This window comes from Dipodomys spectabilis, unplaced genomic scaffold, assembly GCF_019054845.1.
Source record: "Dipodomys spectabilis isolate Male_0828 unplaced genomic scaffold, ASM1905484v1 ptg000298l, whole genome shotgun sequence".
NCBI classification, from domain to species: Eukaryota; Metazoa; Chordata; class Mammalia; order Rodentia; family Heteromyidae; genus Dipodomys; species Dipodomys spectabilis.
This window is the reverse complement of record NW_024870975.1, coordinates 1,123,726-1,195,814: the sequence shown is the minus strand read 5'-3', so window position 1 is coordinate 1,195,814 and position 72,089 is coordinate 1,123,726. Positions and strand designations below refer to the sequence as shown.

The 72,089-nt window shown below is 39.1% G+C and overlaps 1 pseudogene; it reads right to left on the bottom strand.

Annotated features, from left to right (window-relative positions):
• Positions 1-58,741: 58,741 nt before the first annotated feature.
• Positions 58,742-58,841, bottom strand: LOC122127297 (annotated as a pseudogene).
• Positions 58,842-72,089: the final 13,248 nt, after the last annotated feature.

Genomic DNA, 72,089 nt, shown 5'->3' with positions numbered 1-72,089 from the left:
TGCAGTTATGGGGGCTCATCCTGTGCCAGCATCTGGAGCCTTCTATCTGCTCCTTCCCCTGCAAGAAGGGACAGCAGCTCCCCCAGCTCTCTTTTCTCCATCTTCTCCTGGGAGAGCCAGCACACACGCTTGGCTTTCTCCAGACACATTTCATCCAGGATGAACATCTGCTCTTTACACGCCATGAGGGACTCCAAGTCAGTGCAGATGTGTGCCAACAGCTGGCTGCATCGATGGTGGTGCTCATCTGCTGGACTATGGAAGTCCACGTCATCATGCAGGTCATGAATGAAGCAGATTTTGTTCTCGGATGCCCCCTGTCCCATTTCCCATCCCCACACCTGCTCTGGTGTCAGCTCATGGGGCAGGAGGCCTGTGGTTCCAGCTCTGTCTGCCACTGAGCTGCTGTGTGGTGATCCCTGCAAAGGGGTCACTACTCCTGCAGCAGGAGTTTCCCCCTGTGGATTTCAGCTTCTGAGAGTGCTCGCAGAGCCACATCCCTCTAGGTCTGGGGCATGTCTCCATCCTCTGTGATTCTCAATTTCTGGAGGTGTCACCTCCTCAACTTTTGCTTCTCCAAGGCTCACAACCTATGTTGTCATGCAGGACAATGCTTCCACAATAACCCGCCATTAAATAATTAGCCCCCTGGTTTGCAATTCGTGCCATTTTTTCTGCCAGGCTTGGTATTTGAACTCAAGGTCTAGGTAAATATGCAGCACTGTGAGAGAAGGGAATCTGACCATGCTTGAAGACAAGAAAGTCAGGCCTGTTCCCTAGGTCTGAATTCAAGCTTCAGGCTGGGAAAACATACTCTTCATATCCATTTTAAACACAGGATTTATACTTCCATACAGATATTCAGTACGTATTGTGTTTGGTGTAGTTATTCATTTTATTTCTGGTTTTATTCTTTTATTTAGCAATTATTTTATTGACTCTGATGACACCGCTAACATTTATTACATTGTTTACATCCTATCACAGCATCCAGATTTGTAGATATGATATCCATCATGCCTGACACTCAGGACTCTCCCAGAAAAGGAAAACATGTGTCATACTCGGCTTCTTACTGCAAGATTATATTTTTGGCAGTGCTTGGATCTGAAGTCAGGGCCTATCAGTCCCAATTCATGAATGGATGTGTGTGAGCACAGCAGCCTCTAGCCAATGAAGCTGTCAGGTGGTTCCCAAGTGCTGAGATCCAGCCCCAGTTTTGGCCAAAACAGTGATACATGGATAGGCAGATGGTGGTATACAAATAAATACATATTGGAAAGGAGCACCAGATCTGTTTGTCTATGATTGAATGAAACCTACTATATTCCTAACAACTTTTAGGCATTTATTATACCGCCACTGAAGGAATATTATTCTTTTCATGTTCAATAAACTATTAATTAAGATCAATCCGTATGATAGGATTATTGCATCCAATTTTAGACTACACTGAAGCATGAAGTACTCTTTCAATAGGTATTCCTATGCACAGGAATTAGTCTCTTGTGATCTCCTTCCATTGGTAGGTGTCAGGATCGGGATTTGAACCCAGGGCCTATGGTTGACAGGTAGGCCTATGGTTTCCCTGATAGCCCACCAGCCTTCAGCAATGGCTGGTCAGGTCCAATTGCAGTTGTGTCATTCAGAACCAGGATGGTCACCGTGTAAAGATAAAAAATGTAAACCCCAGCCCTCTGCAGCTCTCCACTTTTTGTGGTATCCTACTTTATTTTTCTTCGTGCAAGCCCTCTGGGCCTAGGATCCCAAGATCGGCTATGGGTCCAGAGACTGTACTCCAGCCTAGGGCGATCGAAGCTGAGTCAGAGTTGCACGACCTGAGTTCAACCCCTGTGTTGGCAAAATAAAGATTAATTTAAAAATTAATTAATCATTTAACTAAATAAAAAATAAAGCTCCCTGGTTTGGAATTTCTGCCAGTTTTCTTTCCTAGCCTGGAATTTGAACTCAGGGTCTTGGTAAATGTGTTGCAATGTGAAGGAAAGTTCAGAGTTGCCACTACTTGAGATCAAAACCAGTGCAAAGCCAAAAATAAAAAAAATAAGTCACTGAGATCGGCAGGGGGAGTAGATGTGGAGATGGGAGGGAAGGGATGTTTTGGGGAAAACAAAGGAAGAGGCAACAATGTTCAATAGGAAATGTGCCTTGCTCATTTAACTGTAACCCATCTATTTTTACAATAAAAAAATGAAAAAAGTCATGCTCAGAGAAGCCTTTTGGGGGTAAGGGAAAAATGTCTGAATAGATATACAAAATTCTACACTGCTTTTTCTTAATGTTCAGTATGGAACTGAATAAGCATAACTGCTTGATTTTTAAAAATTTAGTCACTGTCTTGGAACTGGGGGCAGTATTTCCATCATTGCTGGGATTTGATCTCACATTCCAGGTAACTCTTTTGCACCATGGGTGAACGAAAAAATCACTGTCCTGGAGGAAAAGAAATTCAGGCTAGAGTTCTGAATGAAGGACCTGCAATAGAAAAAATATTTCTATATATGTGTAATATATTATATATTTACATGTGTATGTTTATTACATATTATGATTTTAATTGATTTTGTATTTATTTTATTTTATACATTTTATAGTTTATTGTATTTAGTATTATTATACACATAATATTTATTATGTTTTTCACATCTATTAGAAAATTATACAAAATAAATTAGGTCATTGACTTGTTTTTCATTAATACTTTATTAAGTGTTGAAACATGATACATAATTAAATGGAGGCATTAGTCACAGTCATCACCTTTAGAGTCTCTCCCAAGTGTGAGCTTTGTCTTAGTTATCTTTTGACAACTTCCTAAGGGATTTCTTTAGATGATTTACACTCAGAAGCCTTTTCTTGAGGATAGGCAAGTTGTGGGATAAAATTTTAAGGGTGGGGCTGGGAATGTGGCTTACTGGTATAGAGCTTGCTCAGCATGCATGAATGCCAGGGTTTGAATCCTCAGTGCCACATACTCAGAAAAACCTAGAAGCTGTGGAGTGGTTCAAGTGGTAGAGCGCTAGCCTTGAGAAAAAGAAGCTCAGAGACAGTACCCATACCCTAAGATCAAGCCCCAGGAGAGTAGAAACAATAGGCCAGATGCCGGTGGCTCACAACTGTGTACCTAGCTTCTCAGGAGACTGAGATCTGAAGACCACAGTTCAAATACAGCCTAGGCAAGGAAAGCCTGTTAGACTCTTATCTCCAATGAACCACAAAAAGACCACATGTGGCACTATGACTCAAGTGGTAGAGTGTTCACCTTGAACTGAATGGCTCAGGGACAGTGCCCAGGTTTGAGTTCCAGACAGACAACTGGAAAAAAGTGAGGGTCAATCAAATTACTTTTCCTATTTGCTGATTAGGAGAACATTCTCTGGAAATGAACGCTGATGTACACCAGAATTGGAGTCAGAGCTCCAGGTTCAAGTGTAGCACATCCATATGCCCAGTCTCTCAGACTCTAGAATTACAACATTGTGTCCTACAGGGTTCTGAAAGGTCCATTGTTGAAAGGTTTAATATGCTCCCCAAACCTTTTGTGATGAGCCTTGACTTGTATTGTCAATGTCATTACAGTTCTGAACCTAGCAGAGCACCAGTACCTCACACCTGTCATCCTAGCTGAGGTCTCAGGATCACAGGGTGAAGCCAGCCAGGGCAGGAATGTCTATGACACTCAGGCTTCCACTGCTGAAATGTCAGAAGTTCAAGAGTTTCCTGTGTTTCCGTTGGTGATAAGTACTTGCACTCTAAATGTTCTTAGAGTTCTCCAGGTATAGAAGCAGGAAAGAAACATTATTGACCCATCCTGGGTTCAAATGAAGTTCTCAGGATCTGAGCCCTAGCCTTGTTAGCAGGAAGAACTCCAGGGTAACATTGTATTTGAAGGTAGAAAACAGTTATGAAAGCCCTTCTTTCCTCCTGACATCCAAAACCAGATTCATCTCTCATCTTTCTATGTATCTATCTATGTATCTATGTATCTACTTACCTACCTACGTACCTATATACCTAGCTATCTCTTTGCCAGTTCTTGGGTTGAACACAAGGCCTTGGCACTGTCTGTAGCTCTCTACTACTTGAGCCACAGAACTAATTCTGGCTTTTTCTGTGTATGTGCTACTGAGGAATCGAACCCAGGTCTTCTTGCATGGAAGGAAATGACTCTCAGTAATCCACATTCCCATCCCCTTCATCTTTTTTTAATGGTAGTTTTTATGCTACCATTTTATGTTTCAAAGTTTAATTTTCTGAATATTGATTACTTCTAAGAAACCTCATCTTCTCTTTCCCTGCCTGGTTTGTGCTTGTTCCTGCATTGGCCTCAGCATAAAATGTAAATAAAGGCTGCTGAGGGTGACCTGCTTTACCTGGATGGCTGCACAGATTGTTCTGTATATCTGTTTGTTGCCAGTTCCAGATCTTGAACTAATGATCTGGGCACAGTCGATGAGCTGCTTTTGCTTAAGGCTAGCCTTCTACAACTGGAGCCATATGCCCCAACTTCTGGTTTGTTGGCACTGAAGTAGGAAAAGGGGCTCAAGGACATTTCTGCCTAGGGTGACGTTGACCATGATCCTCCTATCACAGCCTTATAAGTATCAAGGAGGAATGCTGAGAGACACTTGTGCCTGCCTTATCACGGGTCTTGCTGATGTTCTTGGGCAGAAAAGTGAGTTCCCTATCCTCAGGTTTAAGTGGTGGGAGCTGGAGCCCTCAGTTCGAATCCTGATCCTGCCACCTTCAAATGGCAGGAGAGCCTAAGAAACTCATTCCTATCCATATGAATACCAATGGAATGTGATGTTTGTCCTGATTGAATGGGCACTCCTTGAATCATTCTAGGATAAAATCATACACAATTATATTATAGGACACTGATCTATTTTAATTACTAAATTATGAAGGATTTAAACAATCAAATTCATTAAATGGAGGCAGGATGAAATACCTAAGAATTGGGCATCACATAGTATAGAGATGCCATTTTTTCTTCCAGGACTTTCTTTAGTTAATCGTTATATACCATTTTCTGAATGTAGTTTAGTATATGAAACTAGGATATATTATATCTGACCAGAAAATCAATTATTTAAACATTTTTTATCAGTAATGCTTAAAGCGAATTGTAGAGGTACATCCAAATTACGTATATTTGAAGGCAATGCTTGGTTAGTCCTCTTCTCACATTCCCCATTCCTTTCAAGAGAATAATACACATTTTAAGGAAATACTTAGAATGTTTTGGAGAAATAGGTTGACTTTAAACCAGTGAGTTGCTCTATTTTGCATATTGTTATTTTATATCCAGAAAAGCTAAATTCTTACTTTATCATTTTCCTTAGGCTTTATATTCAGACTTAATCTCTGATGGGTGACAAAGATATAAACATTTTTAAGCAGTGGCTGAATTTAGGCTGAGGTATCTAGGTACAATGATACTCATGCAGATAGGCCTTATCAGTCATGAGACCCTGATATCCAAATGTTAACCAATGCTTTTCGTGTCATGCTTATGAGATTTTGTGTATTATAAACAGTGGCTATTAGAATTATTTTGTAATCAACATCATTTCACGGGTTAGGAACGGAAGTGAGACATTACACTCAGAACAAAATTTAAGGAGGCATCCAAAATTAGTTACCAAGTTATACATCATTTAACACAATGTTTTAAAAATAGCAAAGTAAAGGAAATAATTAATGAAAAAATGAACATTTACAATAAATACAGAATCAGTATGACTGATTTATCTTTTTTATTGTGAAAAGTACTATACAGAGGGGTTACAATTACATGAGCAAATAATGAGTGCATTTCTTATCAAACATTGTAGCCTCCTCCTTTGTTTCCCCTTCCCATCCCTTCCCATCCTCCTCCCGCACCCCCATCATCCTCCCCCCACCAAATTTGTAAAGTTCATTTTCGACATAACGACTTTTACATCTCATTGTTGAAATGGGTCCACCTGTATCCCTATTTAAACGATTGGTTTTTTCCCTTCCCCTCCACAAATTATACAGACATCAAATACTGTGAAAGCAGGGGTTATACAGTGAGGAGGGACATAAAAAGCAACAGAGAAATCATCTTATAAATGTGTTAAAAAACAATCACATGAAAGAAAAAAAAACATTTGAATATATATCTTAGGGTTCATTTCCCTAACATCAACTTATCTGACCTTTTCTGCTTGACTCAGACATATACTAGTTATCACAAATAAGGGAAACTATAGGACATATGTTTCTTTGGGCCTGACTTACTTCACTTGCTATCATTTTTTCCAAGATTTTCCATTTCCTAACAAATGGGGCAATGTCATTCTTTCTGATGGAGGCATAAAATTCCATTGTGTATATATACCACATTTCCTTGATCCATTCATCTACTGAGGGACATCTGGGTTGTTTCCATATCCTAGCTATGGTAAATAAGAGTGCAATGAACATAGTTGTGCCTGTAGCTTTAGTGTGGTCTTGTGTGTGAACATTTGTGTAAATGCCCAAAAGTGGAATTGCTGGGTTATAGGGGAGCTCTATGTGTAGTCTTTTGAGGACCCTCCATACTGCTTTCCAAAGTGGTTGAACAAGTTTACACTCCCACCAACAATGTAGTAAGTTTCCCTTATGTCCACATCCCTTCCAGCATCTGTTGTTACTAGAGTTCTTGATTATAGGCATTCTAATTGGGGTGAAGTGGTATCTCAATTTTACCCCAGTTGCAATACAGCTTACATGATGACTTTTCTGGTTATATGTTTAGTTAGGTCTTGATATTTAGTTGTAGAAGTTATGTTCTTTCATATATTTATTTGTCAGGTCAAAGAGGAAATGAATTCCTTGCCAGAGTCAACATCCATAGAAATGTTACAGATGTATACTGCAACTTTGCCAAAGTTTCAAATCAGGTCGAGTAACTTGGGTCTTTTTCTGGATCTAACTAAATAGGTGTGCAATTTTTTCAGTACTAGAAAGATTTTGACCACCATTTATTAAACTAGTATTTTCCAGTAACTACTTCTCTCTTTTCATGAGATTTTTATTTCATTTATATCATGTGTTGAAGTTTTCCTTTAGATAACCCACATTCAATCTTCTACAAAGTGTAATTTGGAGTAGTTTAAAATTATGTAGACTCATGTACACTGCTCAGATTGTATAGTTGCATATTTTTTTCTTGTTAAATCAGTAGGAATCAGTTTTTAATATGGATATTATTGGACTTATTCATTACATTTCTGAATTTTTAAAATATGTCATGATTTTGTTATTTTATTCTTTTAATTTTGTGCAGATCTCAATTCTCATACAGTCACATTTGTTTTAAACAATTTTATCCATTCAAGGGATTTGCTATATTAGATTCATCTAGACGAATTTAATTACAAATTAACACAACCGTATTTTTGAGACACAGTTATCTTTATGGCTCTACTCCAAGTTAACATGTATTTGAGTTATTTGTGCTTTCATGAAAAAATGGACACAACATATTTTTGTTCCGGAGGGAGTTCTACTTTGTTGGTTGTTTTTTCAGTTGTAGTGACTTCAACATATGTGTGCATTATATATAAATTGTTTTGTGTCTATATTTTGTTTCATATAACAGAAAGTACAAAAAGAATCAGTGATTGAGAACTTTTCCAAATAGAATTCTAAGAGAGACACTTGAAGCTTTGTGACAACTGGGAATTGGCAGGTCATCAAAGAGGTGGGGTTAACAGAATAACGGAGACATTGTTTGACATGATTTTAATTCTTCCTCCTCTTGCCTCACTATTTCTAATAGTGTTACTTCAAAGTCTTTAGTGGAAAGAAAATAATTATGTCTGTATGAACTCAGAATTTTAGGTTCAGTTGGGACACACTACATATTCATATTTCATTTAAACTTGAAAAAATTTTTTCCTTCGTTTAAAATCACAGATGTGAATTTATAATGCTAAAATAGCATCTACTAATTTATATGAAATGGTTCACTTCACACTATATGTAATATAGACTCTAACAATAATAGTGAGTAATATAGTATGTAATAATTGACTTTGGGAGAAATCAATTGCAGTGGATTTTTGTGAGATACTTAGTAATAATAAAACTTATATTTGATTCTATTGAAAAACTCACAGTTACATCTAAAAGTAACTCATAGTTATAAACTAATGCTGACAAAGTAAGATTGTTTCTTGGGAAAAGCCAGAAGTTTCAATAAGCTTGCTTTTTTAAAATTGTCTTGGATCTGCGCTTTGTTGACTCATGCCTGTAATCCTAGCTACACCAAAGTCTGAGATCTGAGGATAGTGGTTCAAAGCCAGCCTGGGTAGAAAAGTCTGTGAGACTCTTATCTCCAACATAACTCTTGAAAACTAGAAATGGTACTGTGGCTCAAGTGGTATAGTGGTATCCTTGAACTGAAGAGGTGAGGGACAGTGCCAAGGCTCAGAGTTCAAGCCCCATGACCGACAAAAAAAAGTGACATGGATTTTTACTTTATAATTTCATGATTTTTATTGTAAAAATACACATAGAGGGTTTACAATTACATGAATAAGGTAATGAGTACATTTCTTATCAATCATTGTTGCCTCCTCCTTTGTTTCCCCTTCCCATCCCTTCCCATCTCCCCCTCTGCACCTCCACACCCCACGCCAGTTATAAAGTTTGCTTTTCGACAGAATATCTCGTAGATGTCATTGTTGCAATGGGTCACCCTGTATCCCTATTTGTTTTTCCCTTCCCCTCTCAAAATAATACCAACATCAAATATACTGAAAACAGGGGTTAAACCGTGGAGTAGGAACATGCAAAGCAACAGAGAAATCATCTTATAAATACACTAGAAAAAAGAAAAGAAAAAAAATTTGAGTCCTTACCAAGGGGTTCATTTCGCCTAACATCAACATATGTGACCATTTCTGCTTGTCTCAGACACAAATTAGTTATTGCAAATAAGGGAAACCATGGGACCTATATTTCTTTGGGTCTGATTTACTTCACTTAATTTTTTCCAAGTCTTTCCATTTCCTAACAAATGGGGAAATGTCATTCTTTCTGATGGAGGCATAGAATTTCATTGTGTATATATACCAAATTTTCTTGATCCATTCATCTACTGAGGGGCAACTGGGTTGGTTCCATATCTTAGCTATGGTAAATAATGCTGCAATGAACATAGCTTTGCTGGTAGTTTTAGTATGTTCTTGTTTGTGATCACTTGGGTAAATGTCAAAAGTGGGATTGCTGGGTCATCAAGGAGCTCTATGTAGAGTCTTTTGAGGAACCTCCATACTACTTTCCAAAGTGGTTGAACAAGTTTACAATCTCAACAACATCCCGTCCAGGATCTGTTATTATTAGAGTTCTTGATTATAGCCATTCTAACTAGAGTGATGTTGTATATCAGTGTTGTTTAGATTTGCATTTCTTTTATGGCTATGGGGGCTGAGCATTTCTTCATGTGTCTATTGGCGATCCTACTTTCCTCTTCGGAGAAGATTCTCTGTAAGTCTTTAGCCCACTTATTTATTGGGCAGTGGTTTCTTTGAGGATTTGTAATTGGGGGATTTAATTTTTTGAGTTCCAGGTATATTATAGATATGAGACCCTTATCCCTTTTATGGCTAGTGAAGATCTTCTCCTAATCCATGGGCTTTCTATTGATCTTGAGAGCTTTGTCCTTTGCCTTCCAGAAGCTCTGCAATTTCATGCAATCCCATTTGTCCAACCTTTCTTTGATTTGTTGTGTTTATGGGTATCTATTAAGAAAATTTAGTCCTGTTCCAAGGATATCTAGAGTATCTCCTATTTTGTACTGTAATGTTTTTAGAATGTCTGCTTTGACTCCGAGGTCTTTGATTCATTTGGACTTGATTCTGGTGCAGGGTGATATATAAGGATGTAGCTTTAGTTTTCTACAAGTGATTAACCAACTTTGCAAACACAATTTACTAAAGAGGCTGTCTTTCTTCCATTCTATTTTTTAGCTCCTTTCTTCAAGATTAGGTGGCTATAGATCTGTGTGTTCATTTTCTGGGTGTTCAACTCTATTCCATTGATCCTGAGATCTGTTTTTGTGCAAGTACCAAGCTGTTTTGATTACTATGGTTTTGTAGTACAGTTTGAAATTTGGTATTGATATTCCTTCAGCACTGTTGTTTCTGTTGAGGATTGTTTTTGCTATTCGGGGTCTTTCATTGTTCCATATGAATATTTGGATTGCTTCTTCTATTTCCTTGAAGAATGAGTTTGGAATATTGATAGGTATCACAATGAATTTGTAGATAGCCTTGGGATGTATTACCATTTTCATGATGTTGATCTTTCTAATCCAGGAGCATGGGAGTTTTTTTTTTTTTTTTTTTTTACCACTTTCTAAGTTCTGATTTGATTTCCTTTTAAAGTTTTCATCATAAAGATCTTTCACTTCTTTGATTAAGTTAATTCCTAGGTATTTTATTTTTTGTGGGGTATTATGAATGGAGTTGCTTTCTTAATTTCAGCCACGCTTTTCTCATTGTTGGCATACAAAAAAGTCATTGATTTCTGAGAGTTAATTTTATACCCTGCTAATTTGCCAAAGTTTTGAATCATCATGAGTAATTTCTGAATGGGTCCATGGGATTTTTTAAATACAAGATCATGTCATCTCAAAGAGGGAGAATTTTACTTCATCTTTCCCTATTTGGATCCCTTTTTTATTTGTATCTTTTCTTATTGATGTAGATAGTCATTCTAATACGAGATTGAAGAGAAGCAGGCAGAGTGGACATCCTTGTCTCCTTCCTAAGAGAAAATGGCTTTAGTTTTTCACCATTAAGTATAATGCTGGCTGTATGTTTGTCATATAAAGCCTTTATTGTATTGAGGAATGTTCCCTGGATTCATAGTTTTCCCAGAGCCTTCATTATAAAGGGGTGTTGGATCTTGTCGAATGCTTTCACTGCATCTATTGAGATAACAATGTGGTTCTCACCCTTGCTCTTGTTGATGTGATGAGTTACATTAATTGATTTGCATATATTGATCCAGCTTTTCATCACTGAAATAAATACTGATTGATCATTGTGTGTGAGTTTTTGGATGAAATGTTGATGTCGATTGGCCAAAATTTTGTTGAGGTGTTTTACATCAATGTTTATCAAAGAAATGGGTTTATAGTTCTCTTTCTTTGATGAGTCCCTGCCTCGCTTTGAGATGAGGATTATGATGGCTTAATAGAAAGATTTCTGTAGCGAACTTTCTCTGTCAATTTCATTGAAGAGTTTTTGGTGTATTTGTGTGAGCTCTGGTTTGAAGGCCTTGTAATATTCCTTTTTAAATCCATCTGGTCCTGGGCTTTTCTTAGATGGGAGGTTTCTTACTGCTCTTTCTATTTCTATGCTTCTTATGGTCATGTTACTTGATTTATCTAATCTTTGTTGAGTTTCTGCAAGTCGATATTAGCTAGGAAAATGTCCATTTCTGCCAGGTTCTCAAACTTATTAGCATAATGGTTTGAGAAGTATTCCCTTACAGTGTTCTGAATCTTGGTTGTTTCTGTGGTGATGTTTCCATTCTCATCTTTGAGCTTATTTGGGTGTCTTGTCTTCTTTGGTAAGAATTGCTAAGCGTCTATCAATTTTGTTAAATTTTTTGAAGAACCAATTCTTTGTTTTGTTGATTCTTTATATGGTGTTTTTGGATCCTAATTAATTTAATTCTGATTTAATTTTAACTATTTCTTTCCATTTCTTGGATTGGGGTTTATCTTTGCTGCTCTTTTTTAAGGAGGTTCAGATGTCTGATAAAATTGTTGGTTTCAGATCTCTCTAATTTATTGATGTAGGAAATCACAGCTATAAACTTGCCTCTCTGTACTGCCTTTGCTGTGTCCCAGAGGAGCTGGTAATTTGTGTGTTTATTTTTGTTGAATATCATGAACATTTGTATTTCCTTTCTAATTTCTTCCATGACCCTTTTGTGATTCAACAGTGTGTTGTTCAACCTCCATGTGTTACAGGACTTCATTTGTGGCTTTTGGTGTTGAGTTCTAATTTTATTCCCTTGAATGCAGTTTCTCACCCTTTACTGTGGTCTTGTTCATTTTCTATGCGTAGGACACCTTTAAGTGTCTTTTGTACAGCTGGTTTGGTGGAGATTTATTGTTTCAATTTTTCTTTGATATGGACTCTTTTTATTTGACCTTCGGTTATGAAGAGGGTTTAGCTGGGAACAGTATTCTTGGCTGATACTTACTATCCTTAGGGCATGGCATACATCATGCCAAGCTCTTGCTTTATTCATCTCTGCTGAGAAATCTGAGGTTATTCTAATTGTTTTCCTTTTAGAGGCGACTGATCTGTTCTCCTTGACAGCTTTAAGGATCCTTTCCTTGGTCTGAATTGATCCTGTGCAGATTACAATATGACGGTGGGATGTTCTGTTTTGGTCTGGTCTACATGGGGTTCTAAAAGCTTCTTGTATCTGAATAGGCCAATATTTTTGCATGTTTGGGAAGTTCTCTGCTGGATTCTGTTAAATAAATTTCCTAGACCATTAACTTCTGTCTCTAGGTGCTCCTCTACACCCAGGATCCTCACATTCGCCTTCTGATGGTGTCTTCCAAGTGTTGAATAGATCATATTTCTAGGATTTGTCTTGGATAATTGTATGTTCTTTCTCTATAATATCCAGGCTGTCTTCAATCCCTGAGATTCGATATTCTGCATGGTCTAACTTACTGTCAAGTCTTTCTACTTTGTTTTTTATTTCTTTTCCTTCTAATTGGTTTGCTTTGATGGCTTCAAATTCTTTGTTGGAGATTTGTTTTACATATTGTTTGAACTTTACTTGCTTAATTTGATGTTCAGTGTTTATTCTCAAATCACTTAGTTGATTGGTTATTGTTTCCTTGGACTCCCATTCCTTCTGTTGGGCTCCATTCATCATTCCTTTTGTGGTCTCTCTGAATTGTTTCAGCTGTCTGTTTATGAATTCCATGAATGCCTGTATTGATCTTCGTCTAATCTCATCCCACTCTCTCAATTCCTGTATTACACTTTGATAAGTTTCCTCACATTCACACAATTCCTGTAATTCTCTATGACTGTTTTCAGCCTTCTCATGTTATCCCTGTATTTCTCTTTAACTGTTCTCAACCGGCTTATGCAATTCCTGTTTTAATATTTAAGTAGCTCCCTAATGCTCACAAGATTCCTGTATTAATTTTTGTTTGCCTCCTCTCGCTCTCTATCATACTCACACTGAGTCTTTTGCAAGTTTTCAATTATTTCATTCACCATGTTTACCAGCAGTGTTTGTAGAGCTTTTGATAACTCTCCTCTGAATTATTCATTAACTGTTCTGTCACCTGATTATCATGAGTGGGAGTTCAGACACCTGGATTTGCCATTTTTCTTGTGTTCTTCCAGCTTATTGTGCCAATTTGGTATGAAAGTAACACCAATTTTGTGCTAGAATATTATTTTAAGGTAAGCATCAACCAGAGTCCTGTAGTCGCACAATCAAAATGGCTTCAAATACAATATAGTTCAACAGATATAATCTATTCAACATCAAACAACCATGGATTAATGGGTTACAAACAGCAAAGAAGGATTTGGCAAACCAGAAATTATTAGCTTTAGGTAAAATGTGTGGAAAAATAGGACTAGAGGGATGTGGACAAATTAAAGGAGAGTAAATTGAACCAAGTCCTAATCTCTGAGAGGGAAATGGATTGGGCAGAATTATAGGAGAGATATTTTAAAGAAAAAATGGGAAAACAAAAATTCAAGTTTAAGAAGTGAAACACAATTTATGTAAGTTTAAGGAAATGATATTGAGAGAAGAAAAGACTAGGACGAGAAGAGGGGAGGAGAGAAAGGAGACATGAAAAATTAAAAAATATTTTTTTATATTGGTTACTAGAAAATTATGTAGGTATAAAGAGATAAGACTGCTCGTAAAGAATTTAAGCCTAAGAGGTTGTGAATTGAGTAATAAATTTCTGTATTAATTATGTTCAAAATGGGGGATAAGGTGTAATAATTGACAACAGGTATATATCTGGGGATGAGCGGAACAGCAATTAAGTCATGCAAAAAAGAAAGAGAAAATATGAAAACAATAAAAAGGACCAAAAGGTCAAAAGATATTAAACACACACACATACACCAAAAAAAAAAATTATGAGAAAAATATTTACAGAAAACACTTTAAAAATAAAAATTTTAAAAAATCATAAAAGAGGTCTTTGGTGTTTTGAGTTTTTTTAGGGGGGCAGGGAATGGGAAGAACCTGTATCTCCCCTGTGTCCATAACCAGTCTCTTCATCGAGTCTCTGGTCTGTTTGTGGTGTTTGGTTTTCCTATAGCTTGATTGGTTTCTTAAGTCAGTTTGTTTGGGCAGAAAATGCTCTGTGTTAGGCAGGATTTTGTGTTCCTCCTCCCAGGCTAGTTCAATGGGAGGGAGATCTGCTTTGAGTATCCGAAAAGAGGGAAATGGCAATTTCCTCTAGTTTGGAGAAGCTGTGAAGAGGCTAGGTTCTGTGTAGATTTGAGGCCTTTCAACAAACAGTAGCTTTTCCCTGAGGGGCTAGCTCCTGAGACACAGAGTCCAGCTTTGAGTCATTCTCAGGATTTATGTTTACTGAATTTCAATTGTTTGTCTAGGCTTCTGTAGGGAGGACAGACTCTACCTCTGTTTACACGGTGAAGAAAGTCACTTCTCTGATGGCCGAGCTCTCTCTGCCTGGGCGGGGTGACTTTCCCCTGGGTGGAACTGAGCCTGGCAGGTCCTTCTAGTTCCTGTGATTTGCAAAATGACTCTTTTGTTTTCTTCAAAGGGCTGAGTTGTAGCTACCTGCTCAGCCAGGCCTTTGTCAGTATCAAAGATGGAGATTTCCAGTGGTGGAAGGGGAGAGGGCTGGCATTCCCACCTCTGCTCCCTGAGAAGGAGTGAGGATTTCAGGGTTCTACTCCTGTCAGTATCTTAGTTCCTGGGCACTCTCTGGTCTGCAATCTGAAGGATGAAGGTATCTGCTCCTTCTCAGTTCTTGCTGGTGTTGAGTAGAATCCCCTGTCCACTGTGTCTGGCACCTTTGTCCTGGGATTTCTCTGTTGTAGGGATGATGGCTATGGCCGCTGCTGCTGCTGCTGCAGCCACAGCAGCCACGGCTACTAGCAAGTGCTCAGATCTGTCTCCATGACTGGATTTTCCCTTTCTGGACACACTCTCTGTACTGTGATGGCACATTTGGTGTGATTCTCTACCCTAGGACTGTTCACTGGAACACTAAAACTGCTATCTATGAGAAAGCTTGTTTAGTTTCCAGCTTCTCCTCCACCATCTTCCTCAGAACTCCCTTAACACTTTATTATGACATGATATTGTGACATCATATTGACATTGTGATATTACTCTACCATTCTGTTTTCACACACCTATTATGACATCACATGTTAGAAAACTCATGGGTTGTAGGACTTCTATCTCCTTCCTTGAACTCTTTTCCTCATTGTAAACTAGTAGCAATTGAAATCAGACATGTGATTGTAATATTACAAACTCATAATGACATCACTATTCCATGGGTGACCTCATGACCCCAGTGATATCACAAACTTATTGCATCATCACATTGCCATTGTGACATCACCATCACATTGTGACGTTTTAATCAGTTATGACCTCTTAGCATCTTTGAAACAGCATATGGCCTTTGTGACAAAAAAATTCAGTAGTTTACCTATGTATTCATTTTGGTCTAACAATTGAGATCAGTTATACCATTGTTATATTACAAACCCTTCGAAGCAGAATCATCAATGTGACATCATTAACCAGTCCTCTCCTCATAACTTTGACATGATGCCCTTGTGATACATAAACCCTTTTTGATCTGATAATCTGTCTTTTACTTATTTCAGGTATGACATGTGATATTAGAAATGCACTCTGATATCATGAAAATTATGTCATCACTTTGTCAGATATCATGCACATTGTAATCCATTGTGACATTACATACTTGTTGGGAGTTCATAACGTTTGGGCTAATGCATAACTTTGTAGATCTCACAATCCCATTCTGGATTTATATTCACATTTGTTAAAGGAAAATTGAAGTCTAACATGTCATTGTGACATCATCAATCCATTGTGACATCATAAACCTATTGTGACCTCACCACCATTATGGCATCACCAACTAATTATGACATCAAAATATTATTATGACTTGATATTGTGACATCATATTGCCATTGTGATATCATTGTCCCATTGGGTATTGCAAACCTATTATGACCTCATAACATTTTACAAAATTCGTGGCCTTTGACACTATTAACTTGTAAACTCGTATACTTATGTTGCACAAAACACAAGACAATCTAATAAGCCACATTGAGGATAACTTTATTTATGCTAGTAATAGGCCTGCATTTACCTTGTCCTGGGCTGTACACACATTGACAAGCCAGCCCCAAACACCAAATCTCAGACCTCCAATGGGCAGCCCTGCACATAGTTAATTAGTGTGCAAACCACCAACCCCTCAAATTATCATCTCGAAACTCCACACTTCAATAGGTAAGGCTTTTTCCTTTTCTCTTACTCCCTCCTTCTTTATAGACATGTCCTTCATTTCCCTTTTTCCCTTCCATCACTTCCTTCTTCTCTTTAGGCCTCTCCACTATCCACAGGCCTACACTTCTCTGGCCTGGTGGCCAATTGGCATCCTTCTCCTCCTGCACTCCCTCAAATTCCTCTCCTCCCAAGTCTTTCCCCTCCTGCTATCTCACCACTTCCTTTCTTCAAGGTCTTCACTTGATCTTCTCCAATTCCATTGTGTTGACCATGCAGCCTATATATAGGTTGAACCCCTCTCAGACCCAGTGGGTCTCTTGCCTAACAGTTTTCAACCATCACTTCATGAACTGCACATTCCTCAGTAACTTCTTCACAGCTCATTTGAGGATGACATCCTACCCCCTCCAGCAGCATGCCCTGTCCCCGTTTGTGGCATGACCCATGCACTCCTGTGGGCCAGGACATGGGGCCACATTGATTAGTGGGTCATGCTGATTATTAGGGCTTTGCTGCTTTATACATCCCCTACTGGTTTTCATGTCAAATCAAATCCTTGATTCCTTCTTACCAAATCCTAAAAATTCCCATCTCTCCACCCACTGAACAGGCTTAAAATGTAAATTTAATTGTAAAGAAGTAAATTATAAAAACACACTAGTTATTACTAATTAACACTTAGTAAGTCTTATCCTTAAGGGACCCTCGGAGTGTCTGCACAATCCATCTTGTAGCCTTCTCTGTATATGGGTCCACTGCCTATTTCACTAGAGACTGATGGATCTAATGCTGTTTTTCGTGCTAATATAATAGGCAACAGTGAAGTTAGCACGACCAAGTAAGGTCCTTGCTACTTCGGTTCCAATTCAGGAGTATGATGCAGTTTTACACACACCAGCTGTCCAGGCAAGGAAGAGTGGGTGGAGTTTCTTTTTTTTTCTTTTTTCAACTCAATTTCTTAGTTTATTTCATTTACTTGAGGTCTAGCTTTTGAATTTAATGCTGAAGTGAGACTTGCTATAGAATACACTACATTACTCTCCCCAAAGAAATTTTCCTTCCAACTGGATTTAATTTCTTATTTTATATTTGAACTTATTTTATTGTCAACCTAATGTTTATTTATTTTTACAGTTTTTATTATTATTATCTATAAGTAGTTTTACAAAGAATTTCCCATCCTACAAAACAGTACATGAATACAAGGTGTCTGACAACATTATCACTCATCCCTCATAACCCTTCCCTTCTCACACGTTTTGAAAAAATCGAGATAGGTGATTACATATATTTCACATATTTCACAGTATTGTGGAATTGTGATACTTAGTAAAGTCACAAACACTTTTTAACCTTGACAAGGCAAATTATTGTTATCATGGTCTAAAGTTTGTTAATTATATGAGCTTTGACAATCCAAATTATTTTTCCCACCTCAGATGATGTTTGCATTTTTTCCTTTTGCTTAGTGTAGGCTATTCCCTCTTTCCCTCTTTCCCACTCATTCTTCCCTTCTCATCACTGTGTTTGGGTTGCTTAGTTATTTTTCTTCTATGTCCAGTGCAGCTGATGGGCCACTTTGTTGTATGTTGTTCCATTTTCCACTTATTGTGTTCCTCCTCCTGGCTTCCCTCCATTGCGTGCATATTTCAACCGTCTACATGGTCAAGAACATGGGGTCATTAATGGTGATACAACAAAATGAGTGGCTGTCCTTTGTTTCTCGTGTCCTGTTTACTTTGTCATACCTTCTTGCATTTTGGCTTTAGCCTCCACATATCAGTAGACCCTGTGCCATTTGTCTTGTTGTTCTTGGCTTACCTCACTCAAATAATTTGGTCTAGTTCCATTCATTTCCCTGCAAATGCCATCATTTTGTCCTTTTTAAAGGCTGCATAGTGTTCCATTGTATATAGGTACCACAATTTTTGGATCCACTTATCAGTAGTGGCTCATCTGGATTGTTTCCAAATCCTGGCTATTGTGAACAGTGCTGCAATAATCAATGAGGTGTGTGTCTTTGTATACTGGTTCCTGTTGTTCATAGTAGATGCCTAGGAGTGGTATGACCAGTTCATAGGAGAGGTCTATATTTAGCTTTCTGAGGTACCTCTAGACTGCTTTCCCATGTGGTTGTATTAATATACATTACCACCAGCAATGCAGTAATGTTTCTCTTTCTTTGCATCCCTTCCAGCATTTGTCATTGGCTAAATTTAGGATGTGGGCCATTCTGAATGGAGTAAGGTGGTATCTCAGATTTGTTTTTATTTGCATTTCTTTTAAAACCAGGGATTATGAACATTTCCTCATGTGTTTCTTTGCTGTTTTTTTTCTCTTCTTCTGAGGACTATCTGTTTAGCTCCCTTGACCATCTTAAGATTGGTTTGTTAGATTTATGAAGAGTTAGTTTCTTAAGTTCATCATATATAATGGTTATTAGACCCTTGTCTAATATATTGCTGGCAAATATTTATTTTATTTTATTTTTATTGTGAAAAAACTGTACAGAGGGGTTACAATTACATGGGCAAGTTAATTGCTGGTAAATATTTTCCCCAATTATTTGGCTTTCTTTCTAGTTTGGTTGTAGAAACTATTTATCTGTGCAGAAACTATTTATTTCAAGGTAGTACCATCAAGTCATTCTCAAATTTGTAGTGACCCTGGAAATCTGTTCTGGAAGTTCCTGCCTATGCCTATAAGTTCAAGTGTCTCTCATACTCAGTCCTGCAGTAGTTTCAGAGTTTCAGGCTTGATGTTAAGATCTTTAATTCATTTTGAGTTGATGTTAGTGCATTGTGATAGGCTAGGAACCACTTTTAGTTTTCTGCATGTGGCTAGTTTTCCCAACACCAGTAGTTGAAGAGGTTGTGTTTCTTCCATTGTATGTCTTTGGCTCCTTTGTCAAATATCAACTGACTGTTCAAATGTGGCTATATTTCTGGTTCCTCTAACCTGTCTCATTTATTTTTGGGTCTCTTTTTGTGCCAGTACCAAGCTGTCTTTGTTAATATGGCTCTATTGTATAGCTTGAAGTCCTGTATCATGATCTCTCCTGCATTCTTTGTTTTGCCTAAAATTGTTTTGGCTTTGCTAGGTCTTTTGTTGTTCCATATGAATTTTTGGACTATTTTCTCTATTTCAGAAAAGTAGGTCACTGGAATTTTATTGGAAATAGCATTGAATGTGTTTATTAATTTTGGCAGTATGGCCATTTTCACCATATTAATTCTGCCTATCCAGGAATATGGGAAATCTTTTGATTACTGGTAGCCTCTATTGTCAAGGTCTAGTGTGTTGGGATCCCTGGGTAAGGGTCACGAAATCACCAGGACACAGGGGATGCAGAGTGCAAACAGCAATTGCCACTGCATGCTGTGTTTTATTGTTAGTGGTTATTTAAAGACAAGCAAGCATGATCTTTGCCAAGATTTGGTCAGAAAACCTTCACACAAAAATTTCAACAGATACATTTTTACTTGACATATGAGACAATGTCATCGTATATTATTATCTAAACTATTTTAGAGCATCTCAAAACACTTCTCCAATCTCAGGAAAATGCTTGACCAGCTGTTCATCTATGCTTAAGCAAGCAGAAAAGCTACTTCCTCAGCTTTCAGGAGTCTGTGACATGTGTTTTGAGATAGGGAGAGAGAAAATTTTCCCTCTCTAGCCCGGCGTGCCAAGAGCTTTCCTAATCCCAAACACAGTCCTCAGATAATCCTGAGGCTGGAGCCTGTATCATTCTGCCCCCTCAACATAGACCCTGAGTCTTCACAATTTCCTTCTTTTTTCTTTTGTTTTAAAAGTAAAGCTTTCCACAGGGATATCATAGAAGCTTGCATTGGGTTCATAAAAATCAAATATAACAGCACAAGTGCAAACAGAATAATCACAATTATAATTCCCATACCATTAGCAGTATGTGACATGGTTTGTAGTATTCTTTTAAGATCCAGTCCTTCCAACTGTTTAATAAATGTATCAGCAATATTAGAAGCATCATCATTGGCAAATTGTTTACAAAAAATATCATGTACATTAAATTGTAACTGAGCAATCAATTGAGCAGCAGTAGAATTTCCAGATAAATACTGCTGTAATCCATTTCAATCATGGATAGATTTATTATATTTTACATTAGTAATGCAAAAGGTAGTGGAATTCCAATCACATTTTAACAATAACTGTTTCTCCAAAACCAATAACTTTTTCCTAACCATCCCACTGTCTGTTTAATAATATTAATCTGTGTTTGTAATTGAGCATCAATTTTTGCTTGTAAGACCCACAATTTATGTGAATCCCGGTGCCATTCTTTCACAAAGTGTTTAGTTTATAAGGAACTGTGTAGGTCAATTCCAGACACCACAGCAACAGTGGTAATAGCAATTTAGATTAAAATCACAGCTATAATGGCTCCAATCATACATTTTGTACGTTTTAGTAGTTTGGTAAAAAATTCAATAACAACACTATCCAAAGGATTTTGGGACCATTCTCTTCCTAATTTAACAGGTAGCCAAATATGAGTTCTTTGTGGAAAATCATAATACTATCACTGTCATTAAAATTAAGAGAGGAATTAATGCAAGAATACAGGGGACAATTAAAACAAAAAATAGTAGGATAAAATGTAAAATTTCTCACTATAAATACATAAGGCAGAGGCACACAAGCAGTTACATTATAAGATTTGTACAAAGTAAAATTATAAGTGGATGCAGAGTTCGCCATCCCCGAAAACAATCCATTTGGTAGCATCATGGGTTTCAGCGCCGCTGCGATCTTCCAAAGATGAGTTTGATCAGCAGTGGGTACAGACATGAAAGCCCATCGAGCATCTTTAATGGCCCCATCTCCCCAGGCCATCAATCGAGCTCCAGTAAGCGATCCATTAATGGTATCCAGCATCCTAGTAACATTTGATAAATCACATCTGGTAATATTTCATTCTGAACATGTGTTAATAAATTGTCCAAAAGTTCCCCAATTAATACAATTATTGAACATTTTTCCAAATGTTCCTCTACACTCTTGCCACACAAAAGGCTGATATTTTAAATCAATATAAGTAAAATCAGGGCACATTGGTAAGGATAACTGGCCATCAAAGGTGACTCTTTCCCAGCTACTATTAATGGACTAAGTAATTAATCGCTGCAGCTGTGTTTTAGAATTGGAAGTGTGTTTCCCAGGTAAAACCCAATGTTGCCAATTCATAAGTAAACATGGAGGAGGCTCCAGAAAAACAGGCAAGGAATGAGTATAGTAAGTAAAATTTAAAAAGCTATCATTATCCTTATTGTAAAATGTCAAATTATTCCAAGGAGGAGATAAAACAGCAGGAACAGTATAGACGGTTATATCCATGTCTCCCCAAACAGCAGGTTCCAATAAAGGAGGGTTAGGAACAAAGGCCCAATAACTTACATTAGCATTAGCATGGACAGGATTCACAGTAAGCAGGGCACGCATGGCCAGAACAAGTTCTCATCTGTGACAGGTTTACCAGTGTGTTGTAACATCTTTTGTCCTTCTCCAGTCAACTTTTAAACCTGCCCCCAGGTGGGCAGTGGCGATTTATTCTTCCTCAACTGGTGGCCGATTTCTTGCAGGATATGGGGCTGTCCTCACTGGGCCGCGTCTATATCCATCGTACAGGAAGCCAGTATTGTTTGCCATCCTGTGTAGGCACAAAACTCTATCATCGCCCCTTATGTAATAATGTTCCTAGTTGCCATTCTGCTTTCAATGTAATCTTAATCCATGTGGGAGCATTTAAATAGTGTTTTTGTGATATTTGTTCAAAATGGCGCTCAGCTCTAGTTAAAATATCTCCTTGTGGTAAGTTTAAAAAGTTAAGAACAAAAAGAGCTTGATGTAAAATTATTTTAGGTTTTTGCATGGAAAACCACAAATTATTCATACCTTCATCCAACCTTTTCCTCCTTTTTAATTTTTTAATTTGTTGTTTTAGTGTGCCATGAACTCGTTTAATACTAGTTTGTCCTTGGGGGTTATATTCTATTCCTGTAATATGTACCACATCATAAAGTTCTCAAAATCTTTTAAATTTGATATTTTTAGGCTGGTCCATTATCAATCTTTATTTTGGCAAGCACTCCCATAATGTCAAAAGCTTACATGGTTAACAGTTTCTCCTATAAGGGCAGAAGCCCAAACAAATTTTGAATAAGTATCTATTGTAACATGTACAAATGAAAAATGGTCAAAGGCTTGTACATGGGTTATATCCATTTGTCAGAGCTTGTTAGGTGGTAATCCTCGAGTATTTACTCTAGCAGGTACAACTCTCAAATGTATTGGTCTGCAGATAGGACACCTTTTAATAATTTGTTTAGCTTGAGAATAAGGTATTTTATAATGCATATGTGAATGGCCAGCATTTGTATGTAAATGAACATGATCCTGTTCAGCAGAAGCAAAACTAACTAATTTATCAACCTGATTATTGCCATATACAAGGTACCCAGGTAATGAAGAATGACCCTTAATATTTGTTCCAAATACTTTGGCTTTACGTTGTTGCAGTAATGCTTGTAATTGTTTAAATAACTGATTTAGCTGGGGTTTAGATGAATATGTAATAGCAGTGACTATATTAGTCACATCTACTACGGCTTAGGCAGAATCAGTAACAATATTAATATCTCCCACAAAATCTTGCAACACCTTAATAATAGCAAAAGTTGATTTTGTTGAACTGATGCTAAAGTAGTTGTTTGTACCCAATATTTATTTGTTGCAAAATAAGCACTTTTTTTTGGAGCCATCTGTAAAACCGGTAATAGCAGTGGGAATAGGGGCCTTGGTAATTATATCATTAATGAAAAATTGTTGTTTATGCAAGCAATCCCACAATCTACCTTTGGGAAAATGATAGGAAAATTGCCCACTAAAATTTACTAATGCTATTTGTAGCATTTCAGACATGTTTAACAAATATTTTACTTGGTCTTTTGGCAAAGGAAAAATAATTTTAAATAAATTATACCCCGATAGGGTAAATACCCGTTGCCTGGCCTGTTGAATAATAACTGTCAACTGTTTTTCATAAGGCATAATATTCTTTGTAAATCTATGCCGTGTATAAATCCATTCTAATCATAGCTCATTTTGTCCTATAATTCGTGTTGGGTATTTCCATGTATCCAAAATATATAAATTTATGGGTTGATTCAGCATTACTCGATGTAAAAACATTTCTTTTTTATTTTTTGCTCTACAAATTGTAATTTATTTTTAGCCTTCTTAGTTAAAATTTTTTGCTATGTAAATCAGGCTCCCCTTGTAACAATTAAAACAAATTATGTAATTGGTAAGTAGGAATTTCTAAGGCTGGTCGCATCCAATTAATATCTCCTAATAGCTTTTAAAAATAATTTAACGTATGTAATTGATCAAGTCATAAAGATATTTTTGAGGTGTCACTGTTTGTCTGGAAATAACATATCCTAAATATTTAACCACTGTATCTTTTTGTATTTTTTAGGTGCTATTATAATTGTGATAAAAATTTAACACAGGGTTTATTAGTTTTTTGAATTACTTTAGTCCAAGAGCCAAAATGCTCTTCTACTGTCCGAATCCTTTCCCATGCTATGTCGTGTAACTGCTCATGGATCTCTTTCAGAGAGCTCACTTGCATATGAGCCTCCACATATTGTTCTGTTACACTCAACATGGGAAAGGTTATGACCTGTAGGCTGGGATTACTGCTCTGTGCATTTTGTCTAGACCTTTCTGTACATAACTCAGTAAACCACATTTGCCATTGTAGGTATTTAGGTTTCTTAAGCAAGGCTCTACAAAGCATCTTCCAATCCTCAGGAGCAAAATTATTGTAATGTTGAGCAAGCCCATTAAGCAATTCCTTAACATAATGATACTGAGGTCCATACAATGTCACTGCCTTTTTAAGTTTACCAATATCATAAACAGCAACACCTTCATATCTGGCTGGTTGAGCTATACCATTCATACGGGGTGGTCGAATTACAGCATAAGAAAAAATAGGCATTTCATCATCAAACTCACTGTCGGAGTCCTCTGTTTCGTGAGGGAGTGATGCTGTAAAAATTGTATCAGCCAGCGGAGGAGCCGAAGCCTGCTTTACTTTCACTTTCTCAGGTTCTTCTTTCACTCTGCTAACTTCCAACTCCATATTTTGTAATTTTGATAAAATCAATTCCATTTGCTCAGACATTTTATTTACACTTTCAGTTTGCTCCTTTTCAGCCCATTTTTACCTCTAGTTTTTTCTCTGTTAATTGCAATGCATCCTTATCTATTGCGTCCTTAACCTCAGAGTCCAATTGTAAATCTACAATAGATGGGGTGGCCTCTTTCTTTAAGTCTGCTATTAATGTTTCCTCATTCAAAGCTTTAAAAAGGGTATGTAAAATAGCCCAAAATCTAATAGGACCAAAATCTAATCTCTTCCACTTCTCGAACAGCTCTTTCTTCATTATTCTTTACTCGTTTACAATTATCAACATCTAATGTTCCTTTATCGGGGAACCAAGGATTCCATTCCCTAACTACATTAATACACATTTCTATGTCAAAAGAAGAAATATTTACACCATAGGCAGCAAGAAAATGTTTAAGCATATGTAAGTACGGAGTAGACTTAACTTGTCCCATCACCCTGTAATTAAAAGTACTTACCTGAATATCCCTTCCTGAATTCAACAATGCAGGGTCCTTGTTTGGGCGCCAATTGTCAATGTCTAGTTCATTGGGGTCCCTGGGTAAGGGTCAGGAAATCACCAGGACACAGGGGATGCAGAGTGCAAACAGCAATTGCCACTGCATGCTGTGCTTTATTGTTAGTAGGTATTTAAAGACAAGCAAGCATGATCTTTGCCAAGATTTGGTCAGAAGACATTCACACAAAAATTTCAACAGATACATTTTTACTTGACCTATGAGAAAATGTCTTGGTATATTATTATCTAAGCTATTTTAGAGCAAGCTCAAACCACTTCACCAATCTCAGGAAAATGGTTGACCAGCTGTTCATCTATGCTTAAGCAAGCAGAAGAGCTACTTCCTCAGCTGCCAGAAGTCTGTGACATGTGTTTTGAGATAGGGAGAGAGAACATTTTCCCTCTCTAGCCCGGCGTGCTAAGAGCTTTCCTAATCCCAAACGCAGTCCTCAGATAATCCTGAGACTGGAGCCTGTATCATTCTGCCCCCTCAACATAGACACTGAGTCTTCACACTCTATGATTCATTTTTTAAGGCTTTTACACTTTCCATGAAATAGACCCTTTACATCTTTGGTTAGTTTAATTCCTAGATACTTTTCTATTGTGAATAGGGTTGTTTCCTTGATTTCCATTTCTGCTTGTATATTGTTGGTGTGCAGAAAGACGACTGATTTTTGTGGGTTAATTTTGTATCCTGCTACTTTGACAAATTGGTTTATAAGCTCTAAGAGTTTGGGGCTGAGCTTTAGGGATCATTAATTTATAAAATAATGCCATCTGAAAAAAAATAGATAGTTTGTCTTCTTCCTTTCCTGTGTGGATCCCTTTAATGTCTTCTTCTTGCCTTATTGCGCTGACTAAGAATTCCAGAATTATACTGAAGAAGAGTGGAGATATTGGGCATCCTTGCCTTTTTCCTGTTTTTAGGGGAATTGGTTGTAGTTTTTCCTCATTAAGTATAATATTGGCCTTTGATCTGCCGTGTAGGGCTTTTATGGTCTTTTCAAATGTCCCATATATTCCTATTTTTTTCCAGAACTTTTAGCATGAATAAGTGCTGAATTTCATCAAAAACCTTTTCTGCATCAATGTTGATATTCATGTGGTTCTTGACCTTGGATCTGTTGATGTGATGGATTACATTTATTAACTTACATATGTTAAACCATCCCTGCATCTCTGGGATGGAGCCTACTTGGTTATAATGTATGGTATTTTTTGTGAGGTTTCTGGATTCTGTTGTCTGCAATTTTATTGAGGAGCTTTGCATCTGTCTTAATAAAAGAGATTGGTGTATAGTTCTTTTTTTGTTGAGTCTTTGCCTCGTTTGGGTGTGAAGGTGATATTGGCTTCATAGAATGAGTTTAGGATTACTCCCTCTGTTTCTATTTCTCTGAAGAGCTTGAGGAGTATGGGAATTAGTTCCTCTTTAAAGGCCATATAGAATTCTGTAGTGAATCCATCAGGTCCTGGTCTTTTACAGTTGGAAGACTTCTGATTACTTCTATTATCTCTTTGTAGGTTATTGACATGTTTAATTGATTTATTTCTTCTTGGTTCTGTTTGGGCAATTTTTTTTCAGGCAGGAAAAGAATTTATTTACCGAACTGCTGCCCCCACCATGCATGGTGGAGAAGCATGGCTGAAAAGGAAGGGGTGACCCACCTCTGGACCAGGACTTATCTAGGCCAAGAACAGGAGAAGGTGTGGCCAGGTGGGGGAAAGGTGTGGTCACACTGGATCCAGATGTGACTTCAGGGTCTGGTACCCTCTTAAGATCAGATGGGAGGCATGTGACCACAGGTGGCCCAGGATGTGACCTAAGAGGAGGGGAAAGTGACTGCTTCCAGGTCTGCCAGTTACCTATGTAACAGATACTGGGCTGAAACTTAGCCACGAGGGAGGAAAGTGTCCCTGTTCACACCTTATATTCCAGCCTTTTGATAATTATGAAAAAGGGCGAAGATTCTCTCTGGCTACTTCCTGTTTTCACGGGTGTCAACAGTAGGGGTAAAAGGCTGAGATATGGTCCCCTCTAGGAGAAGGCAGCAGGAAGCAGCTGTCACTTGGGCATTGAGTGCTTAGATGAAGTCTAGAGGAGACAAGTCTCTTGGATGAAGTCTGGAGAAGACTCAGGCATTGAGGGACTGAAAAAAATAATATAGAGCAAATAAATAACAAGAGGAAGGACTTGGGGCTGAAAATGTTGGTACAAATGTCGCTAGCTATTTCTGACATCTGGTGACTAGGTAGAGAATAAGTCAAGTAACAAAGGCAAGAATATAAATTCCTTTCCAGTTGAAAGTTAGACAGGTATTGACATTAGATGGGCAGTCTTCTTACTTCTGTTGATCTCCCGGCTCTGGTTAATTTTTAAAGTGCAGGCACAAAATGGATGATGTGATAATATCTCCTCTTACTCCTTTCCATTTTTCCTTATTCCCCAGACTGGCTGAATCTAGGTGCTTGTTACTTGGATGGTTTGTCCCAGTTGGTATTCAAGGAGGTTTGAACTCAAGACCTGGGTACTGTCCCTGAGCACTACTGCTCAAGACTAGCACTCTACCACTTTGAGTTATAGTACCACTGGCAGTGTTTGCTGGTTAGAGATAAGAGGCTTGAGCAAATGCTTCCTGCCTGGCTGATTGCAGGTTAGTTGGGAAATGGAGTCTGAGGGATTTTTTAGCCCGGCCTGGCTTTGAACTGCAATCTTTGCCACAAAAGCCCTTTGTTATTTCCAACTAAAGTAACAAGGAGGTCAAATAGAATAAGTAGAGCTTACCTGGTCCTTATCAAGAATTGACCAAATATTCTGCAATGAAAAAGCTCATTAGATGAGAGAATCTTAGGACACATATGCCCAATATTTTAGAATCATGTTGTCAGTACTAGAACACAACACAAAACAAAAAAGGCAAAACGCAAAACCTAAATTTTTTAACAACATTTTTTAGACATCTTTGCTAACAAATCACATCAGATGGTTGGGCCTCAGTTACCAGGGTCTGTGAAAACAGCAACTTGATAGCAAGGCACATTAGAATAGGTGGTTGGAGGAGTAGTAAGCTTGGTGGAGCGGAAAGGGTTGTGTGGGGCCAAACCCTTAATCAACCATGTGGCCAAGATGGTGAACTCAAGATGGCAAATTTCTGAAAAAAATGCAAAGAAAGCCTAAACAAAAAAATCAACCTTAGTTTGGCAAGCCTTTGAGAGGGAACCCAAAGGGGGTCCCTGGAACGCAGCCCATATTCCATTCTTCAGGACACAATCCAAAAAGTTGTAGAAAAGAAAGGGAGAGATATAGAAAGTTGGACATGAATAGCACAGAGCATAGAGAACCTGAAAGTAAACAGACTTCTGACCATGTACCATTGCAGAGGCAATAATCGTCTAAATCTGAGAACAGTATTAAAACATTAGGTGCTCTGGCTATCCAAAGAGCACAGGGGGCATATCAAAGGTGTTTCACGGCTCGGGCATGACTCACAGCACCCCAGTAAATGTGTAGGAGAGTCAGTCTGGTAAATGAAGAAGAGCTGACCAGGCAGAAGCAGCATCCCGACTTTCCACAGAGACCTCTAGAGAGAAATGGCCAAGCCCCACAAACCTAGCATCCTCAGCTTCATAGGTGACCAGCCTTTCGGCTAAAGGCCATACGAGCTATCTGTCATGGTGCCACATCTGCAGAGAGATTGACCAACAGAGAGCCATAGAGAGTAGTTTCACTCACCAGAGTGGACAAGTAATGTGGATGTGGATGTGAAGGCCAGCAATGGTATTGGTTAAAAGTCTCAAGGCAGTTTGGTTCACAGAAAAGTGGTGGTTAGGAAATTCTAACATTTCTGACTCAAAAACCACATCCGAATCATGGCACCATATGTAAGGTATATGAAATAGGTAGGTTTCATTAGGAAGCCAATGAAGAGAACACCACATGCTATTCAGGCAGAAAAAGATGTTTGATTACCGAACTGCTACCCCCACAATACATGGTAGAGAAGCATGGCTGAAAAGGAAAGGGCAGAATAGAAATTTGAATTTCTGTAGAAATTTATCCCTCTCTGCTAGGTTTTCCTTCCTTTGTGAGTAGAGTCTGGAATTACTTCTTTACGATTGTTTGGATATCTTGGATGTCTGTTGTAATTTTCCTGGGATATCTCTGATATTATTGATTTGGGTCTCCTCTCTTATTTTGTTAGTTACTCTTGCCAATGGTCCTTCAGTTTTATTGACTTTTTTAAAAAAACTTTTTATTTCATTAATTTTATTTATAATTTTCTTAGTCTCTACCTCATTAATTTCAGCTCTTATTTCAGTTATCTCTTTCTGTCTAGCAAATTTAGGTTCAAATTTTTCTTGTTTCTCTAGCAGTTTTAGTTGCATCATAAGATTGTTTACTTGATCTTTGTTTTCTTTTTTTCTTTTTTCTTTTTTTTTTTTGGAGGGTGGGGTCTGGTCATGGTGCCTGAACTCTGGGCCTGGGCGCTGTCCCTCAGCTCTTAGCTCAAGGCTACCACTCTACCACTTGAACCACAATGCTACTTCTGGCTTTTTTTCTTTTTGCTTATGTGGTGCTGAGGAATCGAACACAGGGCCTCATGCATGCAAGGCAAGTATTCTACCACTGAGCCACTTTCCCAATCCGGTCTTTGTTTTCTTGATGTGTGCACTGAGAGCAATAAATTTGCTCCTCAGGACTGCTTTTGCTGTGTCCCATAGATTTCGTTGTGATGTTTCTTCATTTTCATTGAATTGTAGGAAGTTTTTAATTTCTTCTTTAATTTCTTCTGTGACCCATGTATTGGTCAACTGAGTTCTGTTTAATTTCCATGTGTTTAAGTTTTTTCTACTTTATGCCTTATTATTGAGAACTAGTTTGATTCCACTATGGTCAGATAGAATACAGGGTATTATATTGATTCTCTTGTATTTGCTTAAATTCCTTGTATGAACTAAGAAATGATCTATTTCAGAAAAAAATAGGGGGTTGGCAAGAATAAGACCTTGCTGGTGTGAATGCCTGTAATTCTAAATATTCAGGAGGCTCAGATATGTGTATTCAGGTTCAAAGCCAGTCCAGGCAGGAAAGTTCATGAGACTTTTCTGGGGTTGTTCAGGACCACACCCTGCCTCAAGTCTGGGGTTGTTCACCCCCTTTGCCATCATTGGCCTGGCTGGGCTGCTTATGAAAACCAGTATGGAGAAGCGCTGCACCCCACTATGGGTCCGGAGTTGTTCGCTGCTGCTGTTGATGCCGCTGCTGCTGCCACAGATGTTGACACTGCCTTAGCTGCTGCCACTGCTCCAAGATCAGCTGGGCCACTTATGGAAGCCAGGCACCCCACCACCAGTCAGGTGTTAACCACTGCTGCTACCTCAGGCTAGACTGAGCTCCTTATGCGGACCAGTATGGAGAGGCACAAACCGTCATGGATCTGGAGTTGTTCAATGCAGCTGTCCCTGCCCGATTCACTGCTGCCGCCCCGGGCTGGTCTGGGCTGTTCCTGTGGGTTAGTGTCAAGAGGCATTGTGCCCAGAGTCTGGGTGGTTTGCCACCACTGCCAGCTGCCGCTGCTTCTCCAGGTTAGGCTAGGCTGTTTAAACCACCAGGACAGTTGAGCCACGCTGCCAGTCTTGGGTCATTTGCCACACTGCTGACAGCTGCTGCTGCTCCTGACTGGATTGGGCTGCTTGTACCAACCAGGAAGAGGTGCTATGCCAGCAGGGAGGGTGAGGCGAGTTTTCGTGCTGGCTCTGCCTTCTGAGATTTCTGCTTGTATTCTCTAGGTTGGCACCACCTCTTGGCAGTCTTCTGAGAGCCTTGGGATGCTTGTGAGTGTGTGGTCCACAGACAGTCCAGAGCCTGGCCACTTAAGGAGCCAGGCATGAAACCCCACCAATTAAGCTGCTTAGTGTGGAGCCCCATCACCAACAACGGGTGGGGGAAGGGTCTTCCCACTTTACTGTCTGTGTAGGTTTTTCCCTTTTCTTTTTTCACTTCCTGTATCTCTCTGAGTAATTGCCATTTTTGTGGGTCATTTCGAGAAACAGAGCATTGAAATCCAAACTCTGTATTTGGTTGGAGAGAGCTGAGGTGTTTCCCTGCTGTTCCATCACCATCTTGGCCCCTCCCTTTCAGGTGGAGTTTTTCTTAGGTGGCCAGTGGGCCTTGATTACCAAAGGATAGGTACATAACAGAATATGTTTTAATGCCTGCAGTCTGTAGTTAGACATTTCTGTTAATATAACCTTCCCAAGTTTAGGAACCAAAGGGGGTGGTCTACACTAAAGTATTTCAACGGGATTAAATCCTTTAACATAGAAGCTACATCTTGCTCAAAGGAGAGCAAAGTGGAGGAGGCTTACGTAGCCATGGCCAGTATCTGTATTTAATTTAGTTAGTTTTCTTTAAGGTCATATTCATTCTTTCTAGTGCCTTGAACTCTAAGGTCTATAAATGGATTGTAACTTCCAATTTATTCCTAGGGTGTTAGTTAATAATTAAGAACTTGGACCATGAATGCAGGGCCATCTTTGGACCCCAAATCTAAGGATAAGCCAAATCAAGGAATTAGTACACACCTCAGCTCAGCCTGAAATTTGTCCACTATTACTAACAGATACCAATAGCCATACTTTCCAGGCTTTACATCTGTGGAGTCCACTTTCCCAAATTCATGATCTGAGGTTCTTCATATATGAATTCTTTCCATAGGTTCCAGCTTTTCAGCATTTACCTGATGGAAATTACCTACACACATTACAAAGAATTGTCATGCTGAGGCCCCACTGGTTTCAGAAGTTTTAGGCAGTGGCCTCACTCAATTTACCTGGGTGCAAATATCTATATGTAAACTGACAGAAAGCTTGAGCCTGTATGTTATTTTCACAAGTTCAGTATCAACATTTGCACACTTATTACTATTGTGTTCACTTCTTCTTTTAATCTTAACAACTAGTAGCTCTAGAGAACCAACTGGTTTTAGAGTGGTCTCCCAAGCTACGTGATCAGCTCAGATGTTTCCCTGTATCTTAGGGTCTCTAGTTTCTTTACTTCCTGTATTGTACTCTGAATCTTGGAGTCTTCTTCCATTTTATTCTCCTCCTTTTCTCTCAAACTTGCTTTCGTGATCCCACTCTAGTTCTCAATGTGCTCCTTAATCTGCAAGTGTTTTGGCAGGGTCACAGGAGAGTTCTTTGACTAGCCAACTGCTGTTCCTTCTCACAACACCTTTGCTTGCTCTTCAGCTCCTCCCTTAATTTCACAAAGGTGCTATTGAGAGGTAATTTTTCCCACCTCCACCTGTTCCATTGGGACATGAAGTTTCTGCATTACATTTATGGTGAAGATCTCAGCAGTCTTTTTGGCTTTTTATTCTAGTAGTCTTTCTTTCTAGTTTTCCACTTTAGTGTATTTTTGTGACAGATCTTCCAACTGTTTGTTTAGCTCTTCTGTTTTTGTTCCTAATGCTCTTTTCCTTTCCCCGGCACTCTCTGTCAGAGCATGTGGTCCTTTAACTCTTTCTGAATAGTACCAATCTCTTTCTTGAGCCTGATATTTTCCAGTTCACTTTTCCTGGCCTCCTCTTCTATGACACAGCACTTCCCCGTCTTCTCTGCTAACTACTCTTTCCTTCTTTCTCTGTTGCTTTGAATTTCTGGTGACACTCTTCAAAGCTTATAATCAACATGTACTTCAGCCTAATACATTCTTATATCAGGTCCAGCTCCTTTGTCATGGCGATGGTTTCTTAATGCAGCATTAGGATCTCTTCTTGGCCTCACTTGTGGTTAGCAAGGATGGCAGCATTGCTGTCCTGTGCTTGTTTGCCTCTGACCTGTGGTCCCCTAATTTGCCTCATGCTCACCCAGGCTAATGTACTTGAATTTCATTTGATTTTGAGTGTTTTCTAGGTTCTTTTTGAGGATTTTCTTCTCCTTTTTGACTCGCACAATTTCTTAATTTATATCTTTAAATCTTTTCTTCACGTCAAATAATTTTCTCTGTTTTCTCCAATGTGCTCTTCTATGTGCTTTTAATCTCTTGGTGGGTTTTGACTGGTATATATTGGAGACTCAGTCTTTTATAAGACTATGTTTTGAGATAGAATGGTGGAATTTTTTCTATGCCACATTTCTTAACTTCAAAGGGCTGCTTTTTAAATTAAACATAGTTGGAATTCAGAGCCCCAAGCTCCTTTGCATGTTTCTCCAGATATATGAACACATTTTCCAGGTGGTTAATGTGATTAATTAACCTGTCATTTTCTATCTTTCTCCTCCTTGGGCATTCCTTTTCCCAATGTCTATTTTGTTTGCAATAAGCACACTGATGTAGTCCTAGAGGTTCCCTATTGCCATTTGCAAATGAATTGTACTGTCTTTGCCAAGGGTTTCTTGATCCCTATTCTGGTGTTCCTACCAAAACTCAAACCCTTTTCTTAGACTCTTTTTCCCGGGTATCTCTGTTAACAAACACCCTCTGGGCGACTAATTCCAAAGTAGAATAAACTTTTCCCTCAAAACCTTCTGACTTTTGAAGCTTTATTCTAATATTTGGGGCTGTCTGGGTAACAAATGCCATATTTAGGAGGACTCTTTCATTCTCCAGGGCTTCAAGATCTATAGGCCTATACATCCTATAGGCTTCTGGGAGAAGTTTCAGAAAAGCATTAGGGTACTCACTGGGGAACTGTAAAATCTCACCCACCTTAGATTGATGATTTGGCTTTTTAGCCACTGCGGTATCCCTGCTAACAGAACCTGGCAATAATAGGTAAGCACCTCCATACCTCAATTGCTGTTAGTCTCAGCTTGGGTAAGTCTGTGCAAAGACTTGCTGGTTCAATAGTGGGGCTACTCTCTGGTCGAAGGACCACCTTCAAGTCACCAAGCAGGATTCACTCCCTTTTCTACCAGGTGAAAAGTGACTGTAAAATTTGCTGATACTCATCCCAGATGTGCTTGTGTTTAAAAATTACTGTCTCTAACGAAGTAATGAGCCCCTTTTTTCTGAAAAGCATGGATTTTTGCTGTTTCCAGTTATACAGGTCACTAGTTGTAAAGGGAACATATATTAGAAATGGGGCTTGCCCACCATCTCCTCCATGTTCCTGTCTCAAAGGTAATAAGGGTAACATACCACATTGCACCACCTCAGATTGGTACAAGTAACCACTTTTGGTATGGGAAGACTTAACATTAGAGGTGATGATGGCAAAGAATAGGAGTGCATCTTCCTCTGAGGAATTCTCTAAACCTGGAGGAGAATATGTTTTGGATATGACACCTTTAGGCCTTGTTCTCCCATCCTGAGAAAAAGAGTAAACAGAGGTGCATACAGGACACAGAACTATCAGCATACATACACAGACCAATAGCCACAGACAACCCACATCTCCCATGCCTCTCAGTGTTGACCTCTACAGGAGGTCCCAGATGACAGAGAGAATGTCCCAGATTGTCTCTTGAGGAGGCCACAGATGATCTTTGGAGGATGTCACATATGTCATTCCTAGAAGGCCCTAAAAGACCTCTCATGGAGGTTTCAAATGGCTTCCCAAGGAAGTGTTAGATGACCTCCAAGGGATGTCCCAGATGTCCTCTCAATGTGGCTGAGATTACCTCTCGAGTAGCTCCCAGATGGCCACTCACAGAGGCCACATATGAACTTCAGAAGAGGTTCCAGATAACACTCTTGAGAAAGCCACAGATTACATCCAGAGAAGGTCCTATATGGCTCCTCAAGGAAGTCACAGATGATGTCCGAAGATAGTCATACATTTCTCATCAAGGTAACCCGAGATGACCACCCAAAGAAGCTCCAGATGACCTCAGGAGGTGGTCCTAGATTGCCTCATAACGAAGCCCCAATGACTACTTTTGAAGAGGTCTCAGGTGGCCTCCTGAAGAAGCCCCAGATGACCTCTGGAGAAAGTCCAAGATAGCCCCTGGAGAAGGCCCCAGATGAACTCCAGAGTAGGTCTCAGATGGCTTCTTAAGGAAGTCACAGATGTACTCTTGATGAGGTTCCAGATGGCTTTCTTTGGAAGCCCTACACAGCCTCTCAAAGAGTTCCCAGATGGCTTCCCAAGGAAGCCACACTTGATCTCTAGAGGGGGTCCTCAAAACAGGCTGGCAAGCTTGCCCAGACGTAGCCTTAGAGGTTCCTAAATGACTTTTGTCCCTGTTGGTCCTCTGGAGACAAACACTCGAGGTAAACTCTCAAACCTGAGTGCTGACACTCTCTCCTATGGGGATTTTTCTCTGGGGCCAAGGCCTGTTGCCATCCAAATGGATTATGTCAATGTGGTCTCTAAAAATTAGGACCTTTATAGTTCAAGAGAATCCATCGAGACACAGTTAATATAATAAATGTTCTCCAAACCATCAACCCCCAAAATTATGATATCGAGAGCTCCAAACATCAAAGGGCAAGCCTTTTTCTCCCCTTCCTTTGTCTCTCCTTCACAGTCCTATACTTTCTTCGAGGTCTTTCCCTTTTTCTCTTCTACCAGTTCTTTCTTCTCTTCAGGCCTCTCCACTCTCCACAGGCCTGAACTGCTTTGCCTGGGTCGTCAGTTGCCATTCTTCACCTCCTGCTCTCCCTCAACATCCTCTCCTCCGAGGTCTTTCCCCTTATGCTATCATACCACTTTTTTCCTTCCAGGACTTTTCCCTTTTTCTCTCCACTTCTATTGAAGTCTGTACCCCTTCTCCACTCCAACTGCCTAACATTTTTCAACTGTCACATCCCAAACTGCCCACAGCCCAATAAATTCTTAACAGCTCAACACATGGAGATTAATGCACCAGCACCTCCCACCCTATGCCCCACCTTCTTTGGTGGCATACTTTGTCCTCTCCAGCTTGCCAGGAGATGGGGCCACGCTGATTATTGGACCCTATGTATTATTGGGACCCTGCTGATTATTACAGTATCTTCCTTGTGAACTGGTAGCAACTGAAATTGGAAATTTGATTGTGATATTACAAACTCGTTGTGACATCACAAACACATTTTGACATCATCACCACCACGACATCAGAAAGCAATTGTGACCACATTGTCATTGTTACATCATGATTCCATTGTGAAATCTCAAATCTATTATGACCTCCTAACTCCTTTGAAAAATGCCCTTTGTGTATCCATATCCTTGTTGTTAAGTAATGACAATTGAGATCAGACATGCCACTATAACATCAAAAAGTGTTTGTGACATCCTCAACAGTGTCACATCACTTTTTCATTATGGAAACATCAGCTCATTGTGACATCACCAAACTCAATGACATATTGCATTATGACAACAATTCTCATTATAACATCATAGACATATTGTGAATGCCTATTCTGTGATTCTGTGGTATGAGAATTGATATGAGAAAGGCACTTTTGTGCCTACATAACCATTTTGACATCATAATCACTTTGTGACATCACAGTGCCATTGTGCTATCACTAACACAATGTGACAACACAAACTTCTCCTGTCCTCATAACTTTTGTGACATGCTGACATTGTGATATCTTAGACCTTTTGCCCTCAGAATTTGTTTTCAACCTCATATTTCATGTGTTACATGAGATACCAGAAATCCACTGTGACATCATGACCATTGTGATTATCACACTGACAGATGTCATGATCATCGTGTAATATTATGACTTCACAAATTTTGATGTCACAGTTAGTTTCTGATGCCATACAGATAAGGAGTAATCGTAGGTCTATGATGTCATAATTGGTTGGTGATATCCAAATGATAAAAAGAATCCCATTTGTCATGAAATCACAGAGAATAAGAGTTCACAAACAGACTGAGGTATCTCCAAAGGCAGGTGTTGTCACAAATGTCCTAAGAGGCTTGTGATGTCACAGTGTGACACAATATTCATGATGTCTGTCAGTATGATGTCATAATGATCATGATGTCACAGTGGATTTATGATGTCACATATCATAACTGAAATATTATAAGGTTTAAAGCAGATTACAAGCTTATAAAGGGCCTAAGATACCACAATTGCAGCACATCTCAAGACTTATGAGGACAGGGCAGATTTGTGATGCCACGGTGTGTTAGTGATATCACCATGGCACTGTGATGTCACAAAGTGATTATGATGCCATATATTTATGAGATCACAATGGTTTTCTGATATCAACCCACATGCCACATTTGAAATAGAATGAAATAAGAGAATAGGTATTTACAATGTGTCTATAACATCACAATGACAATATAATGTCATAATGCTATGAGGTCATTGTAAATTGGTGATGTTGCAAGGAAGTAATGATGTCATAATGAATATGTGGTGATGGGGTCACAAAGGGTTTGTGATGTTACAACGGCATATATGAATTCAATTGTCATGTGTTCACAATGAGGATATGGGTACACGTATGGACTGTGATGTCACAAATGCCATGTGTGTTTTCAGAGGTACTTAGGAGTCATGATAGCTTTATGATACACAGTTGTGATGAGGTCACTATGGGTTTTTGATATCATGAGGATTTTGTAATATCTCAAACACATGTCCCAATTCAATTGCTAGTATTTCACAATGTGCATAAAGTTCACAAAAGGGGCTTGAAGTCTTAATGGACATGGATTTTTAAAAATGTTATGAGGTCATATTAGGTTTGTGAATACACAATAGGACAGTGATATCACCATGGCAATATAAACTCACTACATCATTTCAAAATATTCTTTTGGGGTTGCAATTAGTTGATGATGCCACATTCGTGATGAAGTCACAAAAGATCGGTGATGTCACAATGTGTTGGGCATGTCACAATTACATGATGGTTCTCAATTGTCTTTAACTTACAATGAGTATATGAATTCACAAAGGTACTGTGGCTTCTCCAAAAGTATGTGCTGTCACACATATATTGAAATCCTAAAAGGTTTGTGATGTCATAATTTGGCACAATGGTTATGACATCTGGCAGTATGATCTCACCATGGTCATGATGTCACGGGGAATTTGTGATATCAAATGTCATATGTGAAATCTAATGAGGTCGACAACAGATTATGAGGACAAAAAGGCCTAAGGTATCAGAATTGCAGCATGTCACAAAAGATGATGACAGGATAGGTTTGTGATGTCACGGTGGGTTTGTGATATTACAATGGCAACGTGATGTACAAAGGGATTGTGATGTCACAATGGTTATGAGTTCATGATTTGTTTATGATATCAACCTACAGGCCACATTTGAAATAGAATGAAATCAGAAAAGGCATTCATACTGTGTCTATGATGTCACAATGACAATGTGAAGTTCTAATTCTATCATATCATTTTCGTTTTGTGCTTTCACAATGAGCAGATGGTGTCAAAACTTCAATGTGATGTCACAATTGTGATGATCTCACAAATTGTTTTTGATGTTAAAAATGTCATGTATGATTCTCAATTGTTACTATTTCACAGTGGGGATTTGGGTGCACACAGGGACTGTGATGCCACAAAGCTATGTATTTTTTTTCAAAGGTTATAAGAGGTCATAATAGATTTGGGATGTCACAGTGTGATCCTAGTGTCAAAACAACAATGTGATTTCACAATGGGTTTGTAATGTCACAGTGGTGATGAGGTCACAATGGGTTAGTTATGTCACAAGTTGTAATATCACAATTATTTGTCCAATTTCAATTGCTCCTAGTTCACCAGGAGGACATTGTAATAACCAGCAGTGCCCCTATAATCCACGGGAACAGATAGTTATCATGGCCTCCTGGTCTAGACCACCGGAGAGGGGAGTGCCTGCCACTGGAGGGGGAAGGACATGCTGCTGAAGGAGATCGGATGTCAAGCCCCACATGGTGAACTGCCAAGAAGTGATTTGGCATGGACATTTGGGAAGTTATGTTTGAAAACTCTTATGCAGGAAATATATTCCAGTGGGGGAAGGGTACAGCCTATATATAAGATGCATGTTCAGAGCAACAGAAGGGGAGAGAAAAAGGAGAAAGTCCTGGAAGGAAAGAAGTGATGAGACTACAGGAGGGTAAAGAACTGGGAGGAGAGGAAATTGAGGGAGAGCAGGTGGTGAAGGATGGCAACTGGCCACCTGGGTAGGGCAGGGGAGGTCTGTCAAGAATAGAGCAGCCTGAAGAGAAGAAGGGAATGGTTGAAGGAAAAACTGAAAAGACCTGAAAGAGAGGACAGGTCTGGATAGAAGTAGGATGAAGAGAAAGGAAAAAGCCTTGTCCTTTGAAGTGTAGAGCTTTGGAGTTCATTATGTTGGGGGCTGGTTGTTTGCAGACCAGTTAACAATGGCTGGGTTGATCTTGAGAGGTCTGAGGATTCGTGGTTGAGGCTGCATTTAGCTCTGGGCATCCAGCTCAGGTCAAGGTAGTCGCTTATTACAAAATTTGTAAGGTCAAGACAGGTTTGTGATGTTACATTGCATTAATAATATCACAATGTCAACATGAGTTCACAAAGGGATTTAACGTCACAATGGTGATGTGGTCACAATAGGTTTCTGAAATCAACCTATATGCCACATTTGAGATAGAATGTAATCACAGAATAGGCAATCACATTGTCTCTATGACCTCACAATGAAAATGTGATGTCATAATGCTATGAGGTCATTGTCATTTTGATATGTCACAATGGGCAGTTGGTATCATAACAACGTGATCTCACTCGAGATGATGTCACAAAGCATTTGTAATGGTAGAATGGGATGCCTGATGTCAGTTGTCCTTTGTTCACAATGAAGACATGGTTACCCAAAGGGACTGTGATGTCACAAACACCTTGTGCTTTTTCAAAGGTGCTAAGAGGTCACAACAGGTTTGGGATGTCACAAGGTGATCATGATATCACTGTGGTAAGGTGATGTCACAAAGGGTTTGTGATATCACTTTGGTGATAAGGTCACACATGGATAGTGATGTCACAATGAATTTGTAATATCACCATTTTATGTCCAATTTCATTGTACTAGATCACAAGATACGAGTTCACATAAGGAGCTAGAAACCAGAAAGGCCATGAATTTTGTAAAATACTAGGAAATAATAGATTGGTGAAAATGCAATGGTGAAAATCCCATTGACAATGTGATGTTACCATTACATGAGATAGTATTTTTTTGAAGTCACAAACAGTTGGTGATGCCATACAGTTGAGGAGGTCACATAGATTTGCGATTTCACAATGGGATGGTGATCTCACAGTCTCATGCCAGATCTCTAATTGACAATGAATATATAAGTTCACAAGTGTTAATGGTCTCTCCAAAGGAATATATTGGCACAAGTTTAATGAGTTTTAACAGGATTGTGTCATAATGCCACTCAGTGGTCATGACATCTGGCAGTGTGATGTCACAATGGTCATGATGTCACAGTGGATTTATGATATCACTTGTCATACCTGAAGTATTATGAGTTAAACAATTTATGAACTCAGAGAAGCCAAAGATAACACACTGGAATCATGTCAAAAAATTATGAGGATAGGGCAGTTTTATGATGTCACAGTAGGTTAGTGATATCATAATGCCAATATGGTGTCATAAAGGTATTGTGATATCTTAATGGTTAGTGGTCACAATGCATTTCTTTTTTTTTTCTTTTTGAGTCCGGTCGTGGGGCCTGAACTCTGGGCCTGGGCGCTGTCCCTCAGCTCTCAGCTCAAGGCTGGCGCTCTACCACTTAAGCCACAGCGCCACTTCTGTTTTTTTCTTTTTGCTTATGTGGTGCTGCGGAATCGAACCCAGGGTCTTGAGCATGCAAGGCAAACGCTCTACCACTGAGCCACCTTCCCAGCCCTCACAATTTATTTCTGATATCAACTCACCTGCCACATTTGATATAGAATGAAATCACAGAATAGGCATTCCAAGGTATCTGTAACATCACAATGACATTGTGATGTCATAATGCTGCGATGTCAATGTTGTTTTATTATGTCACAATGGGCTGATGTTGTCATAATGACAATGTGATGTTACACTGGTAATGATGTCACAAAGGTTTTGAGATCTCAACTGTCATTAGCTCAAAGTGATATGGGTACACAAAGATCTGTGATGTCACAAAGGGCATGCTTTTTTCAATGCTTTTGAGATCACAGTAAGTTTGAGACATCACAATGTGATCATGGTGGCACAATGGCAATGTGATATCACAATGAGTTTGTGATGTCACCGTGGTGATGAGGTCACAATGGGATAGTGATGTCTCATCAAGTTTGTTATATAACAGTGACATATACAACTTCAATTTCTTCTAATTCACTATGAGGATACTGTAATAACCAGTGGGGACAGAATTATCTGTGGGAGCTGATTATCATTTTAAATTCTTGGCCTGCCCCCCCGGAGAGTGTGGGGAATGCTGCCAAAGGTGGAGGTGTCTAACCTCACATGGTGAGCTGTCAAGAAGTGATTAAACATTGGGCAGTGTGGGAAGTGATGGTTGAAAACTGTTAGGCAGGAGACCCGTTTGAGTGAGGAGGGTTACAACCTATATATAGGTCGCATTTTCAGAGCACTGGAAGGGGAGATAAAAATGGGAGCTCCTGGATGGAAGAAAGTGGTGGGACAGCAGGAAGGAAAAAATCTGAGAAGAGAGGAAGTTGAAGGAGAGCAGAAGGTTGGCAAGTTGTCACTGGCACAGAGAAGGGCAGGCCTGTGTAGAGTGGAGTGGCCTGAACAGAAGAAGGAAGTGGTGGAAGGGAAAAAGGGAAAGACCAGGAAGGAAGGACAGGTCTGTGGCGAAGGAGGGAGGAATGGAAAAGTAAAATGCCTTGCCCATTGAAGTTTGGAGCTTTGGAGATGATAATTTTTTGGATGTTGGTTTGCAGACCAATTAAGAAAGGGTGCCCATTGGAGGTCTGAGGTTTGGTGGTTACGGTTGCTCTTGGACCTGGTTATCAAGTCCAGGGTAAGGTAATCAGTCCCCTTTCTAGTGTAAATTGGTTTATTATATTAAATGTGACTCAATGGTTTTTCTCCTTGCCTTAGAGGTCATAAGTACAGGAGTTCACAGAAAGAGCTTGAAGTCTCAAAGGCCATGAATTTTCTAAGATGTGATGTGGCCATAATAGGTTTGTAAAAACACAATGGGACAGTGATATCACGCTGGCAATACCACAATGTCATGTCAATGCTTTAAGACCACAATTAGTTGTTGATGCCATTGTCATCATGAGGTTACAATAAGTTTGTGATGTCACAATGGGTTCATGATGTCAGAGTGGCAAGGCAGTTCTCAATTGTCATTAATTGGCAATGAATATATGAGTTCAAAAAGGGACTGTAATTCTCCAAAAGCATGTGTTGTCACAAATGTGATGCCATTCTAACAGTTCTGTGATATCACAATGTGACACAATGGTCATGACCTCTGGCAGTATGATGTCACAGGGGATTTCTGATATCACATGTCATACCAGAAATATGAAATTGAAAACAGATTGTGAGCTCGCAAATAGCCTAATATATGACAATGGCAACATGTCACTAAACTTATAAGGACAGGACTGGTTTGTGATGGCACAGTAGGTTAATGATATCACAATGCCAATGTGATGTCACAAAGGATTGTGATATCAGAATGGTTATATGGTCAAAATGGGTTTCAGAAATAGAATGAATTCCTAGAATAGGCCTTCACACTGTTACATCTATGATGTAACAATGTCACTGTGATTTATAATGCTATGATGCCATTATCTTTTGGTGATGTCACAATGAGCTGATGGTGTCATAATAACAATTTGATGTCACTGCTGATTTATAATGCTACAATGGTTATTAGGTCACATTATGTTTCTGATATCAACACACATGTCAAATTTGAAATACAATGAAAAAGTTGGGCGCTGGTGGCTCACACCTGTAATCCTAGCTACTCAGGAGGCTGTGATCTGAAGATAACAGTTCAAAGCAAGCTAAAGCAGGAAAGTCCATGAGACTCTTATATCCAATAAAAACCACTAGAAAACCAGAAGTGGCGCTGTGGCTCAAGCGATAGAATGCTCACCTAGAGCTGAAGAGCAGGGAGTGCACCCCAGCTCAGATTTCAACCTCCACGAACCACGACCCACACACACACACACAAAAAGATTAAAAATAGACATTCACATTCTGTCTATAACATCACAATGAAAATGTGTCCTCTTATCACTGTAGTTTTGTGATGTCAAAAGTAGTTGATGCTGTCATAATGAGAATGTTATATCACATTGGTGATGTCACAAAGGGTTCGTTATGTTACAATGGCATGTCTGATATCAATTGTCAGTTCATAATGAGGGTATAGTTACACAAAGGGACTGTGATGTCACAAAGGATATGTGTTTTTTCAAAGGTGCTAAGAGGTTCTAATAGGTTTGGGATGTCACAATGTGATAGTGATGTCAAATGACAATGAAAGCTCACAATAGGTTTGTGATGTCACATTGGTGATGAAATCAAATAGTTTTGTGAAGTCACATCTCATAATCACATGTCCAATTTCAGTTGCAACTATTTCACAATGAGGATATGAGTTCACAGAAGAATGAAATATAAAAGGCCATGAATTTTCTAAAATGCTATGAAGACATACTAGATTTTTGAAAAAACAATGGAACAGTGATATCACAATGGTAATGGATGTTGCAATATGATGACAATATAGTTTTGATATCACAATTGGTGAGGCCACACTGGTGATGAATTTACAAGAGGTGTGTGAGGTCACAATAGGTTGGTGCTATCAAAATGACACATATGATCTCAATTGTCATTAACTCTCAGTGAATATATGAGCTCACAAAGGGACTGTGATGTCTCCAAAGGCATGCGTTGTCTCAAAAGTGATGCAGTCCTAACAGGTGTGTGTTGTCAGGATGTGACAAAATACTCATAACATCTATCAGTGTGATGTCACCATGATCTAGATGTCAACTGAATTCAGGTATCACATTTCGTTCCTGGATTGGGTATGAGAGGATTGCAATTTCACAGTGGGTTAGTGATATCACAATGGAAATGTGGGATCACAAAGGGATTGTGCTACCACAATGGCTATTAGAACACAATGTGTTTCTACTATAATGGGTTTGTGTTGTCACAATTGGTTGGAAATGTCACCATGCCATGCCAGACCTCAAATGTCATTAATTCACAATGAAGATATGAGTTCACAAAGGGACTATGTTGTCTCCAAAGTCATGTATTGGCACAAATGTGATGAAGTCCTAACAGATTTGTGAGTTCACAATATGATACCGATACCATGGTCTTGATATCTATCAATGTGATGTCACAATATTCATGATGTCAGAGTCAATTTCGAATATCATATATCATACCAGAATTATTATGAGTTTGAAAACATTATAAGCTTACTAAAGGCAGCATATCACACAAGTTATGATTAAAAACTCAAGGTCTTTGGAGCTTAAATTTCTTTCTTCGAAACTGTTTCCTCATTGTGAACTAGTAGAAATTGAAATTACACATGTCATTGTGATATTACAAACTCATAGTGACATCACAAATTCATTTGGTCTCATCACCACTGTGACAACACAAACCCATTGTGACATCACCTTGCTGTTGTGCCTTTGCAATCACATTGTGACATCACAAAGCTATTGTGAACTCTTAGCATCTTTATAAAACACATGACTTCTGTGGCATCACAGACCCTTTGTGTACCCATATCCTCATAGTGAACTAATGAAAATTGTGATCACACATAGCATTGTATCATCACAAATACTTTGAGCAATAATTATGACTGTGAAATCACATTGTCATCATGACATCTTCATCTCATTGTGACATCACCAAACCCCAATGACACCATATCATTTTTTCTTTTTATTTTCTTCTCTGTTATTTATTGTAAGTATACAGAGGGATTGCAGTTACATTAGCGAGGTAATGAGTACATATCCTATCAAACCTTGCTGCCTTGACATTATATTGTCATTTGGATGTCATAGACCCATTGTGAATGCCTATTCTTTGATTTCATTCAATTTCAAATGTGCCATGTGAGTTGATATCAGAAACCATTGTGAACTCATAACCTTTGTGACATCAAATTTCTTTGTCACAGAACATTGCTTTTGTTATATCACTAATCCACTGTGACATCAAATACCTCTCCTGTCCTCATAATTTTTGTGACATGCCATTGTGATATCTTAGGCCCTTTGTGAGTTGAAATACTGTGTTCGACCTCATATTTCAGATATGACATGAGATATCTAAAATCCAGTGTAACATCATGATATCACAGCACTGGACATCATAACCATTGTGTCACTTTGGACATCTCAGACCTGTAAGTTCTTCACCTTTTTGATTACATATACGTTGGTGCCATCAGAATCCCTTCCCAAACTCATATATGTATGATTAGTTAATGACAATTGAGATCCTACATGCCATTGTGACATCACCAACCCCTTGGGACATCTCAAATCTATTGAGACCCCTTATCCGTATGGCGTCACCAATTGTGACCTCAAAACATTATTATAACATGATGTTACGACATTACATTGTCATTGTAAAATCACTGTCCTATTGGGTTTTCACATGCTATGACCTCATTCTATGAAGCTTCTTCTATCACCTGGTATCCTCACATTGAATTATGAGTAATTGGAATTGGATATATCATTCTGATATTATAAATAAACTGACATCACAAGACTTTTGTGACCTCATCACCACTGTGACATCAAAAACCCAATAAGACATCTCATTTCCATTGTGACATCTCATTCCCATTGTGACATTATGGATCACATTTTGCCATACAAACCTATTATGACTTCTTACCACCTTTGAAAACACACGTGACCTCTGTGACATCACAGAACTTTTTTGTATCCATATCCTCATGGGGAACTAATGACAACTGACATCAGACATACCATTGAAACATAACAAATCTTTTCTGACATCATCATAATTGTGAAATCATGTTGCCATTATGACACCATCAGCTAATTTTCACATGTAAAACTACAATGACATCATAGCATTGTAACATCACATTGTCATTCTGATGTCATATACACGTTGTGTTTGCCTATTATGTTATTTGATTCTATTTCTAATGTGGCATGTTGGTTGATATCAGAAACCCATTGTGAGTTCATGACCATTGTGATATCACGGTGCCTTAATATGTCACATTGCCAAATTGATGTCACAAAGGGATTTTGATGTGACAATGGTTATGACATCACAATGAGTTTCTAATATCAACCCATATGCCACATTTCAAATACAATGAAATCACAGATCAGGCACTCATAATGTGACTATGATATCACAATGACATAATGGCAAATCCTATAATGTCATTGTCATTTTGTGATGTCACCATAAGCTAAAGATGTCATAATAACAATGTGATATGACACTGGTTATGACGTCACACAGGGTTTATAATGTTACAATGGTTATGAGGTCACAATGTGTTTCTGATATCAACTGATATGCCACATTTGAAATATTATGAAATCACAGGATATACATTCACAGTGTGTCTATGGCAGCAAAATGACAATGCTATGATGTCACTGTACCTTGGTGATGTCACCATGAGCTGATGGTGTCATAACGACAGTCTGATGTCAAATTGGTGATGATGTCACAAAGGGTTTGTGATGTCAAAATGACATGTCAAATCTCAATTGCCATTAGTTTATAGTGAGGATATAAGAATGAAATCATAATGACATACACAAATGAACTGTGATGACACAAAGGCCATGTGTTTTTGTCAAAAGTGCTAAAATTCCTAACAGATTTCAGTTTTCAAAATGTTAATGATATAAAAATGGGTTAGTGATGTCAAAACTACTTTGTAATGTCACATCTTATTTCAAATTTAAGTTGCTACAAGTTCATAATGAAACACGTTCATAGAAAGAGCTTGATATCCCAAAGGCCATGAATTTTCTAAGATGTGATGAGGGCATAATAGATTTGTGAAAGCATGATGGTACAGTAATACCACAATTGCAATATGATGTCAAATTATGTCATAAGAGTGTTATGTAACAATTAGTTGGTGATGCCATAATAGTGATGAGTTCAAAATACCTTTGTGATGTTGCAACAGATTGCTGATGTGACAATGACATGCCAGACGTCAATTGTCATTAACTCACAATGAGTATATAATTTTAGAATGTGATTGTGAGGATTCCAAAGGCATTTGTTGGCACAAATGTGATGAAGTCAGAACAGATTTGTGATGTGACAATGTGACACAACAGTCATTGCATCTAGCAATGTGATGTCACAATATTCATGATGTCACAGTATATTTCTAGTATTTCCCTAATTCTAATGACAGCTTGTGGAATAGATCTATGTGCTGAGTCCTTCATTGCATGCTCTGTGCTGAGTCTTGCACAGGGAGCTATGTGCAGAGTCTTTCATAGGGTGCAGTGTGCTGAGTCTTGCATTGGGTGCTGTGTTCTGAATCTTTCACAGGATGCTGTGTGCTGAGTCAAGCTAAGAGTGCCATGTGCTGTGTCCTTCTCAGGATGCATTCTTTCATTGGGTCCTTGTAAGAGCTACATACTGAGACGATTATGCAGACAAGAAGTTTGAGCTCAGATATGTCTCCATGGCAGGGACAAAATTATGTATTACTGAAGACTAGTGAGTTGTCTCCTGAAGACAATTGTTTTGTTCTGCTTTGGCTAAGTCATGACCTTGAACTCAGGGCCTAGGCTCTGATCCTTACCTCTTGGGCACATGGCTACCACTCCACAATATGGAACCACGGATCCCCTTGCAGCAGAGTGCCATGACCTAGGGGTCGATAGCTGCTTTCTCAGGAAGCTGAGATCTGAGGATCTAGGTTCCAAACTATCCCAGACACAAAAGATCCTATGAGACTATTATGTCCAATTGACCCCTAAGAAACCTGAAGTGGAGCTTGGTACTTTTGGCTCATGCCTGTCATCCTAGCTACTCAGGAGGATGAGATCTGAGGATCATAGTTCAAAGCTAGTCTGGGGCAGGAAAGTCCTTTAGACACTTAGCTCCAATGGGTCACCAGAAAACCTGAAGTGGCTCTGTGGCTCAAGTGATAGAGCACTAGACTTAAGCTGAAGAACTCAGGGACAGCACGCAGGCCCATGCATCATCTCCTACAACCAACAACAACAAAAAAGTAGAAAAAAATCTAACAAACCTGAAGTAGAGGGCTGGGAATGGGCCTTAGGGGTAGAGTGCTTTGCATATATGAAACCCTGGGCTTCATTTCTCAGGACCACCTCACTAGAATAAAGCCTGAATTAGCTCCGTGGTTCAAGTGGGAGAGAGCTATCCTTGTGCAAGAAAAACAAAGTACAGTGCTGAGTTCAAGCTCCAGGACTGGTGTATGCGCGCGCGCGTGCACACACACAGACACACACACACACACACACACACAGACACACACACACACACACACACAGACCAGAAGTGAAACTGAGACACAGAATGGTAAAGCACTGGGCTTCTGCATTGAGCTCATGTTCAGCACCCAGGCCCTGTGTTCAACCCAAACCTAGCCACCCAGGGCCCAACAAGGAGAGGTCAAATGTTTCAAAACATGATGAGCTTCACCAGCCCTAGATGACAGGAAGCTTTCTGTTATGTGATATGTGCTTGGATTTCCCAAGCTTCCAGAAACCTAGGAAACGCATCATAGGCCCATCATCACCTGCAATTAAACATTTCATTAGGTTCAATATCTTAGTTTTCTGCCAGAAGAACTCCTGAATTTTATTGAGCACTGTATCTGAACACCGGAATATAGTCTCACAAAGGCAGGATAAGTGCAGGGAACTTGGCCTGCCAATAGAGGTTACACAAATGAAGGCATCCTGTCAAAACAGCGAACTGGGGAGAGAGATAGCTTGGGGTACAAAGAGGCCTTTTTCTCTGGGCCTTCAGAGCCTACCCACACTCATCCTCACTGATTGGCCCAGATGGAGTTGTTTCACTGCTGTACAGGAGTAAGGCCTTTTGTTTTCCTGTTCAGACAATGAGTGAGACTTCTTCCCACACCATGGGGTAGGGAGAAACCCTCAGGCTACACGGAACAGTAAGGGGAGTACCTGAACATGCACTGTTTCGAAAGCACTCTCTATGCTATGAAATCATTGTATTATAAACAAATTTCCTAGTTTGGTGCTGTTCATTATAACTACTCTGGAGCTACACCTAAAGGAACATCCATACATACGCAAACACATGGAGGTACAGGACCTTTTTGTGGGGGCAGGTCCTGGGGTTGGATTATGACCGTAGGCATTGTTCCTGAGCTGCTTTTGCTCAGATATTGCTTTAACTTTCAGTCTCAGCCCCACATCTGGGCTTTTCTCTGAGCTCTTAGAAATAACAGTATCATGGACTTTCCAATACTGGCTGGTTTCAAACTAAGGTTCTCTACATCTCAGCCTCCTCAGAGCTGAGATTAGAGTCAGAAGCCACTGGCTCTTCCCCTTCTTTCCTTCTTCATTTTTTACTCTGGACAAGCTGACTTCTTAACAGGGTCATTCCATTGGTTTGAATTTATAAGTAAACTACCCAATGTTCTTTATAGATGCTTTCTCTGAAAACGATTTTCTCTCCTCATCTTCTCCTCTGGTCACAGGCTTGCAACCAAAAGTGAGAAATGAGTGTTCCAGGATTTGGGAGCAAATGTCCACAGGACACATCAGTTCAGTCACTTAGCATTGAGCTGCAGTAAATTTACTGTCTCAGGATGAGTGGAACAAAAGCTGGAATGATCCTCATGCAGTCTGCACTGCTCCTTTTGCCTATAAAATGACCTACTAATTATGAGTGTTTCCAACCTTAAGTATCTAGAACACACCAGAAACATCTTCCTGTTTCTGTTTTTCTCCAGTACCTCTCGAGATTTAGACTAAAGGTTTGTGTGGAGCGGTTCCTCGGCGAATCCCTGAGGAAAGTTGCTTGAATCTTCCTCAGATCCCTGTCCAAAGCCAGCCTGAGCAGGAAGTTGTGAGTCTCTTTTCTCCAATAAACCACCAGAAAACCAGAAGTGGAGCAGTGGCCTAGAGGGTAGAGTTCCAGCTTTGAGAGAGAAAGCCAAGCAGGAGATATTGGCCAGAGCAGGCTGGAAAGCCTGGAAGGTGCTTATGTCCAATTTTTATCGACCAGATGGCTGGAAGTGGAGCTGTGGTGGTGGTAGAGCCTCAGGATTGTATTGGGCCCTGAGTTTAAGCCCTGGGATGACTACAAAAAAATTCAAAGGGAGAAGGCCAAGTTATGTATCAGTGCCTTACCTACTTATGTGTGTATTACCTCCCTGAGTGCAAACAGACCATATGCAATGCTTCTGCTTTTATTTACTGATTTATTTTTCAGAGATGTCTGTTGCACGAACTGCATCTTAATCTTCATTTCAGGCCCATCGCTTTTCTCTTCCAGGGTTTCAGGCCTGTGTCCTTATATGATGCACACTTAGGCTTTCAGCAGGGTTTATTTACATTTTATTATGAGGCCAACACAGGAACAATCACAAATCAGGCAAGGGAAGACAAGATCAGGTTTCTTAGAAGTAACCGGTATTCAGAAAAATTAATTTGCGGACGAAAAATGGAAGCATATTTATGTAAAAAATACCACTAAGAAAAAGATGAGAGGGCTGGGAATGTGGATTAGTGAGAGACTGTTTGCCTAGCATGCAAGAAGCCCTGGGTTCGATTCCTCAGTAGGACATACACAGAAAAAGCCAGAATTGGTGCTGTGGCTCAAGTAATAGAGTGCTACATATAGTACCCAGGCCTTGAGTTCAACGGAGAACTGACAAAGAGATAGATAGGTAGGTAGGTAGGTGGGTGGGTAGATAATAGATAGATAGATAGATAGATAGATAGATAGATAGATAGATAGATAGATAGATAGATAGATACAAACATGATAGATGAATCTGCTCTTGGACGTCAAGAGGGAAGAAGGGAACAATTAGCAGTCATGAGGCCTTCTGCAGTGTGCCAGGATACCAGCATCGCATTCACATAACCACAGAGCAGGAAGACTGCCTCTCTCCCACTTCTCAGGCAGCTGAGGGCCCCAGAGCCAAGAGGGAAAAGCCATGTGCTTGGAGAGAGAAGAGAAATGGCCCTGCTTCTCCTTGGACTGGGGATTGGCATTAATGATGTGCAGAAGGAAGGAAGGAGATTGGACTCACCGAGGTAGAAGGAGGGCCTTCAAATCTGAGAAATGAAGAGTGAAAAACCCACTCCTTAAAACCAGAGATCAGGGTTTTCAACTCTGTTCCTTCCCCCCCCCCACACACACACACACTCGCACACTAAACTGGCTCTCTGTTGGTAACATAAAGATAGTTTGAGGCTCCCTTCACCTGAGGGAGGAAGGTTAATCAGTCATTGTTTGAAGAGGCTGAGAAAAGCCTGACCCTGGTATAACTCTAACAAATGTTTGAAGTCCCCCCTCCCCCGTTGCTGGTTGTGCATGGAATTAATGAAGTGTTTTTGCAGCTCACTTTCCTGTTGAGTGTGTACATTCTGCCTCCTAATCCTGCAGGCCTTGGTCTCTTCACCTAGCCTGGCTTTTGCAACTATTTTCTGTCCTTCAAATACAGTGATACAATGGAGTTCTTCCTGCTAACAGGGCTTTGACCCTGAGAACTTCATTTGAGCCCATGATGAGTCAATAATGTTTCTTTCCTGCTTCTATAGCTTGAGAACTTTAAGAACATTTAGAGTGCAAGTAACTTCTCATCACCAAGGGAAACCCAGGAAGCTCTTGAACATCTGACCTTTCAGAAGTGGAAGTCAGAGTGTCATAGACTTTCCTACTCTGGCTGACTTTACCCTGTGATCCTGAGACCCCAGCCTCCTAAGATAGGGTGATGGGCGTGAGCTACTGATTCTCTGCTAGGTTCAGAACTGTAATGACATTTTCAGTACAAGTCAACTGCTTATCACAAAGGGCTTGGGGAGCATATTAACCCTTTCAACATTGGATCTTTCAGAACCCTGTAGCACACAAGGTTATAATGCTAGAGTCTCAGAGACTGGGCATATGGATCTACTAAACTTGAACCTTGAGCTCTGACTCCAATTCTGGTATACATCAGCATTCATTTTCCAGAGAATGTTCTCTTAATTAGCAAATAGGAAAAGTACTTTGATTAACCCTCACATTTTTCCAGTTGTGTGTCTCGAACTCAAGCCTGGGCACTGTCTCTGAGCCCTTCAGCTCAATGCAAACAGTACCACTTGAGCTACAGTGTCTTTTGGTGGTTCATTGGAGATAAGAGTCTAACAGGCTTTCCTTGCTTAGCCTTTCTTTGAACTGTGGTCTTCAGCTCCCAGTCTCCTGAGAAGCTAGTTTTCCAGATGTCAGCACCAGAATCTGGCCTATTATTTTTGAAAATCCTGGGGCTTGATCTTAGGGCCTGGGCACTCTCTGTGAGCTTGTTTTTCTCAAGACTAGAGCTCTACCACTTGAGCCACTCCACAGCTTCTGGGTTTTTCTGAGTATGTGGCACTGAGGATTCAAACCATGGCATTCATGCATGCTGAGCAAGCTCCTTACCACTAAGTCACATTTCTAGCCCCACCCTTAAATTTTATCCCTCAACTTGCCTATCCTCAAGAAAAGGCCTCTGATTATAAATCATCTAAAGAAATCCCTATAGGAAGGTTTCCAAAAATAAAGAAGACAAAGCTCATCTGTGGGCGAGACTCTAAACATGTGAAGACTGTAACAAATGCTTCCATTTAATTATGTATCATGTTTCAACACTTAATAAAGTATAAATGAAAATGAGTCAATGTCTTAAATTATTGTGAATCATTTTATAATAGATGTAAAACATGCACTAAATATTATGTGTATAATAATACTAAATACAATAAACAATAAATAAATGAATCAAATAAAAAATAAAATACAAAATCAATAATAAAATTTATATGTAATAAACATACATATGTAAGTATATATCATATATTACACATGTATAGTAATATTATTTTCCATTGCAGGGCATTCATTTGGGCTTTCATATCTCTAGCTTGAATTTGTTTTCCTCAAGACAGTAAGCTTCGTCTTCACTCTTGGTGCAAAAGAGTTACCTGGAGGGTGAGATAAAATCACAGCAATTACAGAAATACTGTAATTACAGTTCCACGACAGTAGCTTAATTTTTTTTTTTTTACTGAAAGCAGTTATGTTCATTCAGTTTCATACAGAGCATTTAAAAAAAAAAAAAGCAGTGTAGAATTTTATACAGCTTTTCAGACATCCTTCCATTATCCCCAAAGTGCTTCTCTGAGCACTACATTGTTTCTTTTTTTGTACATTTTTATGGCAAAAGTGTTGTACAGAGGGATCACAGTTACATGAGCAAGGTAATGAGTTCATTTCCTATTGAGCATTGTTGCCTCCTCTTTTGTTTGTTTTCCCCCTACCTTCCCTTCCCTCCCTTCTCCACAACTACTCCCCCTGCCGAGCTCAGTGACTTTTTTTTATTTTTGGCTTGGCACGGGGTTTGAACTCAAGTAGTGGCAACGCTGCACCTTCCCTCACATTGCTACAGATTTACCAAGACCCTGAGTACAAATTCCAGGTTAAGGAAGGAAACTGGCAGAAATTCCAAACCAGAGATCTTTATTTCTTTTTAATTTAGTTAAATAATTAATTAATTGTTTTATTTATTCTTTATTTTTAACCACGGGGCTTGAACTCAGGTTGTGGCTATGCTGACTCAGCTTCCATCACCCTAGGCTGTGGTGCAGTCTCTGGACCCATAGCCCATCCTGGGATCCTAGGCCCTGAGGGTTTGCAGGAAGAAAAAAAAGGAGGATACCACAAAAAGTGGCGAGCTTCAGAGGGCTGGGTTATTATGTCTTTTTCTTTGCACCGTGTGTCTGAATGACAAGGTTACAAAGTGGGCATGACCTGCCGTTGCTCAGACATGCAAGGCAAGCACTCTACCACTGAGCCACCTTCATTTTCTCATTCCTGGGAGAAGCTGCACATGAAGACAACACTGATCCTCATTTTCAGTCTGTACCTTTGAATACGGAGGAACATCTCTCCTCTGTTCTCCATCAATTCCCTACTTTCCAGTTAGAATGACTTAGAACAATAAAAATGTAAAAAGAGAAAATAAATCATCATGAAAAAAACAGATGCAGAAAATTCACTGTATTTTTCCCACAAGTTCAACCAATATGAACTATTGGGGAAATACATGGACACCTTATTCCCACTGGCACTGAAAGACTCTAGTTAGGCAATTCTGATGAAGATGAGCAACAAAACCAAAAAGGGAGAAATCGTATCAATTGCAAGAAAAAAAAGGAAGGAAATAGAAGAAGCAATCCAAAAATCCATATGGAAAATTAAAAGACCCCGAATAGCAAAAACGCTCCTCAACGGAAAGAACACTGCTGGAGGAATATCAATACCAAATTTCAAACTCTACTATAAAGCCATAGTAATCAAAACAGCTTGGTATTGGCATAAGAACAGACCTCAGGACCAATGGAATAGAATTGAAAACCCAGAAATGAACCTACAGACCTATAGCCATCTAATCTTCGATAAGGGAGCTAAAACAATAGAATGGAAGACAGACAGCCTCTTCAGTAAATGGTGCTGGCAAAACTGGTTAACTACATGTAGAAAACTAAAGCTAGATCCTTATATATCACCCTGCACCAGAATCAACTCCAAATGGATCAAAGACCTTGAACTCAAAGCAGACACTCTGAAAACATTACAGGATGGAATAGGAGAAACCCTGGGTCTCCTTGGCTCAGGCCGAAATTTTCTGAATAGAGACCCGGAAACACAACAAATCAAAGAAAGGTTGGACAAATGGGATTGTATAAGGTTGCAGAGCTTCTGCAGGGCAAATGACATAGCTAGCAAGATCAATAGAAAGCCCACGGATTGGGAGAAGATCTTTACTAGCCATAAAACGGACAAGGGTCTCATATCTAAAATATACTTGGAACTCAAAAAATTAAACCACCCAACAACAAATCCTCAAAGAAACAACTGCCCAATAAGTAAGTGGGCGAAAGACTTAAAGAGAAGCTTCTCTGAAGAAGAAAGAAGGATGGCCAATAGACACATGAAGAAATGTTCAACATCCCTAGCCATAAAAGAAATGCAAATCAAAACAACACTGAGATATCACCTCACTCCAGTTAGAACAGCAAAAATCAAGAACTCTAACAACAACAGATGCTGGAGGAGATGTGGACAGAAAGGAACCTTACTTCATTGTTGGTGGGAATGTAAACTTGTTCAACCACTTTGTAAAGCAGTATGGAGGTTCCTCAAAAGACTCCACATAGAGCTCCCCAATGACCCAGCAATCCCACTTTTGGGCATTTACCCAAATGATCACAAACAAGGCCACACTAAAGCTACCAGCACAACTATGTTTATTGCAGCATTATTTACCATAGCTAAGATATGGAACCAACCCAGATGCCCTTCAGTAGATGAATGGATCAAGAAGATGTGGTATATATACACAATGGAATTCTATGCCTCCATCAGAAAGAATGACATTTCCCCATTTGTTAGGAAATGGAAAGGCTTGGAAAAAATTATATTAAGTGAAGTAAGCCAAGCCCAAAGAAACATAGGTCCCATGGTTTCCCTTATTTGCAATATCTAGTATAGGTATGAGTCAAGCGGAAAAAGTCAGAGAATGTGATGTTAGGAAAACGAACCCTCAAATATGTATTTTAATGTTTTTGTTTCTTTCATGCATGTGTTTCTAACGCATTTATAAGATTATTTCTTTGTTGCTTTGTATGTCCCTCCCCCACAGTGTAACCCCCGCTTTCACTATATTTGATGTCAGTATAACATGTGGAGAAGATGGGGACAAACAAGTCGTTTAAGGATTCAGGTGGACCTGTTGCAACAATGAGAAGTATAAAATGTCATGTCAAAACCAGCTTTACAATGTCGGTGGGGGGGAGGGGGGTATGATTTGGTGCGGGGGAGGGGGGAGGCTGGGAAGGGAGGTGAAGGGTAAACATAGGAGGAGGCTGCAATGCTTGGTAAGAAATGTATGCATTATCCTGCCCATGTAATTGTAACCCCTCTGTACAGTATGTTCTCAAATAAAATAAAATTAAATTAAAAAAAAAGAAAAGAAAAAAGAAAAAGTGAGAAATCGTATCAATTGCAAGAAAAAAAAATGGAGTAGGATCCAAGCAAATTTCTTCTTTGTGCTGCTGAAAATAATCGGCTTACTAGAGTGTGGTGACTACTTTCCATAAAGGCCACTCATGTGAATACTAGGGATGACAATGAATATACCCCTCTTCATCGGGAAGCCTACAGTGGACATGTAGACATTGTCCATGAGTTGGTGGCTCAAGCAATAATTGTTAATGGCTGGATACCCCTGCGCAGTGCTTACTCGTGGAATAATACCAGTGTGGCGTCTTTCTTACTTCATCATGATGCAGATACCAATGCCCAAACTAAATGCCTCTTGACTCCCTTGCATCTTGCTGATGGGAATATAGATAGCAAAGATACACTAGATCTCCTTCTGTTGAACCATTATATCAAACCAGGTCTGAAGAAAAACTTGGAAGAAACTGCCTTTGATATTACCAAAAGGATAAGTATGTATCATTACTCTTTGAAGTTGTGGAAGGTTGTACAAACTGTTCTATTAAGTTGTAATGGTTCGGTTAAGTTTCTTTTCTTTTATCTTTTTTTTTGTTGAATTTTATTATTTTACTGTGAAAACACCATACAGAGGGGTTAAAATTACATGGGCAAGGTAATGAGTACATTTCTTATCAAGCATTGTTGCCTCCTCCTTTATTTCCCCTTCCCATACCTTCTCATCTCCCCCCCACTCCCATCCCCCCTCACTACCTCTCCCCCCCATCAAAGTTGTAAAGTTCGTTTTTCTACCTGACGTCTTGTATATCTCATTGTTGCAATGGGTCAACCCGTATCCCTATTTAAACAATTTGTTTCTTCCCTTCCCCTCCACAAATCATACCAACATCAAATAAAATTAAAGTAGGGGTTTTACGGTGGTGGAGGGACATACAAAGCAACAAAGATATCATCTTATAAATATGTTAGAAACAATTGCAAGAAAGAAAAAAATAACATTTGAATCCTTATCTTGGGTTTCAATTCAACTAATATCAACTTATCTGACCATTTCTGTTTGTCTCAGACATATATTAGTTATTGCAAATAAGGGAAACCATGGGATCTATGTTTCTTTGGGCCTGGTTTACTTCACTTAATATATTGTTTTCCAATTCTTTCCATTTCCTAACAAATGGGGCAATGGCATTCTTTCTGAGGGAGGCATAAAATTCCATTCCATAGAATTCTATTTTCTTAATCCATTCATCTACTTAGGGGCATCAAACAAGACCATACTAAAGCTACCAGAACAACTATGTTTATCGCAACATTATTTAGCATAGCTAAGATATCAGTTACGTTTCTTAAACATCAAAATGCCCGTCCATTCTTTGTGTCCATACAAAATATTTTCACAATCCAAATAACAGCAATATCTTACTGTAAAAATTCCGTGGAATTTTTCCAATTGAATTGCCTGACTTTGATGTCAAAATGCATTTGAGTTGTTTGTGTACATCTATAATGATTTCTGCAGAGTTTGTGATTTTTTTAATCAGAAATAATTTGATCTTATCTGTTGAAATGAGTGGTACAGAAGCTAATGATATTTCTGGTTCTTGACTGAAAAAAGTATATTTTAAAATATTCTATATTCTGTGTTTGCATAATATCCATAATTTATTTAATTCTTTCCTAGATATACTTTGAATTCAACATTGTTTTATAATATGTTATTTATTAATAAATGTGTCCTTTCAGATTGCATTTCATATAGAAAATTTAAGATTATTTTTTTCTAGGTTCTTTTTTTTTCTGGTCCAGTCATGGGCCTGAACTCTGGGCCTCTGAACTCTGAACGCTGACCCTCAGCTCTTCAGCTCAAGGCTAGCGCTTTACCACTTGAGCCACAGAGCTACTTCTGACTTTTTTCTTTTTGCGTATGTGGTGCTGAGATATCGAACCCAGGGCCTCAAGCATGCAAGGCAAGCGCTCTACCACTGAGCCACCTTCCCAGCCCCTTTTTCTAGGTTCTTATAGTAGTTTGTTTCTTTGGGATAAAATGATAATGTTAACTAATTTCAAAAGTTTTGTAAAGTTCTATGTAAAGGCCTTTCTAAGGTGAAGATTTAATACACTGATGTCAAACTAACGTTTAATTCTAACACTTGCATATATTGTTACACTTGTAATTTTGTAATCAACCTTTTAATAACTGTTTTTCATTTCTGCAACTGAACAATGAAAAATATGGAATACTTCACAAATTTTCATATTATCCTTGTGCAAGTGTTATGTTAATCTCTGTATTGTTGTAATTTGGGTATACGTGCTGCTGAAGCATGTAGTATCCTCTAAATTTAAGTAGTTAATGATGCAATATTTATACAGGCTTATATCCTTGGGTGCCTATTTGTAGCAAGGAAACCTTATTGTTCCTAACAATACTATTGATCTTATTTCCCTAAAATAATCTGTATAGTGGAAAAAAATTATATTGTTCAGTCGATTGCTCACATTTGCGTTTTTTTGTCAATGACAATTTTAAGGCTTTTTCATTTTAGATTTGATCATACTTTGAAGCACTTATAGCTAGGTCTTAAGGTGATGGCTTTTTCAAGTTCTTATTTATGTAACTGAGTTAGCTTTGTGGAGCTAATAGATTCAATGTAAGCTTGCTTAAGAGCTACTTCTAAACTTCTTCAGCTTAAATTTTCCAAATGAGGTCTTACTGGCACAAATTTCTACCTGACCCTTTATCCTTCTTCCATGTAGGAACAGACCAACCAGAATATCCTACCCTGACAGCATAGATTGTCTTACTGGAACAAAACTAATCTTAGTTACAAGGGACCATAGAGAGATGAACAGTTCAGCAGAACTGTTCAGACTAGAAGGTATTTTATCAAAATTTAAGTGTCTATTATACCTACCATTTCAAAAGTAACTAACGCCAAGGTGAAAAAAATTCTTCATATGCATGATTTCCTAATGTCTGGACTGTCTACCTTCCAACCAGGCAGGAACTTACACTACTGCCTTTCTATCACGAAATATTTCCATAGCTCCAGGAGAAGTCCATGTTTCTCCTCATTATTAAGCCTTAAATTGGTAATGTTTTAATCACAGTGTTTCCTCTTGCCTCCAGGCTGTAAATCTCCAAATGCTAAAGATTTAGGTCTAACTCTACCTATCACTGAGGTACAGATAATGCAATAATACTTTAAAACAGAGTTGTCTTTGATACCCTAACCACAACAGAACAACGCAAAACATGTGCCCTTTTTATTATATTATATATAGTTATATATTTTATATTTATATGTGCTGATTTCATATTTCACACAATGAAACTTAGTAGAATTAATTGATAATTTGACAAATAAATTGATAATTATTTATTCCAATAAAGAGAATTAGAATACAAATAATTAGGTTTAGAATACAAACTAGAATATAAAAAGTATCAATGTAATGTCTTCACTATAAACTTGTGATACCTTCTAAGTGTTCTTGTTCTTCTGAATTCACATGGTAAAAAAAAAATGTTGATTTCCTCTAAAGTATAAGGAATTTTACTCTGCTGCTCTGTTTATTGTTTCAACTCGCTTGTTCCAAACTGTTTTTTCTCCATATTTCTGAAGCATGCCTATTGATTAGACCCAAATTTTTCTGATATTATGTATACAAGATATTATCTTCTGCAAGATGTATGGGTCCTAGGATCCCATGTCCCAGTTACCCGCATCATCAGATAACAGGGTCAAGACTTCTCAACTAGGCCCAGGCAACATGCCAACAGAAATAATTGAAGAGCCATGTCAATTTCTCATTTCCAACAATATTTCAGGGCCCGAATTCCTTGAGAAGCAGGACTTAGCAGTAAGCAATAGTGAAATGCAAGTCAACTTAAAATGAAGGATGAGACCACAAAATCTATGAGAAAGTACTGCAATTCAAACTTTCGGTTTACAGATGACTAGCCCATAGGAGTGAACAAGATCACAAAGTGTCACAAGACTATTTTTAATACCCCTTCCCTAATGATTAATGAATGATTTCAGTCCAGCATAAGTGGGCCTGAAAAATGGCTCCTGGAACGATAGATCCACAATTGGTCTATAAAGGTCAGGAAAACTTGACTTAGAGGTCAAATGTACTTCAGAAAAAAATTAATTGAGAATATCCTTAGTGCTTGATAACACTGTGATATGTATAAGTTCCCATGTCGAAAACAAACTTTACAACTTGGGTGCGGGGGAGGGGAGGGAAGATTGGGTCGGGGTGCAGGGGAAGGATGCAAAAGGATGAGAAGTGGAAACAAAGGAGGAGGCTACAATGCTTGATAAGAAATGTACTTATTATCTTCCCCACGTAATTGTAACCCCTCTGTACAGTATTTTCACAATAAAAAAAAATACACTGGTACTTCAGTAAAACTTGGTTCTGTGGTATAAAAATGTTGTCATTCTCAAAATATTTAATCTCCTGAAAGTGTATTCGTTTTCAAATAATCTTTGAAAAATCAAATTCTCAAACCAGGTACTAGTGGCTCACGCATGTAATCCTAAATACTCAGGAGGCTGAGATTTGAGGATCACGGTTCAAAGCCAGCCCAGGCAGGAAAGTCCGTTAAACTCTTATCTCCAATAAACCACTCGAATATCAGAAGTGGCACTGTGGCTCAAGTGGTAGAGTGCTTGCCTTGAGCTGAAGAACACATGGACAGTGCCCAAGCCCAGAGTTCAAGCCCCACGAACTACCAAAAAAAAATCACATTCACCAAAATAACATTTGACTAATAAATGATACTTAGTGGCAATAGAGTTATAATAGAGGTACAATAGAGTTAATTTACTTACCCAGCACTAATGCCAATCAGGTTCAACCATTCATTAAACTGTAGAAATAGTACCACCCACCATTTGTGTTATTCATTAGGTGCCTTTCAAATTTGTTAAATGTATCAGCCTCCCACATTTCAAACTCAAACGTTAGATAATAAAGTAAATTTCATCATTTAATAAGGTACATTTTAAAAAGTCACAAATAGTTGCCTTATTATATGTTATTTTATGTTTTTCCTATCTGTCTAACATAGTAAGTCTTGAATATGGGTACTTGTCAGAGATGTGACAAGCATAAAATCTGTCTTCTATTTCTATTATATTCGTCTATAATAGTAAATTTTAATTTTCTTTTTTTCAAAACTTAAATGTAGTACAAAATATTATCCCATGTAAAATAAAATAATCACACACCCTTGTACAAAGCCATTTATAAAAATTGGTAGTTTGGAATACATTCTAAACCATTTTTAAACTTTCTTGTTGACTAACGATTAATCTTCTAAATGGATGAGAATTAAATCATGTCTAGGTGCTTCATGCCTCCAGTCGTGCAAATTATTATTGCAGATGAATGAATTATGGAAATATAAGCTGACATAAGTTCAAGTATATGCAGGATTGAAACTCCATGGAATGTATATAAACCTTTCAAACTGTCAACAGACAGTTTAACAGAATGACTATCAGGAAGTTGAAGCCAGAGAGGAATAATTTTAAATGCATAGAATGAATGAAAAACGGAACAAGGGGCAAGCACAGCTAGAATATCAATGTACACATGTGATAAGGAAGTGGTAAATCTGAAATACATCTTGGAGAAGGAGTTGGTTGACTATGATAGAAGGAGTGAAATCTGATCCAGGAGCATTGGACAATTAGATGGACATATTTAATTGTAACACACTTGCACAACCTTTTGAAATTCAGTTAAAAAACACACAAAAATTATAACCAAACAGCAATCTCTAGAGAGTATGAATATGACCTCTCAAAATTTTAAGCAGTTAATGAAGGGCAGTACTAGGAAAAGCAAACAAAACTATTAAAAGAGGGCAGTTTGGGGTAGGGGAGAAATTTGAACAGATTTAAATAGATTGTCTCAGGTTATAAATCACCTATATCTGCTGCAAATGTTATCTTCCTTCTGCGAGTTCTCTCTGAACTGGATACTCCACTCCTGAGCCACACTTGATAGCTTGTGAAGATAGAATGCAAGAGAAAAGATCAAGAACCCATTACTCCGCTGGAAAGAAAACAATTCTCTATGTTTTCTTTCATCTCTCTTCACTACTTTTCTTCATACTTTTAAGTCAATTGATTTTGAATTGTATATTTCCTTCTTTATTCTGGAAAAGTAATTGGTGAAAGTAATTCACTAAATATTATTTGCAATTTTTTTTATCATGCTGTTTACTTGTTCAAGGGAGTCCATTAAACTTCACCCCTGCATTTGGTTGCCATAAGAACCCAACATTGATGTTAATCATGACAAACTGTAATGTAAAACTTTGTCTCCAAAAAAACCAGTCCAAGAAACTGTGATCACAAATGTTTGGATATCCATTTTTCTTTTTTTCTTTTGCCTTGAAAGTCTTCTTGTGTCGGGCTGGGAAGGTGGCTCAGTGGTGGAGTGCTTGCCTTGCATGCTTGCTGCCCCGAGTTCGATTTCTCAGCACCATATAAGCAAAAACAAAAAAACCGGAAGTGGCATTGTGGCTCAAGTGGTAGAGCACTAGCTTTGAGCTGAAGAGCTGAGGGACAACGCCCAAGCCCAGAGTGTAAGTCCCACGACCGGACCCAAAAAAAAAAAAAAAAGAAAGAAAGAAAGAAAGTCTTCTTGTGTCTAAAGTGCCCACAAACATAAGTACTCCAACACTTTTTGGTTCAATCACTTCTAACCTCAAAGATATCCTTTGCTAATAAGATGCTTAGAGGAAACCGAATACTCCACTTTTATCTTCTCTCTTAAGACTCTCCTTAGATACCATATCAGAAACAGTGAAGTTATTCTTTGCAAAATTATTTCAATAGATTATTTTTCTCTTAGTCTTGCATTTGGTCAACAAGATATATGGAAGAGAATAAAGTTAAAGCACCCATACCTTGGATGACAGTGTCTGTTACAAAGGACAATGCTTCTATGTCCTATTTCTATGTCCTCCTCTTAGCTCTTGCGTGATTTCTGATTAATCACAGCTTCTTGGCTCCAAGTCTAGTGAAGGTGAAGGACTCTAAGACCTCCCCCACTGCTACATCTTCATGGTTTCTCCTTTAAAACTCTTTTAAGTTGCCTCCATTGGATGTGGGATTTATTTTCATGTCTTCATTCAATCAGTTCTGCATTGTAGTGAGCCAAATCTGCTCTGTAAAATCACTTTAGGTAGCAAAAATATTACAATCTATATCAAAAAGTTTTGGCCTCCCTCTACTGTTGAAGCCAATTTGCTTAGCTAGGGCTTCTAAGAACACTCTTTTCTTACTTTTTCCATGTGCTCAATTCTTTTCTGATCCCAAAACATTTTGGCTTATGTAATAAGAGAAGTATTCACTATCTCATTTTAATAAGGATTTATATTTGTGAGCCACTTAGAAATGTGAAATCACTGGTTTGAAGTATCCAATCAGAATTTTTTCTGTGTTTCAATGATTCACGTGCAAAGAAATTGTGGAAAGTATTACAAACAAAAAGTGTAAACCCAATAGCTTTTTTCATTGTGGAGGGCACTTTCTCCCTAAATATTTTGACCCAAATTATCTTTTTCAGAGAATTACTGTTTGGTAATTAAAGGTCAATTCACAAATTTTGATGTCTTTTTTTTTTTTTAAGAAATTTGAATTAAATTGCACTATAACCTTGTTTCACACAGTAAGAGACTATTTCCTGGGTAAGGACAGTTTTCAAGGAAAGCTACAGGATTTACAGCAAGGTTTCTGAGGTTTGTTTGTTTAGTGTGAAAATGAGCCATCTTCACTCACATTGCTCCCTTTCCACTAAGTGTCCATGGATTCATGGATTTCTTTGCATGAAAGCTTATTTTCCCAGGCAATTTTAAATTTTCTTAATAGGCTACGTTGTTTAAAAGTTTGAACAATTAAAATTTATGTGTCATATTTTTAAAACTCTTTTGAAATTCCTTTATGAAAACCACAAATTCACAAATCCTAATTCCACCTTTACCATCAAAAAGAGTTAACATGTTCTTTTCACGATATAGTGTCCATGCAACTATTATTTTCCAGTGGCTTCGTTATGACCATATAAGCTGATGTTGAACAAAATGAACTCCAAGATATGGAATCAGAGAATTTAATTTGCGGTTGTTGTTTTTTATGTATTATGTGATTTCTATTTTCTTTGTTTTTTCCCCTTTGGTTTATCCCTTGCTGTATTTGATTTTGGTACCCTGTGTATTGTGTATACATTTACCTTAATTAGGGAAGGGAAGAGGAACATCACAATGATGACACAAATGACAAAGGCCAAACCAATTCATTAGCAATACTCACAAGACAATATGTTGGAAATATACATTACAACTTGTGAGGGGGTATGTAGGTGAAGGAAAACTGTGAGAAAAGTGAGGGAGGGGGTAACAAGTTTGAAAAGTTATGTATTCACTACCTTACAATTACTGTAACCCGACTGTACATCACTTTGACAATAAAATTATATTTAAAAAATAAGCTGCATAAAATAAAATTTCACTGTATTGGTATAGTTAACATTATTCTTTATATAGTAAAATTAAAAAAATCAATACTATTTGGCATCTAATTTAATTACCCTTTCTTTATCAGAAGTTCGTCAACTTGAATGTTATCCAACTAGACAATATTTTCACAATATATTTGCATATTTTGGAAAAAAATAAATTTAGCACTTCACACACATAAATCCGAAAACAGTTTACTTCTATGGAAACCCATAACTTTTAAAATTAAATAAGTTGTGAGGACAGAATATATGTGTTCTTCAAAATTCCTATGACTAATAACTACTCATTTTCAGATTCTGAACATTCCATACCTGAGAGATTCAAAACAGTACTTGTTTTCATGTTATATAATTCTGCCATGGATGCAGATTCCAATGGGGTGTTACACATTGAGAAGTCAACAGAAAAATAGCCACATTCTTGTAGAGGATAAAACTATGAAGCATCTGTAATAATTCTTCAAGAGTAAGCAATCCCAAGCTTTATGCCATAAAGTCATCCTAGCCCAACAGTTTCCAACTTGTAAGGTGCACCTTAAAATTCCCTTATTTCACATTATGAATAGCTTATCTGTACTGTGAAAAAATACTGCACCTCTGGTATTGTGATGCCTTCCTTGTTCTGCAAAGAACACCACAATAAACTCAGTTGCATCAATTTTCCCCCAGTGGTATTCTTGAGATCAGAACTCTTGCAAATATTATTTAAATTTATACTTTTTAACTATCATAGATATTCAGGATACTAAGATCAGAAGATTATGGTTCAAAGCCCATCCAGGCAGGAAGGTCCCTTAGAATCTTATCTCCAATAAACTTCTCAGAAAAAGCCAGACACAAGTGGCACTGAGGTGGAAGTGGTAGGGCAGGAGCCTTGAGCTCAGAGACAGTGTCAAGGCCCAGAGTTCAATCCTAGGTCAAACCAATAAAACAAAAACAAAAATTGGGCTGGGAAGGTGGCTCAGTGGTAGAGCAATTGCCTTGCATGCATGAGGCCCTGGGTTCGATTCTTCAGCACCACATAAGCAAAAAGAAATAAAGCCGGAAGGGGCACTGTGGCTTAAGTGGTAGAGTGCTAGCCTTGAGCTGGAGAGCTGAGGGACAGCATCCAGGCCCAGAGTTCAGGCCTCACGACCTGACCCCCCCCCAAAAAAAAACTAAAAATTAACCCAAATCTAGCATTTTTATCATTGTATACAGAGGCACATAATTAAGGAAATTGCTTCCAGTGTAACATATAAGTAGAAGAAAGAAGATGTCACACAATTATTCTCTTCATACCATGTTATACCAAACCCTCAAAAAGTGTTTTTTCTAAATTTATAAATTAATATCATCCATTCGTTGCCAACTCTGTCTAGATTATTCACATTATCATTTTATACATGAACTGTTGGAATGATCTATTAACTAAGTTCTAATTATAACTCTCTTGAAAGAATATTCTAGGCAAATTGAATGCCAGAATCATTTGTGAATTTGTCAGTTAAAACCTCTACTTAAAAAGAATTTTGTAGTATCCAATAGAATATGGAATTACAAAAAGAAACAATTTATTTTGAGTCTAAATTCTAATTTTTCAAGGTCCACAAAGTCCTACATTAGACGAACTGTGCTATTTCTCCGGGCTTAAGTTTTGTAAAACTTCATCATTTCTTTGGCATCCAACAGAATGACGCTTACTTACTTTTTCAAATTTTGGATGGGAATCATGAGCTATTTTGCATCTAAGAATATTCTGTAATGAAGAGAGATTTAAAACACAACTGAGGATTATATATTAGTTGCATTTCAATTGGAAACTTCACTTCTCAAAACATAATGACAAAATTAGCCCAAACTTCCAACTGTGTATTTCTTTCTTGTAATTTGGTTTGTTTTATTGAGACAAAATTATACTACCTGGTCCAAGGAAGGTATCACTATGTAATTCCACTCTCTAATCTCTGGTCTTAGTCTGAGTGCTAGAATTCCAGGCTTGTATCACATTGCCCTGCCATAGTTTGTTGGTTTATTTAATCTAGAAACACACTAGCAATTCTGAACTTCTCTGATGATCTTATCCATTGACTGCTCAGATTGTTTATGTACAGTTTTGAAAGATGCTCTAACATTTGACACAGGATATGAACATTTTCAGATGCACCTGCAGGGGTCTCTGATTCATTCCTCCATGGATCTGATCCCTTTAATAATGAATTCTTGATTTTCTTACTATCTCTGGTCCATACCTATATAATAGTCTCAAACTTTTTTGAAGAAAGTTCACTAGAGGACTTTTTAATATTAAAATTTATCACTTGATTCTAGTATTACTCAGGACATATTTTCTATTGCTTTCTAACTTTTCTACATATTCGGAGAGTTGTTTCATTTGTGTATTCGTGGGTGCACATATAAGTGCCTCTGTGTGTATGCGTATGTGTGTATGTATGTATGCAAAAGCCTCAAGCTCTTATTCAACAATCTTGCTCATGAGTGGTATTCCATCACTTGAACTGTTCTTCCAATGCAGCTTTGGCTGTTAATTATAGATAGTGTCTCAAAGATTGTTCTGCCCAGGCTGGATGCAAACTGAACTTCCCAGACTCCTTTACATTCTTAAGTTTTATTTTTCCAAGAGTATCAACTTTTAAACTACAAACATTTTTGTGAGTGTTAAGTCTAACCTGTAGCCCAGATTTTTAACTCAAGAATTCATATAAAGGTAGATGAGCATACACATTACATATGCTGAATGTACACTGTTAAAAATGTGATCTTAAGCTGGGTGGCGGTGAGATCTGAGGATTGAGGTTCAAAGACAGTAGGAAAGTCCCAGCGACTCTTTTCTCTAATTAACTACAAGAAAACTGGAAGTGGCACTGTGGCTCAAGTGGTAGAGCACTAGCCTGGAGCTGAATAGCAGAGGGACAGCGCCCAGGGTTCAAGTGCCATGACCTAAAACAACAACAACAACAACATATATATATATATATATATATATATATAAAGGAAATAAAAAGAAATATGTTCTTTGCCTCCAGGTTCATTGCTAGTATAATCCCTGCTCTTTCAAGATGGATGTTTTTTCCAGTTAAGTCCATTCTCTTATATCTGAATTGCATGGAACCAGAATCATACTTCTATTCTACTTTTTACAAATTTGCACGATTGGAAGTGTGATTTAGAAAGGGAGTGGCCTCATACTTCATGTTCCCACTTGGGGAAACTTAAAGTCATATTTGGACTTTTTGTTGGTCATGGGACTGGAACCCAGGGGTTCATGCATGGTAAGCAATCACTGTACCATGAAGCCACATTCCCAGAGCTCTAAATGACTTTCTTAAGATGGTATTATATTTTCATTCCATAACTATGTATCATAATTTTGGCCAGTTGCTAGAAAAGGACATAGAAAACAATATTAAGTTCAATAAGGCAGGATGGACAATGAGTAACTGTCACGGTCTAGCCAGGGCACAGAGGGGCTTACCTCATAGGGCTGGTTCAACAGGCTGAGTAAGACAGTTGCTGACCCACAGCCCACCTCCAGAATGAGAGGGCCACCTTGGGTTCCAGCCACATGGGGACACTGGGCCACTTATTCAGTACCCATTCAACCAGTTCCTGAGAGAGAGAGAGAGAGACAGAGAGAGAGAGAGAGAGAGAGAGAGAGAGGAAGAAAGAAAGAAAGAAAGAAAAAGAAAGAAAGAAAGAAAGAAAGAAAGAAAGAAAGAAAGAAAGAAAGAAAGAAAGAAAGAAAGAAAGAAAGAAAGAAAGAAAGAAAGAAAGAAAGAAAGAAAGAAAATCAAAATTACAGTTAAGCTGGGTGCCAGTGGCTCAGGACTATAATCCTAAGAGGCTGAGATATGATGAACATGGTTCATAGCCAGCCCAGCCGGGAACGTCCATGAGACCCTTAATCTCCAAAGAACCACCAGAAAACTGGAAGTGGCACTGGGGCTCAAGTGGTAGAGTGCTAGTCTTGAGCTGAGAAGCTCGAAGACAGCACCCAGGCCCAGAGTTCAAGCCCCACGATTGACAAGAATTGGACTTCCCACCACAAGAAGTTTGCTGAATACCACACATTTTCCTAGGGACCATGGCAAAGAAGTAATGCTGAGCTTTCTGTCAACTGGAGGGCATGAATTGGTCACCTGGCTTCTCCGTGCCTCATTTTCCCCAGGTACATAACTGAATACAGGGAAGGATCTCCTTCATCATAGGAATAGGATAAGGATGAAAGAGAACCGTGTTTTGTTTCATAAACCTGTACATGTCACAGGAATAATAACAGGCCTCATCTGAGCCCTTTCCCAGTTATCTTACTGTCGTATGCTCACAATATTGCCAAGAACCGTATCTGACAGCTGCTCCTTCTGTGCCTGGCCCAGCTCCAGAGATCCCTCTGTATTGATCCCTTGTTTCCTCACAACTGTCCCAAGATGAGCCTGAGGTACAATGGTGGAGGCCCAACCCAGAGCTTTATGGCTGCTGTAAACTAAGTTTGGGACAATCATCTAAACCGATGACTGAGCATGGCGCTATATGTTTACCATCCCAACTAAGGAGGACTGGGCCTCGTGGTGCACACCTGTCACAGATAGGAGGACCACGATCCAGCCCAGCCTATGCACATATTGAGTGAGTCTCTATTTCGGAAATGCCCAAGACAGAAAGGCTTGGCTGCCGTGGTAGAAGACCTGACTGGCAAGCGTAAGGCCTTGAGTTCAAACACTAATACACCAAAAATAACAGAGTCCCGGTGGCAGAGGCTCATGTCTATAATCCTAGCTACTCAGGAAGCTGAGATATGAAGATCACAGCAAAAGATTTAAAATAGGTTTGGCCTCACCCATCAGAAGTCATAATGAGAAAACCCGGAGTCTGACTTATGCTGGTGCACTCCATACCAACAGGGCTCACATCCTTACTAAGTGCTGGCCATGCTTTCTGTCCCCCTGGGAAGCCAACCCCTGTGGGCCCCATACTCAGGTCCAACCAAGCTCCAGCTGCCACCAACCAGGCCCAAAGGAGTAGACAGCTCCAAGGCACACAGGTCCCTTGGTCTTATAATATAATATTGCTGAGTCCCCTTCAAGTGTCTCACACTTCCAGGTCCCTAAACCTCAGTCACAAAGCCCATGCATCCCCCAAATGTAGCAAGCAGAAGTTACCAAAGGACCACACCTCCTCATTACAATCCACTTCTACACACACACACACACACACACACACACACACACACACACACAAATCCAGACCAGTGACAGAAGACTCGTCCATGCAGCACCTGCAATTTTCCAAATGATCACTCACCTGAGCACAGTCAGGTTATACAAGGAGGAGGATGTTATATCTCTCTCTCCTTCTCTCTCTCATGCACACACACACACACACACACACACACACACACACACGCACACACACACAGAGTCTCAGAGAAGTGCCTCTCCAGAGTTGTTGGTTCCTCATCTGGGACAATGTGCAAGCTGGAGCACAGGAGTTCCCTTAGAAGAATCAGGGGTTCCCACCCAAGTGGAGCATCACTCTAATGATGCAGCACCACACACACACACACACACACACACACACACACACACACACAGAGACTCAGAGCAGTGCCTCTCCAGAGTTTGTTGGTTCCTCATCTGGAACATTGTACGAGCTAGAGCACGGGGGTTCCCTTGGAGTAATCAGGAGCTCCCACCCAAGGGGAACACCACTCTAATGATGCAGCATACCCTGCCTATCACTTTCTCCAGGGCCAGACCCTTGACTCCCCATTCACCAAAAGCATAGGCCAGGACGCTGGGTGAAGGAGTTCTGAGACAAGTGGCTCCTTAGAGCCAGCAGAGGAAACAAGCAGGGGGTCATGGTGACCCCAGAGGGGTATCTGACATGAGGTGGGGGCGGTATTGGGGATATGGATGGGGTCCTAAAGGATACATACATGGATTTAGTCCCTACATCCAGCCTGCATGCTTCTGGTCCACATGGCAGAGTCTTGGGATGGACAAGGAGACCAGATGGACTGGGAGCACCAGCAGAAACTGGCAGAGCTAGGAAATGTGATCACTCTGTGAGAACAGTTGAGAGTTGGGGGAGGGGACAGGCTGGGTGTATGTGTATGTGTGTTTGGGGGGGGTGTTCCTCCCAATATTTACATTCTGCCTTGACCCCCAGCACTCTCACTTCCCTAATGGGCTCTTCTGGGACCCTCTCTTCAGGTGAAAGGGTGACCGAGCACAGAGGACAAGGGCTCACACCTCAAGAGAGACCTGCATCCAATGCCCCCAACCCCAGAAAAAGAAAAGACCCAAGAAGGCAGGTGTGAAGGTGCTACTCCCCACCTCTGACTAAAGCCACCAGGTTCCCAACAGGAAGATGAAGTGTGCAGATAGGTGGCTGTGTGGCTCCCACTGCTCCAGTCCAGGGGCTCTGTGGTGCCCCCTCCTCACCCATCCCTGCATCTCCCTGTTTCTTGGGACACTGGCAACTAGGGATGGGGGTGGGATACACTGGTCAACACCCACTCCCACCCCTGGGGCACATTTGTGGCACAGCCCTGGCCAGACTGTAGGGCATGGGGGAGCCGGAGGTCCAGTCTGGAGGGAGAGGATCACGTGGTTTGGGGTCATAGGGTATGGGCCCAGGAGGAGGCCATTCACATGTGCTGCTGGGAGAAGCTTTTGGAGGCAGCTCCGGGTGGGTTTGAGCAGCAAAGGCAGTAGCATGGCAAATACTCAGGCCTGGAGCAGAGACAGGGGGGGCTGGACCAGGTTGGGGCCACAAGCCTGCCTGTGGAGTGCCATCACCTGAGGACTCCAAGAGGTGCCATGGGTCCAAGCAAGCAGTGCTCGGTTTGAAATGCAGTGCCGTGCGGAATGCTAAAGGGGACCGGTGAGTGGGCAGGTACATGGCAGTGCTGAGCAAGGCCTTTCCTCCTACGGCTTGAGTCTCTTGATCACCACTCAGCCACCTCTACCTTCCTCAACTGTTGGTAGTGGTGTCAACCAACAGAGGAATTCCAGTGCTATCAAGC